The sequence below is a fragment of the Chenopodium album genome, chromosome 4, assembly GCF_948465745.1.
Source record: "Chenopodium album chromosome 4, dcCheAlbu1.1, whole genome shotgun sequence".
In the NCBI taxonomy this organism is placed as follows: Eukaryota; Viridiplantae; Streptophyta; class Magnoliopsida; order Caryophyllales; family Amaranthaceae; genus Chenopodium; species Chenopodium album.
The window spans coordinates 78,597,203-78,658,150 of record NC_137837.1 but is presented as its reverse complement, the minus strand read 5'-3'; the positions used below and the strand labels follow the sequence as shown (position 1 = coordinate 78,658,150).

At 33.7% G+C, this 60,948-nt stretch overlaps 5 protein-coding genes and 1 pseudogene across 6 annotated transcripts; 2 read left to right on the top strand and 4 right to left on the bottom strand.

Moving 5' to 3' along the window:
• The first annotated feature begins 388 nt into the window (after window positions 1-388).
• On the top strand, window positions 389-11,084 carry LOC145627436 (dol-P-Glc:Glc(2)Man(9)GlcNAc(2)-PP-Dol alpha-1,2-glucosyltransferase-like; annotated as a pseudogene). Its single transcript, XR_014111390.1, has 8 exons — window positions 389-618; window positions 714-802; window positions 8,164-8,497; window positions 8,591-8,855; window positions 9,823-9,960; window positions 10,088-10,292; window positions 10,411-10,564; window positions 10,720-11,084. The product of XR_014111390.1 is annotated as a dol-P-Glc:Glc(2)Man(9)GlcNAc(2)-PP-Dol alpha-1,2-glucosyltransferase-like (transcript).
• A 152-nt stretch (window positions 11,085-11,236) lies between these two features.
• LOC145628294 (exopolygalacturonase-like) lies at window positions 11,237-13,669 on the bottom strand. Its single transcript, XM_081680586.1, has 4 exons — window positions 13,529-13,669; window positions 12,506-12,805; window positions 11,887-12,399; window positions 11,237-11,464 (listed from the first exon to the last, which is right to left on the bottom strand). The coding sequence occupies exons 1-4, from the start codon at window positions 13,667-13,669 to the stop codon at window positions 11,237-11,239; spliced, it is 1,182 nt and encodes a 393-aa protein (XP_081536712.1).
• Window positions 13,670-15,461: 1,792 nt separating this feature from the next.
• LOC145628293 (exopolygalacturonase-like) lies at window positions 15,462-17,593 on the bottom strand. The gene is made up of 4 exons (XM_081680585.1): window positions 17,393-17,593; window positions 16,660-16,932; window positions 15,958-16,467; window positions 15,462-15,695 (listed from the first exon to the last, which is right to left on the bottom strand). Exons 1-4 carry the CDS (start codon window positions 17,591-17,593, stop codon window positions 15,462-15,464), a joined length of 1,218 nt encoding a protein of 405 aa, XP_081536711.1.
• Window positions 17,594-19,299: 1,706 nt separating this feature from the next.
• On the bottom strand, window positions 19,300-24,827 carry LOC145629434 (glycerophosphodiester phosphodiesterase GDPDL3-like). Its single transcript, XM_081682034.1, has 9 exons — window positions 24,330-24,827; window positions 22,370-22,666; window positions 21,861-21,973; window positions 21,231-21,741; window positions 21,083-21,121; window positions 20,701-20,979; window positions 20,439-20,581; window positions 19,840-20,323; window positions 19,300-19,752 (listed from the first exon to the last, which is right to left on the bottom strand). Exons 1-9 carry the CDS (start codon window positions 24,436-24,438, stop codon window positions 19,472-19,474), a joined length of 2,256 nt encoding a protein of 751 aa, XP_081538160.1. The 5' UTR covers window positions 24,439-24,827; the 3' UTR covers window positions 19,300-19,471.
• A 536-nt stretch (window positions 24,828-25,363) lies between these two features.
• On the bottom strand, window positions 25,364-34,686 carry LOC145629433 (glycerophosphodiester phosphodiesterase GDPDL3-like). The gene is made up of 9 exons (XM_081682033.1): window positions 34,309-34,686; window positions 31,628-31,921; window positions 30,708-30,823; window positions 30,062-30,563; window positions 29,243-29,281; window positions 28,844-29,128; window positions 27,497-27,639; window positions 26,279-26,759; window positions 25,364-26,019 (listed from the first exon to the last, which is right to left on the bottom strand). The coding sequence occupies exons 1-9, from the start codon at window positions 34,418-34,420 to the stop codon at window positions 25,727-25,729; spliced, it is 2,265 nt and encodes a 754-aa protein (XP_081538159.1). The 5' UTR covers window positions 34,421-34,686; the 3' UTR covers window positions 25,364-25,726.
• Window positions 34,687-52,681: 17,995 nt separating this feature from the next.
• LOC145628292 (uncharacterized) lies at window positions 52,682-55,692 on the top strand. The gene is made up of 9 exons (XM_081680584.1): window positions 52,682-52,945; window positions 53,113-53,310; window positions 53,394-53,477; window positions 54,473-54,711; window positions 54,812-54,964; window positions 55,054-55,136; window positions 55,226-55,275; window positions 55,423-55,567; window positions 55,683-55,692. The coding sequence occupies exons 1-9, from the start codon at window positions 52,774-52,776 to the stop codon at window positions 55,690-55,692; spliced, it is 1,134 nt and encodes a 377-aa protein (XP_081536710.1). The 5' UTR covers window positions 52,682-52,773.
• Window positions 55,693-60,948: the final 5,256 nt, after the last annotated feature.

Below are 60,948 nucleotides of genomic sequence, written 5' to 3'. Positions count from 1 at the left end.
GACCCATTGGGTACATAAATTAAGGACCTGTTCTCTTCAGCTTAATTTCAGTTCAATTCAGGGGTTCAACTCCAATCATTTCAGTTCAGTTCCTATTTTTCTTCTCTCATAAACAATTCATTTTAGCTCTATTCAACTTAGGGGTTGTTCACATTTACTGAACTGAACTGATTGAAGCTGAACTGAACTGAACTAAACTGAGCTGAAATGAATATTTTATGAGAGAGGGAAATTAGGAGCTGAATTGAACTGAACTGATTGGAGTTGAACTGAACTGAAATTAAGTAAATGTGAACATACCCTTAGTTTAGTTTAGTTCAGTTAAGCTCCAATCAGTTAGGTTGAGCTTCAATTCAGAAATCAGAACGTGCCCTAAGTACTCGCTGCAAAAGCTTACCAATTTTTTGCAATCCGTCTTTTTCGTTGCAAAATACCATGTCATAGCTCAAGTTAAGGTTGTTAAGCCCACCCAACTCGTTCTTCTTCGAGAGTTCGAGAGTTGCATAGGAAAAATTGCTGGCAAAAAAAATGGGAAGAACAGTAGTGGCTTTGATCGTGAGTTTATGGGTGATCCCAATTTCAATTCTTGTTAATACAATTGTTCCTGATGCTTACATGGTAATTCAATCTTTCCCATTATTCTCATTTTATATTTTTGCACGAAAATAATATTTTTTTTCCTGCTGAAAATGATTTGGTATTGAATTTGACCAGACGAAATATTTCACATTCCACAAGCTCAACAATATTGTAAAGGCAATTTTAAGAGTTGGGATCCCATGATTACTACTCCTCCTGGCTTGTATGTGAGCAATTTCCCTTAAAGTTTGTATTTTGTTTCTAAATATATGTATTTTATTTTGCAGATGTCAACTAGCTTATTTGGTTAAAGTCGTGGGGGTATTATAATTGATATCCGGGACTTGGGATCGAATCCCACCATACCTCATTGCACTACCCAAATTGTAGCTATTTGATAGATGAGTTTTTGAATTTTTCATCTTTATTTTTCCTCTAATTTAAAAAGGCTTGATTAACCCCTTTGAAATTATGATCTTGATGATGGTTATCTGGTTGAATTTTTAGAGGCTTGAAAAAGAGTAAACTAGGTTAGCTGTTGAAGGTGTATAGTGATTTACCAAGCTATTGCTGTACTTTTGAAATGGTACAAAATGAAGGCATTATTGTGTGTGAAAATTTAAATGGTGAATTAAGGAAGAAGGGTAGATATCATCTATTGTTTTTTTTTTTTTTTTTTTTTTTGGTGCTCACGAGGGGCAAAGCCCCAGAAAGGAAAAACAAACTACTAACTAGGAATTAAACGTGGCAAGGCCACACCAACAATATCATCATGAAGAATACGTCCTAATTCTATAGGAGGGAATTGAATCAACTCGATACTGTTGTTCTGGATGACGCCTTGGTTTGCTAGCCAGTCCGCGGCACGGTTTGCTTCTCGGTATATGTGGATTATTTGGACTTGCCAATTTGCATTGTCAATAAGCTGCTTGCAGTGGCGTATGATATGGTATCCTTGGCCTCTGTGAGTTTATTCAGTAGTTAGAGTTGCCACCACTAGCTGGCTATCTGCTTGAACCTGGAGTTTTGCAGCATTCATTCTTTTTGCTAGTTCCAACCTATATTCAATGGCTTTCAATTCAGCCATATAAGCATCACATACACCAATCTTAAGTGAGAAAGCATGGAGCATTTTACCAGTGTAGTCACGAATTAGCCCCCCACTCCCTGCTGGTCCAGGGGCTCCTTTAGCTGCACCATCCGTGTTGAGCGCCAGCCACCCTATAGGGGGTGCTAACCAACGAACAAAAGCTTCGTTCCTTGATCTTGCTTGCTGAGAGTTAACTTGAGCATCGTCTCCCAAAACACGCCATACCTCTTCGAACCTTGCAAGAAGAAATTGATTTATATCGAAGGGTATATCTTGAGTTCTATCAAAGACTACATTGTTCCTCCACCTCCAAATCCACCATAAGGTTATGGTAAAATAGGTTGGCCAAACCTCAGGGGAAAGGTTGCCACGCACTTGATGTTTAATGTTAAATCCAATCCATTGCTTTAATGAACCTTTGTAGAAGCTGGCATTAGCAGCTGGGCCTCCAACTTGCCTCCAAACCTCCTTTGCCGCTTTACAATCTCTTAAGACATGAATTGTAGTTTCCTCAAAGTCCTTGCAAGTTTTACACCAAGGAGAGTTAGTGAGATTGCGCTTCAAACGATTTGCTTTAGTCATGAGCCGATCGTGCATTGCTAGCCAAAGGAAAACTTTAGCTCATTGTTGAACCTTTAGCTTCCAGATTAGACTCCAAGTGCCATCATTCCCAGGATCATCATCTCGACGAATGATTGTCATTGCGGATTTTATAGAAAATTTTCCTTTTGAGCCCCTATTCCAATATAACAAATCACTCATGTCGTTATCTTTTCTCAAGGCATGAGCCTCAATTAATCTCAGCACATCGGGGGGAGGATCTCAGCGAAGGAGTCCCACTTCCAACCACTTTCCTCATCCCATAGTTCTTCGACTATTGCCCCATCTATCTGCTCCGGAATAGTGCCAATTGCAGCTGCTCTAAGAGGGCTAGACATCGCCCAATTATGGTCCCAAAAGAGAGTGGACGATCCATTTCCCAGAGCAACTCTTGAACCTACCGAGATATATTTTGCATTCTCAGAGATTCCTTTCCATACATTCGACATAATAGCTTTGGTTTCAAACATATCCACATCGCACCTTCCTTTACAGTACTTTGCTCGTAGCACTCTTGCCCATAAGGCATTAGGCTCAGCTAGGATGCGCCAACCGAGTTTGGTCAAGAAAGCCGCGTTAGTATTGCGAGCTAAACGAATTCCTAAGCCTCCTTGTTCCTTCGACTTTTGTAAAACCTCCCATGAAATTAAGTGAATTTTCCTGTGCTCCTCATCTCCTCCCCACACAAAGCACCTAATTCTTTTATCAATATCGTCACAAACTGAAATAGGAATTCTGGTTGTTTGCATTGCATACGAGCTCATTGTTGTCAAGGTTGTCTTCGCTAGGGTGATTCTTCCAGCCATCGAAATGTATTTCGACTTCCACCCTGCGAGACTGCGATCTATTTTCTCACATAAATATGCAAAGGTGTTCCGGGTGACTCTACTTGTGAGGGTAGGCATGCCAAGGTACATACCTAAGTCATCCGTTTCATCGATTCCCAAAGCATGGCAAATTTCTTGAATTTTTCCAATAGCCATATTTTGAGAGAAATAAACTTTTGATTTTGGATAGCTAATTTTCTGACCCGAGGCGCTACAAAATCTAGCAAGGCACTCTTGTATTACTACCGCTTGATCAATATTAGCTTCAGCAAATAAAATTATGTCATCGGCAAAGCAGAGATTTGATAATTTTGGGCCGTTCCTACTTGCATAAATCGGCTTCCAACGATCCTCTATAATTGATTCCTCAATCAATTGGTTGAGGCGTTCCACACATAGGATAAAGATGTATGGAGATAACGGATCACCTTGTCTAATTCCTCTCCCCGGTTTGAAAGCTTGTGTGGGCTCGTCATTCCATAAAACCTTCATCGAAGAGGTTGTAATACATTCCATTATGAGCTCAATCATTAATGGAGGAAAGTGGATCTCATATAAGGTATCTCCGATGAAATCCCATCTAAGGCGATCATAAGCCTTCTCAAAATCAATCTTGATTGCCATAAGTCATTTCCCTCCTTTCTTTTGTTTCATAGTATGAATCACCTCTTGTACAATTACAATATTATCTGTAATTTGCCTTCCGGGAACAAAACTAGTTTGAGTGCATGAGGTTAGGTGAGGCATCATTGGCTTGATCCTATTAACAATTGCCTTTGTGATAATTTTATATGCAACGTTGCAAAGACTGATAGGTCTGAATTGAGTGGCAAGTTCCGGGGAATCAACTTTCGGAATAAGAACAATAAAGGTATCATTCAAATTCTTCGGTAATCCCTTTCCATTCAAAGCATCCAAAGCAACTTTATATATATTTTCCGCAACCAAATCCCAGTGTTTTTGAAAGAATAATGCTTGAAAACCATCCGGGTCTCGGAGCCTTCATTGCACCCATCTCGAAGACCACTTTTTCGATCTCACACCTAGAAAACTGTCTCGATAGAGTATCCCAGTCCCTCGAAGTGAAAGCTGGAAAAATGCCAGTCGGCATAGGCCCTAATAATTGTTGTTCATCCGCTGCAAATAAATTTTGAAAATATGAGACTATATTCTGTTGAATCAACTCCTTTTCGTACAACCATTCACCGCTTTCAATATCTTTGATCGCTGTTATGTTATTACGCCAACGCCTTGTGATGGTGCTAAGGTGAAAAAACGATGTGTTTCTATCACCATCTCGTATCCATTCCACCCTTGACTTTTGATACCATAAGAGCTCTTCTTGTTCAAGAACTTCATCAAGTTCCTTGCGAAGTTTAGCCTCTAACTTAATTAAATCCCTCGAACGTTGAGAAGCTAAACATTTTTGAACTCCCCCAATTCGAGCTAGAAGATTTCTCTTTTTTTTGAAAATATTATGAAACACATTTCTATTCCAATCTTGAAGTTCATCGCCAACTTTCTTTAACAAAGGAACTAAGGGCCTCGATTTATCCCATTTAGTCTCGATGAACTCACGGAAGTTATCATGAGTTAGCCAAGCGGCTTGGAATTTAAAGGGTTTGTTTATTGAGGCTATAGGTGCAAACCCATCCGGGGAGATTAAAATCGGGCAATGGTCCGATTGGACCGCAGGAAGGTTTTTAGCAGCGGCGTTAGCAAAGCGGAGGCTCCAATAAGCATTACATAAAGCTCTATCGAGGCGAGCACTGGTACGTGTCTCCAAGGAAGTCCCTCTTGCCCATGTGTGGTTTGGGCCACCAAATTCAATTTCCAGAAAATCCATATCTTCAACCCATTCGTTGAATTTAGCAGTTCGCCTTGTTGTTTCAGGACAACTAAAACTTCTTTCATGAGCAAATCTAGTGTTGTTAAAGTCCCCTGCAAGCATCCATGGCTTGTTATGTGTAGCCGCAAAATCTTTTAATTCACGCCATAAATCACTCCTTTTTAGCGGGTCTGGACTTGCATAAATAGCAGTGAAGTACCACGGTTCTTCGCCCACTCTACGGATATTCATTGTTATATATTGATTGTGTTGATGTATTGGTTCTACTGTAACAAGATCAGGCTTCCAAAAGACCCATATGCCACCACTAAAACCTTAAGCATCCACCCTTGTGTGACCCATGTACCCAATGATTTTTTAGATACGTTCAGCTTGCTGTCCCCCCATGTGAGTTTCCACCGGGGTTAACACAGAAGGTTTGTGATTACGGACCACTTCTCTAAGAGCACTAATAAATGCTCGACTGCCTGCCCCTTGTACATTCCATACCATACAAGATATAGATTGGGAATTTGGAACTAAATTTGGGATAGTATCTTCCATTAATTGAGGAATAGAAGGTAAGGTACTTACATATGAATTCGATATGAGTCTCATCAGTCGAGTAATCTCATTGGGAATTGTCAAGGTTACTACTAATTCCATTGGCTCCGGAATTGGTTCCATCCAAGACTCCATTCTTACCTCCAACACATTTGTCAGGGGGTCGGCTATGCCCAAGTATGGAATCTCCATCGGTTGACCCACGCAAAGAATTTTGTCTGTTGGTATCTGTAGCAGTACTACATCCGATGGGGGGGGGGGGGGGAACATGGGTGAGCTCCTTTGGGGTTGCATTTTGTGAAGCGTTATTTGGTTCTTCTGGAATAACTTCTTTGTTATTCTGTGTCTCTTCCCCTACAAGAGTTTCCTTCGTGTTTTCTTTTCCTAGTTTATTTTTTGTCACAAAAAATTGTGTAGCTTCTTTTAGATTCTCTAAATTCGTTATTGGAGTAAGAGGCCTAGTATTCTGTGATGCTGTTTTATTAGCTTTAGGAGTATCTTTTTTCCTGTAAATCTTTTTGTTCTCTACGCGCTTCTCATGGGAATTATTTCCATAATTCAAGGGAAAAGAATTTGGATAAATTTCATAATTTTTTTGAGAATTATCTCCTAAGTTAATAGTAGGCATATTTACCTCACTATTAATATGGGAAGATATATCAGAATCTTTGGAAGACTCCCTTGATTCCAAATTTGTAGCTCCTTGAAGAATATCTTTAGAAACATAATCCCCTGAGTCACCTTTTCCTCCTTCACCTTGACCCATAAGAATTTCAAAACTTGATTTTGTTACTGCAATACCCTCCGTAATATTAGCTTGATGTTTAGGTAAATTTTGACTTTGGTCTCTATTTTGGATTGGACCCTCTTTTGCATGATTCGGGTTGGATTTATCCATTTTTGGTTGTCGTTTTCGACCCGGTTCTTTGACCAGCATCCAATCACCATAGCTGTCCACTTCTTCAGGTTTTGCAGGGGTTGCTTCTTTTTGGATATCCAAATCATTAATTTGATTATTAACTTGGTCAATAATCATACCATCAGAAGGACCTTTAAGGGCACATTGATCTTCAACATGTCCTAGCCTTCCACATTTGTAACATAGCATTTTGATGCCTTCATATTGTATCCTCCATATCCTCCCCTTAAGCCAAAATTTGGCTAACAAAGGTTTCGAGAGATCAATTTCAACACTAAGTCGGGTAAATTGCCCTCTTTCCGCGTAAGCTGTGGATTTATCAACTCGAATGACTCTTCCTATTTTAGCTCCAACTTTTTTCAAGAACTCCTTATCAAAGTATTCAACTGATAAGTTTGGAATTCTTACCCACGCAGTAAGCACATTTATGGATGCTTCCTCCGGTATGAAGTTTGGAGTCCATTTACGGATAGTAAGGTACTTATCCTCGATTAACCAAGGCCCCTGAGTTAAGACGTAATTATAATCATCCACATTATTGAACTTAGCAATGAAGTACTTGCACCCTATATCTGTTAGCATTAATTCGCCTTTCAATTGCCATTTCCTTTTAAGCCGCTTCATAAGCCCCATATAACCAAGGCTGCCATCGAACATTCGAATGATTAGAGTATGTTTCCAAGGTTTCCTCATAGCACGTTTTTCCTCTTTTGTGAGGAGGATTACAGGGCATCTCTCGGTATCTTCGATACCCTCCGGGATTTCATCATCATCAGAAACATCTTCCTCATCCTCAATCTCAATGGGAGTTTCCCTATGAGCAGCCTCATCTAACCGGGTGTCTCTGATTAAATCTCTGAAGGATTTGGCCGTGGTTCCCAGATTTGGAGGAGGTAGAGGAAATTGCTGGGGTTCAGCAGTTGGCTTAGGTAATTGATAGATATTACCATCATTCTCCAGTTCCATAGGCACTCCTTCTTGGGATGCTCCAGAATCTCCTTCCTTGTTAAAAAATAGTTGAGTAACCTTTCGTTTCGGTTTTTTATTCGAACGATGTAGTTGATCTACCATGTCAGTAGGGTTTGGAAGGAAATGGTTATGGCTCATTGGAAAGAGAGTTTTTTTATTAAGTTTCAGAAAAATTTTCAAATATTAGTTAGGTGATTAATGATTGAATTATATTTTGTATTGCCTTGATGGTGGCAGCACTTTTGTCAGATATCATCTATTGTGATAACTGATAAATAGACATGAATTTGAATTTATAGGGGGAGTGATTGTCACAGTGAAGGGGATTTGATGGGATTGCTCCATTTCATGTCTAGCAGTCTAGGTGTTAATTCAAACAATTCAAATTTGGCCAAAAACTGTTGAAGGGTTTTGCTAATTCCTTAATTCTACTGATGTAGGAGAAGACTTGCACAATAGTGGATTTCCCCTAGTATTCTAGTAGACGTATCGGTTTGTGCAATTAGCATTATTTGGTGCCCTTTTTTAGTGCTCCTGTAAATAAGTTAGGATGGTTGGGGTGAGCGCTTCTTAGTGTTAGCCAGATTGAGATCTGGGCAAGCTTCTTTCGGAATGATTTTACTCAATCTACCCTTGAATGTTATGTCAATGATGTCATTTCCACCATGTTTGTAACTAATTCTAACTATGCTCTAGATTGTGCAACTTTTTCTTCAGTTGGATTAGTTATCTATAGTTCAAGTGTTAGTTAGAATGGAGTTGATTTGGTAATTCAAGACCTTTGCAGGTACTATCTTTCACTCGCCCATATTGCTTCTTTGTTTCCAGGAATGGTTTTGCTGCAACAAATCTCATCCTTTAAAGATCTATGTTCTGCTGCAATCCTTCGCTCCATCAATGGTGCATTAGCTGTTATATGCAGCATTCTATTATATGAGATCTTCACACAGTTAAGACCAGCACTTGACAGAAGAAAAGCAACAATTTACACTGTTGTTCTTTCATTATACCCTCTTCATTGGTTCTTCACTTATCTTTATTACACTAATGTGGCATCACTGATCTTTTTCCTTGCTATGTACCTGGCATCCCTGAAAAAGAATTATGCTTTGAGTGACTTGGTAAGAACTAAGTCCAAATGTATATCATGATACTACTTTGTCTACTTCATCTGCATGAAAGCATACTAAGATATATTTAACTCTTTCATGAAGATGGGGGCATTGTCTGTATGCATTCGACAAACCAATATCATATGGATGCTTTTTGTCGCATGTGGTGGTATAATTGATATGCTGCTGGTCAACAGGCAAAATGTAGGTATTAAAAAATCTAATGTGTCTATTGGTGAAAAGGACCACATAAATCCTAAAGATGATTTTGCAGCAAAATCAGGATTAAGAAGGCGAAAGATGAAGGATTTTGCACTTGATGTTCCCTGCTCTACTGTTATTGATGCCGATAAGACTGCTCTTTCAGGTGACCTCCTTACCTTTATCAATCTTCAACTAATTGTCCATAATCTCTAGAGTCTAAGTGTAACTAGTTAAGGTCTGCAATTGGAACTGCAATTGCCACTGATCAGCCACTATTATATATGTTGTATTATAGATGAGGTTGAGATTGTTTTATCTTTAAAGACATAGATACTCGGTACAAAATGAAGGTTGGATGAGTTGCCAAATTGTTATGCATTGTGCTATTAATTGTTTCTTTCTTCTATCTTTTATTGCTATGTAATTATATTCCTTTTGTTTTCATTGCTTCATATTTATAATAAGGTCATGTAGCAGCTAACTTTTATTTATGCTATTCATTCAAGTCCCTCTAGATGTCAGAATGGCTTTTCATATCTTTCAAAAGTAGCTACCCAGTAGTTTTTAATTTTTATGTCAATTTCCATCTCAATCTTACTTCCTCTTTATGGGTCTTGTCAAAAGATTGCTCAGTGATAGTTAAAATTTCACTTTTCAATGATATAACTAAATTGGATTGTGCTTCTAATCTGTGCCTACTGTACTTATGTTTGAGCAATTAGAATGTTTCCTGCCATAGCCAAGCCTTTCCCTTCTGTCGCTGTTGGTTTGAACGTAATTTAACCTTTTGATAGCTATCAGCTTGGCATAACCAATACTTATTTTCAAATAAATCCATGATCTATTAGGCAATATGGTGGAATGTTATGGTTTATTAAGTAAAAATTAGAAAAGATCCCACATGCATTTGCGTACTTGAGTTCAGTAGGCCTTTTCTCGTGTTTGCAAAGTGTTTGTATTGGTTTGTGTCATTGTGTGCTTTCCTTTTCTTACATTTTTTGGATTTTTTTTGGGGGCTAAAAGAATGCATTGTTCTTGTTCTGATTGGTATTTTAAGACAAGATATGCTTTATTTATAAGATTTAAGTGCTTCGTAATTGCTAACTTCTCTTGTGCTATTTTATTTGTAGGATTGTTTGATGAGATCCAGTACATTATTGTACAAGCATGGCATTCAAAATGGGAGCTTGTGGTTTCTTTTAGCCCCTTTATTTTGGTGCTAGGATCCTTTGTTGCTTTTGTTTATTGGAATGGAAGTGTTGTTCTCGGTACTATCATCTTGCCCTGCTGTGTCTTTGCCTTAACTTCTGTTTTCCTGTGGTGTTTGTGTGCTACCTCCGTCTTTCTATTTTTCTGTTGTGTAAGAATTTTATTCTCCATCTTTATATGTTGCAGGTGCTAAAGAAGCTCATGTTGTGTCCCCACATTTTGCTCAAATTATGTATTTTGCGATGGTTTCTGCATTGTTTAGTGCTCCATTCCACTTCACTTTGGGTCAGGCTACTGTTCTGCTGCAATTCATTTGGAAGACTAAGCCACTTAGTTTTGTCCTGGGATTTGTGATCTTTGCTGCTGGTCTGTTTTCTGTGCATTATTTCAGGTAAGCAGAGAAGCCTATCTGTATATGCTAATGAAATGCTAGGGATACAAGCTATTATGTACTCTTGTATATTAAGCTATGTTTTTGGAAACTGATATATTTTGGTTGAATGCTGCAGTATAGCTCACCCCTATCTTCTAGCAGACAATCGACACTATCCATTTTATATCCATTTTATATCTGGCGAAGGGTCATCAATGCTCATAAGTTGATGAAATACTTTCTAGTCCCATTTTATGTTTACTCATGGCTATCAATCTTGCACATATTAGGTCAGTGTTTCATCAACCTTTTACGGCTTGTATTTAGTACTTTGTATTTTTCACAGTTTCGCCTGTCTAAACATGTTGTATATCAGTAAAGTCGTAATATATGGGCTTGACTTCCAAACAATCTGCTGAACCCCTCTTTACTTTTCTGTCAACAGGAAAGGCTAGGAGCAAAATCTGGTTGTTGGCTTATTTCTTGGCTTGTGCTGCAGTTCTTGTGCCTACTCCACTGGTTGAGTTTAGGTATTACACAATACCAGTCTTTATTTTTATGCTTAATTGTAGGATTGATGAGATTAGTAAGTGGCTTATCATCGCGATTCTTCATGTAGTTGTTAACAGCTTCACCATGTACATGTTTTTGTTTCGTCCATTTGAGTGGAGCCATGAATCTGGTGTTCAGAGATTTATATGGTAGATTAGCAACATAGCTTAACACTTCTTTTCAGCAGATTTTAGAAGTAGTCTTGTATACCATGTTAATGAAAAGAGTGCATTTTTTGTTAAGCTGTAAAAATTTGTTGCCCAATTTGAGTCTCAAAAGTTACTTCCGAAACTAAGTTAATTATCATACCTTATTGTATTATGATGTAGCACCTAGATCACATCGATACATATAGTTCGTATAGTTTCATCACATAAAAAATTACGGAGTACATAAGATTACGAAAGATGCTAAGAAATGCAAGATGGTGGCTTTTGGAATCCAGAAGCGACGCCCTTGACATTGTAACATGATGAAATAGTTGGTCCTTTGTTACTTCCATACCTCAAATTTATATTCTTTGTCTCAACTTCACATGGTCTATATTTACTGCATTGTAAATTTACTGCAACATAAGTTTGTGAAACTCCCATAATATTCACAAACTTCACATCGCTTATTTGAACATGAGAATCTCCCTTCAATAAAGAAAACACAAGTGAATTAGAATACATTCTTTTTTTTTTTTTTAAATTTTTTTTTTTGAGGAATTAGAATACATTCTACTAAATATTCCCATATCTAAATGAAATAGGCCTCTTATATAAGCATGTAACATATGAAAGTACATTTACTTAAAAAGATAAACTAAAATTATACTTCGCAATAACATTGTCTAACAAGGTTCGAAGGGATGTAAATGTCCTAGAGGTATTCGTTTGATTTATATATTCATATTATGTGGAAGTCAATCAGCTTAGTTGGTTAAAGTTTTGAAAGTAGACATATAATAATCTCATTAGACATTACCTATTCTTTTGCCTGAAGAAATAAAGTAAGAACCCGTCTCAAATAATAGAGTCAGAACAATCCGATTAAAAATAAAGAGATGTGGAATTACCTTAGGACACTTATGTGATGGACAATAATTTTGATCAATAATGATGGGATTACTAGCATTGTTAACAAAAATGCTCTCAAATGAAACTTGAGCAACTTTCCCAGCATTCTTAGTAGCCCATGTCTTAATCCTAACACCATTCATGGTATCAGTGAAGTTGCAATTTTTCACATTTATTCCCTTCACTGCAAGCTCATTGGGCCCGAAACCCATGCTCCCGATACTAATCCCGTGGCCCGGCCCGCATCGAGTACCTGTGATGTTAACATCTTCAGCTCCAGGAAGGAGTGAAATGCAATCATCTCCAGTAGAAATCTTTGAATCTGATACTTGGATTTGTCTTGAGAAGGCAATGTTGATTCCATCAGTGTTAGGGCTATTAGGTGGGGCTGAGACATGAATTTGGGTTATCGTAACATTTTTGCACCCGAATAGTTTGATGTGGCTACCTTTGCTATCGACGAAGTTCATATTGTTGATCCTTGAATTGTTGACGAAAGTTAACATCAATGACTGTAACACAACAATGAGACAGTCGATAATATGTTAGGTATAATATAAATTCTGTTGTTTTAATAAGTGTTACAGTTTAACTTCCGCGAATTCCTAAGTAATTTACCGTTGGAAGGTTGTTGATCGATGGGTTATCTTCATTTATCTTGAACCATGAATCTGAGCCTTGCCCATCAAAATGCCCACTACCAGTTATACCCAATTTATCTACATATCTAAATTCAACCCAATAGGTCAGCCCAATATTAACTTTATGGGCCTTCAAAAAGCCTGCATTGTGGAAATCTATTGGGCCCATGCATGGGCCTTGAAACAATAGATTTCTCAACAAGTATTTCCCACGTGGGATTTTAATTACCGCTTTGCCCTTCCATTTGCATGCTTCATTCCATGATCTCTCAAAGGCCTACAAGGTAAAATCAATTTCACTTTTAAGACATTTTCATCATCACTCAAATTATTGTGTAAAAAAAAAAAACTAAAAAAAAAATAAAAAAAAAAATTTGTTTTAACATCAAAAATACTAAATATTGATTCAAAATATATACAGTACTACATAAATTTTTGCGATTATAAACCCATTTCTCATAAGATGTATGTTTGCAATTATGAGTATATATTTTGTGCATAGCAAATACGTGCATATATATAGTCATGTGCGTGCAAAAAGGGGAGGTTAAAGAAATCTTAAAACATGAATTACGTACAAACATATTTAAAATTGTGAAAAATTATTTTTAAATCTCAATTTAAAGTAAAGACAGTATTTATTTTATATTATTTTAGTTTTTTTTCTTTGAGATAAGAGAATAACTACAAACCAAATTAAACTAAACGCGCACATGCAAGAGACTAGAGTACCAAAAAAAAAAAAAATGTTTCCCTTAATCGTTTCTCAAAGCGTGCCTACATTAAGCATGGGTGAATATGCTTGACACTCATAGTCATAGGAAGTGCGAGTTGACACATACAATTTCGATAAATTTTTTTTTTTCGTGTAACAGTCACAAATTAAGCCAGTTATGTTTATGAAATTCAATCCTCACCTTGTATACTCTCTTAATTGCTTGAGAAAAACTAATTAACGAGGATTAATATGATATAAAAACGGTAAGGTGATCGTGATTACCTGTGAATTATCATAATGGTCATCACCAAGAGCACCATAATCTTTAACGTTGAAGAATTTCACCCCCTTAATTGCTTGAGAAAAACTCAGTATTAGCAAAATCAGTAGCAAACTCAAATCATCTCTCTTTCTTATTGTCATTTTTTGTATTTTTTTCTTACACTGATATTTTCTTTCTAGGGCTTAAGTTTGTATGTATTGATCTGTTTCATCAACGATTAACAGCTTCTTCAAATTATATATACATAATTTTTTTTTATTTAATTAATTATTATTTTTATTTTTTTTATTATTATTATTATTTTTTATTATGTGACAAGTGGTACACACAACATTAGGGTAAAAAAATGTGCTCGTATTTTGTACCTATTCTTTTATTATTACTCCCTCCGTCCCAAAAAGAACGACCCATTTGGCCAAAACTTTGTCCCAAAAAGAATGACCCATTTGCATTAAAACACCACCAATTTGCAACAATATTTGTGCAAAATTAGCTTCCCCATATAAAAATTTCATTTTCCATGTTATTTTATTACTTTCTCTCTCTATTTTTTTACAAACCCCATGTAAATTTATCTTTCCAATATACTTTTACTTCTTTTTACTTAACTTTCTTAATACCCGCGTAATCAACCCAAATGGGTCGTTCTTTTTGGGACGGAGGGAGTAATATATTATTGTTAGCAAATTCGGTTTCTATTTGAACTAACGTTTGACCTTTTTGCATGCGGGCGTGTAACCATACATGCATAAGAACAAACTGAAATAAATGGGAAATGAGCCTATCATAAAGAATTGGTTGCTCACTTTCAAAATAACAAAATATAAAAAACTTATTTTCCCAAAGCTAAAAAAAATAAAATCTCCTCATATTCAATAAGAAATATGAGTCAAAATTCTATAAATTAATATTTTAAAATTGTACTTAATATTTTTAAAACCGAATCTAACAAGTTCCACATAGTTATAGTATAGAAAGTATTCTCAGGACATTGAATGTCGTACAACTAAGCAAGAAAGTATGTAGTCGTACAACTAAGCAAGAAAGTATGTACGTACATACGAGTACTCCGTACAACATAAATATCAAACCTAAGATTATGTCTCAATAAAACATTACAAATCATGTCGCATACATGCAAATTAATTGCCCATAGGTTCAAAGTATGGTTTATCTCATTAATTAATTTGAAATTAATCTAATTACTTTTCATTTTATTGAAGATGAATACGAATTACTTTTATTTATTCATTTTATTTTTTAGTAGCATCTAAAACAAAACAAAAGTAAATAGATTACGCATTCAAACGTAAGGGCGTGGTCATACAATTTAGGGGTGTCAAACCTCGACTTAACCTGATTCGAAACCGACCCAAAAAATATCCAATTTAGATTTAGACTCGTGTGGACATAATAATTTAGTATAACTTAACTTTTAAAATTTACTCGATCCAACCCGATCATATCAGACCCGATCCGATTATCCAAACTGACACCCCTACATACAACTTCTTTTTAATATTTACCACCGGTTTTTTAGTTGACACGTATTTTTTTTTCAGAAGTTATTTTTTTAGTTGACACGTTTTCTTTAGGGGCAAGTTTTTTACCTTACATTTACTAGATACCCCTCTTGATTTATCTTTCTCTTTCATTCTGTCTCTTCTACTTAATATATGTGTCTAATAAATTAAACGTGTCAAATAAATATAAACGGAGAAAGTATGAAGTAGAATATCAATTGTACCTTATGGAACCATATATATACGACCTTCATTCAATGAATTAAAACTTCATTTCATTGAGACCTACCTCATCCTACAATTACGGAAATTAAATAATATTGAATATCCGTACATTACTAGGACTAGTGGACTACTACCTCCAATACTATTTTTCTTTCTAATTAAATCTTCTCACTTAATTATCATTCTATGATGACAAGCAAGATTTAGGAAATTGTACACCATAAGCCTTCCCAATAGCATTAGAACAATTAGAAATGGTATTCTCTAAATTGCTCTCAAACTTGATTTTAATGTCCCTTAACTCGATTTTATCGCATGGATTACTCCCACTGCATTGTAAATTCACTGCAACATTTGTTCTTGATGTTCCTTGAATGTTCTTGAACTTCACATCTCTTATTTGTACTCTTGAATCACCCTTTAAATCAAGCTCGAAAACGTTAGGCCGTTAGCAAATTAAAGGAAAGAAAAGATTTATATGCATCGAAAAAGTTACTGGTGCGTGCATCTTATGCATTAGCCAGAGTTACAATAGTTACATGCATGTTTACAAGTAACACTTAAGGCTTGTTCTTTTCAGCTTAATTTCAGTTTAGCTCATTGAATCAGAACAAGCCCTTATAGTTGTGAATTGAATTTTTAAAATATGATAATGTTACCTTAAAAATCTTGATACATACCTTTTCACAGTTTTTTGATGGACAATAATTCTGATCAAAGATGATAGGGTTATAAACATTCGTCATAAAAACATTCTCATATCGAACTTTCGTAACAAGGCCAGGATTATTAGTAGCCTTAGTCTTGATTCTTAAACCATTAGTAGTACCCAAAAGATGACAATTTTTCACGAATATTCGCTCAACACGTTCATCAGACGACCCTCCCATACTTCCGATACTTATTCCATGACCAGGACCACATTTAACCCCAGTAACAATTATGTTTTTCGAACCCCTAAGGATTGCAACACAATCATCCCCGGAAGCAATTGTGGAATCGGAAATTTTAATACCATTTGATTCACCAATCTTGATGCCATCAGTGTTAGGGCTATCTTCTGGTGATGATACGGTTATTTGGTTTAGTTTAGTGTTGTTACATGCAAATAAGTTGAAATGGGTGCTTTGGCTGTTGATTAGCTTTATATTTTGCGCCTTTGAGTTTGTCACAAAGCTAAATCTCAGCAGCTGAAAACAACAATAAGATAAAAGTAATCAGAGGTAGTACTACACTACTACGTACTCCCTCCGTCCCTAAATTACATTCCTTTTTCTCTCTATTATGTGAGGAATAAATGCTTGAAAGAGGAATATAATTCTAGGGACGGAGGGAGTATAAAATTTCAAACGTTGTGATTAAGTTTTTGTACTATAACTTACAGTTGGAAGGTACGGAGAGCCATGTTTTGGTGGGCCTGCACCAATAAATGATCCTCCTCCACTTACTGCCAGCCCATTAACATATCGAAACTCGATCCAATAATCCCCACTAAGGCCCAATGGAGCCTTTAAAGTGCCTTTGTTTTGAAATTCTATTGGGCCATTACATGGGCCAGTCAATAATACTGAACCCACTAAGTATGTACCCGAAGGTACAACCAATTTGGATCCATCCTTCCATTTACATGCATCTTTCCATGCTTTCAAAAGTGCCTACAAAATTTTAAATTTATTAAAAGAGTTTATGAAATTGGACCTTACAAAATTCAACATTTTACCAACCCAAAGAAAAATAACATGATTTTTGGACATAGTGAAAACATAATTTTACATCTTACATTTATTTTTCACAATGTCCAACAACATAATCCTTTGTAAATCACAAGTTGAAATCTTGTAATTTTCACAATTATATTTTGTTTATATATGTACATCCTCCATCCCAGTAGAATCGTCTCATTTGATCCAAAAAAGAGACATTCTAGTGAAATGTCAGGCCTCAACTAAAGCAATTTCAATAGGATAGAGCGTAAATTTATAAAGACTCATTCAAAAGCCTAGAACATACTAAAAAAAAAGCTCCTAAAAACATGCTTTAATTTTTCTTTTTCCTCATTTAGTAAATTAATGGTAAGTGGTGGCAAATTATGAATTAGATCATCAAATGAATTACCTTCCTGTTGTCTACTTCTCCACCTTTAACAGCGCCATAATTATCCAAATTGAAGACCTTTGATTCACAATGCCCTTTGGTAATAAGACAAAAGATTAACAACACTAATAGAGTACATTTTGACATTCTCGATTTGATTTGCATCTCTATCAACCCGAGTGTATGTAAGAATTTGTAAAATTTGTAAGATGGACTTCGCATGTTATAACTGATTGATTTATATAAGAGGTGGTCACTTGAGATTACAAAAACGAAAAAGGTCAAGAAATCTTTACGATGGTAGATAAATGGTTTACTATATTAAGGTCAAAATCTTTTGAGTTTTTGGCTTAGTAAATTAAATTTCTTTTCCAAGAATATTTTTACCTTATAAAAATGATTGAGTGATAACCTAATGGCCTTATCCCTTTTTATAAAAATTTCTTCACATATATGTATAATTACCATGTTTCTAACTAAAGTTTGAAGATATTGCTAAAATATTTACCCTTTTTATTTGTCATTTATCCTAGCATATATTCTTTGTGATTTGCTAAGAATTACTTCCTCCATTGCTTAACAACTATTACGGCTGAGAGTGAGGGATATCTCAAGTGGTTAGAGCTCCCCCTCCGACATCAGGTTATCCCAGAATCTTCTTATGATCTTATCATTTGTCCTTGTGGCTCTCTAAACACCAAAAAAACAACTAGTATGACTAAATTTGACACATTAGTCAATGCATTATTTTGATTAATTAATATATACAAGTATATGAAAATTCGATATTTAGATACTAAATAGTGAAATGATTCTAACAAGATATCACGTGATAATTCTTGTTTTGTATTTAATTAAGAAACAATCATCTCCCTTTCAAAAAAAAAAAAAAAAAAAAAAACAATCATCTTATGAATAAATAAGTAAAAAAAAGAGTTTCAAATAAATTATTCTATATAAAGGGATATAGGAGTATTAATTTTATTGGATTTTTTTAGGGTTAATAGTAAATAGCTTACTATGGAGTAAATAAGTAGAAGAACAAGTACGAGTAGTAAATACAAGCATCATATACTTCCTTTCTCGATCTAAAGTACAACTCCGTACGTTATTGTTTGACTTTACCCTAAAAAAACATAGCTTATCATATTTTTAATGTGACCTCAAAAGTCAAATCTTCCAAATAAGGAGTATATATAATTATATCCTATATATGTGATATATATAATAAAATATAACATACTTAAAATAAATCTTCACTTTCTATGAGAACAAACATGGTGATTGATGGAGTAATAAAAATTAAATCTTATAATTCCTTTTGTAACAATTTAATTTATTTCAAAACTATGTATGGACTATTGGTATGTGTTTAATTTTATGATATTGAAATTATGTTCATGAATAGGATCATTGTAAAAAATCAATTATGATTTATGATTTTGTATTTTTGTCCATTATAAGATTTTTTTTTTTCATTGTGTCAACTCTATAAAATTTGGATAATTTTGACCAACAAGTCGAATTATTTGATTAGGTCAAAAACCGTCATTGTTATTGATTGGATTATTAATAGTATTTTGCAGTCGATTTTCAAAATTAACTTGGTAGCTAAGGGCAACTCCAATAGTAAGATACAAGACGTTTTAAAATGGTTTGCCACATTATATTTTCAAGCTACAATAATGTCAACTCCTCAACACATTGTAGTTTTCATTTCCTTTTTTTTTTTTCCTTCCTAAGCTTGTAGATTTGTTGAGCTACATCTTGTTGCAACAAATTACATATATTTTTTTTTCTCTCTAATGGTGATTATGTAACCACAAATTTCGCAGAAATGGCAAACAAGTGCTTTAAATCCTATAATTAAAATTTTAAAACAGTCTTTCTTATGTAACTTGAAAGGAGACATGATTATATTTGTAAACTAAAACAAAATTACTCTGAGAAATTGTATATTGAGGAATTTACTCACAATTTCAATAAAAAAATGGGCTCGTAAATCATGATACAAATGGTGTAGAATGCACAAAAAGTATATGTATGGGAGACTCCAAAACAATCAAGTATGTACGAAGAACTTCCTTCTAACAAAATCTATCAGAACAGAACAGCAGCTGCCGCGGTCAATGACAGCAGGGATAATAATGCAGAAACAGCAACTTTATGTTGGCTATTTTTTGTTGTTCCTGGTGCTGTTGTTGGTGCAGATGCGTCGCTTACTGGCACAACTGCAGGAAGAGGCGGCTGCTCCACATCTTCCTCGGTGAGGAGGGGTGTAGGAGGTGCTGCAGGACCCGGGCCAACTACTGCCAACAGACCACCAGGCTGAACTGGTGTCATATAAGTCGGTAATTCTTTCATCTTCAGACACAGATTTCCTGCAGGAAACAGAGAAAACTGCATCAGTCCACTGTTACAACTTACTATAGCTAATCATGTATTTGTGTTTAGGATTGAGTACTTACTCTTGTATGAAGCAGCAGTTTTCGGGAAGTCTGTGATGACACCATCAACATTAGCTGCAGCGGCGAATGTATTTATCTGGACTATTGGATCAGAGAAGGCGTCGAAAGGTATGCTTGTAAATTCATTCATGAGAACCTGAACATAAACAGGAAGCTTAAGTGCCTGAAACCGTGGCACAACATCAGTCATATTTTCAAGGAACCCGTCTGCATTGAATGGAAGGATAGACTTCCTGTCAAGAACCACAGAATCAGCAAAGGTCTTGATCTCTGAAATAGTATCGTTGTCAGTCCCACTAATTATCTCGTCGACTTCATAGACAAGTTCATAATTACTCCCCTTTATTGCCTTAAGGACTGAACTGCTGGTGGACTGAATCATAACCTTTTTTGCTGTTGTACTGTTGTAACCAGCTTCGTCTAAGGCATCCAAAACTGTATCAATTATACTCATTCCCTGCTTCAATGCCAAGTATTGCGCATTCTGAACATTTACATCAGAGAAACAGAAAATCAGGATCCATTGAGGCTTTAGAAAAAAGTGAAAAGAAAGGTTCATCTGGACTAACAAGTAACAACAGCTATCGGCCTTTACTTACCTCTATCTTGATCAACACGCGAGAAAGTGATGAAGAATTTCTTGCTAGGTCCAAGAAGTCAGCCAAGGACATGATTTTTCCTGCATTCCTGTTTTTTGGGTTTCTGAGCAGAAGCGAGCCTGAGTATGGGCTTGTAATTGCCGCTGCAAGCAAGGATATGTAAACGTATATGATGTCAATGAATACTACCATTACATAATTTTAGAAAGCATGCATTAAGCTGTTGACTTAAATGAAACAAATGTTAGACAATTTCACTTACGAGTTAAGCCTTGAATATCAGCCCAGTCCAGACTGAATGTAAATAATCCAGCAGCAGGCTGAATTTCCTTAACAGTTGACATAAGGTTCCTGAATTGTGTCGCGTCTGTGTTATTCATGAGATTGGCAGAGCTCAAACAGAAAGGTACACCGTCCTTTGACATTTGAACTTGGCAATCAATCACTTCAGCGCCATCAGTAATAGCCTGTTTATACGCTAAGTCAGTACAACCAGGGAAGTCTCCACTTGCTCCATTGTGAGATATAACCAAGGGCGCAGCTGAAATCCAACAGATACAAATAGGAACAATATGTTAGATTGGTCACTAGTTCATAAGACGCGATAATAAGAACTGATATCTAAAAAAAGAAAAGCAACAAACCTTGTGCTGATGCATTCTTGCCAAGGTGAGCAAAGCAATCTGCAAAAGTTTAACACAAAATTAGCATACAAATAAAATTACAGCAAAAGTAGCAGGATTTTAACATTGCTATTTATATCAGGAAAGAAACAAAGAGTATAGCTCTCACCTATCGCTTCTGATGGAGTTATCGGGAAGTCAGACAGCACACCATCCACAGAGAAGTCCCCGTTGTCAATGAAATTAAGATACTCATTTACTGGATTGTAGCTGTAGTTATAGGCAATAGGTACATCATTTGCAAAATCGGCTGCAAAAACTTCAAGTCCAATTTTATGAGCATCATCCACCAGAGAAGTATGAGGCAGCAGATACGAGGAAGCATCAAGAGGCCATATATAACTCTTCGGGACAAGGATTCCAGCAGCAAACGACTTAATCATAGTAAGATTTTTCAAGAGAGAATCATAAGTCTGGTTGGTTGAAGGTTCTGTTTCATCCTTATCAAGAAAGCGGAATATCAGTTTTGTTCTGGACTGTCTACTTCCTGCAAATGGCCTTACAAGTCCTTGCAAAAAACCGGCATCAGGTGATGAGACGTGGGTGATGGTTATGTTCTGTGAAGCATTGATAATAAAGGTCCTCATGCTCAAGTTGTGCTGGCTGTAGAACTCATTGTTCTGCATACAATCAAATTTACAATAGTTAATCACCATTTAAAGATTTCGATACTAAATTTACATTAATTAAACGATTACTGCCAAAATATAAGTTATACATTGCAATAAACAAGTCCTACCTGAACATTTAACCAGAAACCTGCAGGTTCATTCTGCATAAACACGTCCTCAACACTTTGAATTGTGGACATGCCATTAAAAGCAGGACTTCGACTATAAATCCCCTGAACCACTGCAGGACAACAGAATAGCATTCAGTACCAAACATTAAGATAAAGGAATACAAACACATAAACGAGTTCATGAAATGCTTCGCGTACATATATAATCAGCATCATGTCTCAGTCTCACACAACAATGAAAAACTTCTAGGAAAAATATGGTATATTCACACATTTTTCATACATGTTCATAAGCTATGTTAGTCAGACTCGGCTACTTAGTGTCAGATAAAACTACAATGCTCTACACACCTAAAGAAAATCATGCAAATATTATTAACTCAAAGTAAAGTGTCAAGTCTCAATAGTCCATCCTTGTGTCAAAATGAAAGTGTCGAGTATCCAACACAGGTACTTTCACGTAAAATCAAGAATGTCAATAAATATATAGTTCAATCCAAACTTACAAGGGATTGTTGAGAGTGTCTCAAAAGTAAAGTCGAGTGCAAAATATCCCTCAGTTTGTACACCATTAACATCATAAGTATTGCTCCCATTATTTGGAAAAATGTCTGGAATGGCAGAGGAATTATCGAGTTTGATATCAGGGAAACAAATTCCAACTCCATCTTTTGATAATTGAACATCACACCATAACACCAAATCTGGCACACTAGTACCAATTGCAATTTGGTAGGCCATTGCACTAGAATCTGGAAACAACCCAGAAAATCCACCTCTTGCAACTACTAAAGGAGAAAATCCTGCAACAACAAAAAAAAAAAAAAAAAAAATGGTTAACTTTGCTTTTTTGTTTTAATTTGTTTAGTTCAAATAATTAAAATTATGGGTGAATTAGATATTACTTCAAAATTATACAAGAAACACGGGATTTACCAACTTTGGTATAATTAGTCGCAATCTTTATGTTTAATCATGTAAGACATGTAATATAAAAAAATCAATTAGAGTTTTCAGAAGAACAAGTTAGCAAATAAATTCATTGACTTGCTAGCATTTGTTAAGTTATTTTCTTGGTTGATGGTGTACAATGTAATTATGAATCTAACACATGTACGATAAATAGTAAAGATAAAGAGTCCGACTAACATAGTCACGTATTATAAAACATAGGTATTGTATTGTTGTGTGGCATGAATGCATGATCATATAGTATGACATGTTAGGTGCACATGGTATGTATCATGTATGATTGTAAAATTGTAGTCCGTATTAGAGATTGAGAGTGGTTGGAGGTTTGACTTTTGGTCTTATTTGGAAGTTAATCTTAATTTTCTTGGACACTTTGCCTATTAATTTAATTAAGGCTCGTATAAAATGAAATTATTGACTTGGTAAATCTACCTTAATGTTGAAATTGACACATTTGAAATCTGCAAATACAGCTTGGAATTGATCCAGCTAACAGCTACTAATGACATGATTAATAGGACAAAAAAATGATTATAAAATCAGCTAGAAAATTTATGATAGTTACATTTAATCCCTCCATCATTTAAAGAGTGTCACCCACCATTTGATCAAGTTCTTTCTACCGTATCTAAACAATGAAATTGATACGACGATACAAAAGTAAGAAGCAGAGGTCGTACAGACTACGGAATATAAGGAATTCAAGATTTTTTTTATACGGTAAGATACAAGGTGGGCCCCCTGCCACCCTATCACGAACCCCATCACTCGAAGAAACCATCCCTCCATCTCCTCATTCCTCATTAGGAATTCATGATGTTAATGAAAAATTAGGTAATAATTATTCATAATTCAACTGCCAAAGAATATAACATACTTTCAAACCCAATTTTCTATCTCAATTAACCAAAAAAACACCTCATAAAGTATAACAAAGAAAAGCTCCTATCTTTTTTATTTACTTTGACAACGAAACTCCATGAATGAACATGATCAAACATTTAAAGTGAAAGAATTCCACCATTAAAGTTTCCTTTTTCATACATTCACAACTCTTTTTAATTTTAAAAAAAGGTCAACTTTAACCATTCTTCCCAACTTTTTACATGAAAAGCACACTTTTTTTTTTTTTGGGTGATCAAAATAATGTAGCTCCATTCCTTTATTTGGTGGCTTCCAGAAGCTCCTACACCTTGACCAAACTATTTTTTTTTTTTTTTTTTTTTTTATTTAACCAAAATATTTACATAATTTATTTTTCCTGAATTTTTTTTTCGCCGGGTTTAATGTTTAAGGGTGGCAATGCCATAACTCACTTAGTGACAACACTATCCGTGGTGGAACAAGTTTTTGTACACGAACATTTTAACCTTTGTGGAACAAGTTTATGTACACGAACATTTTAACTTTGGTGGAACTTGATCGACCTCCAAACTATAACATATTAAATCAAGATAGATAAAATGTAAGAAAAATCAAAGAAAGAGTACATACCATCAAGTGTCAACCATTTCGAGGTAGTTCCTTGTGCAGAAGCAAATGTAAATAACTGAATTAACAAAATTAAACCTCCTAAAACCCGAAAATTATTCCTACAAAACATCTCTTTATTCTCTTTTTTTTTTTTTTTTTTTTTTGATGAATTTTTTTCAGAGCTTAGAAGAGAGAACAAAGATTTTAAGAGAGAGAATAATGGTGTTAGAAGACTTATATATGTTAATGAATGTTTATTAAAATACTATTACAACAAAAAAAAACAACGTATTAAAGTATAAATTACGTGTATATAGGTAGAAAACAAAAGGAATATATAATTAATTAAATGATGATGATGAAGTTGATGATGATATAATTGTGGGATAATATACTAGTACTAGTACATGTTTTTGAGCATAACGCGGAAGCACGTATATTAGTATGTTTGATTTATATTTATATTTTATAATATAACAAGTCAAAGACAATAAGCTTCATTATTTACGGCCGGCATTGACGGCTGCCAACTTGTATTAAGCCAACTGTTGAGCATTTTAGAGTATCTACATCACTCCATTTCTTTTGCCAATATCTAAACGAGTCGTTTGAATCGAGTTTGGTTTGGGTGAAATCTTATATGAGGCGGTTTTTAGATGGTTCAGGTCATATTCTTGCCTACATGACAAGTTTACTATACATGAATAGAGGTGTCAATTTGGGTATTTGAATCAGTAAGGTCGGATCAAGTCAGATCAATTTTTATTTTGCGTTGGGGGTGAGGGGCGATATATGAGTATGGCTAGTATTTTGGGAGATGGGAGGTTCTTTGGACCGGCGTGTTGATTAATATTTTCTAATTTACATAACGACGAAGAGATTAGTAGGATAGAGCATGCCTTTCACTGGCTGATATGAAGTGTGATTAGTTTAATCAGGAATCAATTGCCTGATACTCTGTTAATTGTTTTAGTAATGATTGATTGATATGATAATGTTACATATAATATGCTTTCAAGTCAGTGTTTAAACATAAAAACCAAAGAGCTATGATGTTTATTAATAAAGAGAATCATACTCAAAGAATAACTATGACTTAATTATCTTACAACATTACAAATAGGAAGATACAGGGAGTGAACAATCTGAGTATCTGAGACGATATGTACTTCATTTTGCAACTCCGCGATCAGGATAGAAATGATTAAGAATGGACATAAACCTATGACATAACCTAAACGCTTCCGGATTTGGGGGAAGGGGAGAAAAGGGATAGAAAAAATACAAGCAAAATCACATAATTTAGCTAGAGGAAAAACTTGGATTATGATGATGAACAGAAGAGAGTATCTGCAGCACCAAACTCCATATTCAATCAAGTCAGTAGGAAGATGAAGAATTGCCTTTACGTAATCCTATCAAAACAGCAGAGCAGCAGCTACAATCATGGACAAGAAAGATAACAATGCTGAAGCTGAAATTTGATTCTGGCTGTTTCGCGATGTTTTGGGGGTTTCTGCTGTTGTTGGGGCCGAGGCATTTTTCTCCACAGGATCAGGGAGAGGCGACTCTGATACATCAGCAACACTGAGGAAAGGATTAGGAGCCTCAGCTGGGGGCATGAAAGACGGGGTAATGAGCTGCAGGAGTTGACCAGGCTGAACGGGGCTCATGTATGCTGGTGTGTTTTTCAACTTCAGACACGGATTTTCTGCAAAGGGGGATAATTAGACATATATCATAAGTTCATAACCTTACAGAGTAAAGAAGTTGCTGAACTAAGCATGAAAATTGAAAAGTTGATATTGTGAGTTGTGACAGAAGACCCAAAATATGGATCCTGCTGTTCTCAACGGTACTGTATAGAGGAAACTACTTTCTTATGACCCATGGAGAAAAGCACTGCTGGAAGTTAGTAGGAAAGCAAAGGCAGAAATAACAAGAAAGTGAAGCCAAAAGTTAAGTCTTACTCTTATAATCAGCCGCAGTTTTTGGAAAGTCTGTAATGATGCCGTCAACTCCACCTTCCACGACAAAAGAATTTATCTCGACAATTGGGTCGGAAAAGAAGTCATATGCTTGGCTGACAAATTCATTTCTGAGAACTTTAACATACACGGGAAGCTTAACTGACTTCAACTGTTGCACAACATTGGTGCCAGCTGTGAGAAATCCCCCACTTGTTGGAAAGATGGACTGCTTATTGACGACTACAGAATCGGCAAATGTCTTGATAGAGGCTATGGTAGCATTCCGAGCTCCACTAATAGACTCATCAACTTCGTAGACAAGTTCATATTTCTTTCCCTTCATTGCCTTGAGGACAGAGCTGTTGGTGGACTGAATCATAACTTTTTTGGCAGTTGGGCCATTGTACCCACCTTTCTCTAAGGCATCTGATACTGCATCGGTTATACTGTAGCCCTCATTCAGTGCAAGGTAATTTGCATTCTATATTAGCATCAAGAAAAGGCAGGATCAGACCTAAAAATAAAAAAAATAAAAAATAAAATAAAATAAAAAAAACTGCGCATGTGCTATGCCCAAACTTAGTCCTAAAGCCACTGCCACTGTTCGTTTTAAGTTGGCCAAAAGGAATAACAATTCCAAACACAGTAATGAAATGTTTAAACTACCATACTAACCTGCAATATTCTCCAATTTGCCTAAACCTATGCTTCCACCTAGTAAACTACAAAGCCAAAGATTACTTTGGAAACTCATGTGCATCTTATCTTATAAACCAAATGCTAAACTTTATTTCTTTCTGTGACAGACAAAGTAATATATAAGGCTTTTTACAGATGCAGAGATGCTCTAACACATTAAGTGGATCCCTATGCTCAGATCTGTACTCAAGCAACATCCATTTGGCCTCTAAATATCAGTCACACCACTGACACTCCGCAGCCTGCACTTTCCCTTAAAATATATTGCTAATTTGCTAGTGCTTCATCTACATTTGCTATTATTGCATGCATCAGTGGTTTACTTCGCTAATTTTATTATTAGTTGGATCGCCCAAAGGAAGCCTTGCAGCATGCTATGCATGCCATACTGCTAGATATCATACTCAGAAAGACATCAAATTGAAAAATCAGGAACTTTGCAGGAGGTAAATTAGAGGTAAAAAGATAGCCACATATGCATTATGAATAAATACAATGCAGTCCTTATAATACACTCACCTCTATTCTGATCAACACACCATGAAGTGATGTTGCGTTTTTGGCAATATTCAAGAAGTCAGCCAAGGATATAATTTTCCCAACACTTTTGCTTTTAGGATTTCTGTACAGGAAATATTCGGTGTACGGGTTTGATATCACAGCTGCAAGCAAGAAAAAGAAATGAGCAAAATGTCAATGCTCTCCAATAATGGAAAAAAGTTACAAGCAGATAAAGAGTGAGGGGAAACAAAGGGCATCTGGCAAGCATTCAGATCATAGGAAAGACTTAAAAGTCAAGGCTCACCGAAGAAGCATCTAGCAGAACAAATTTTGAGGTTAAGGTGTGATAATCAAATTGAAAATGTTTCATTTTATTCAATTCTTTGCATTTAGCATATAATAAAAGGTACTAAACATCTATAACCTATCTTATAGAAGTATGAATCTAATTGTATCAATGTTCCTAATAGTATTATTAAAAGGTTATAATGGGTGATTGGAAAATCAACCATAAGTCGCAGAATGAATAAAAAACACAATCCAAAACAGCAAGTTCAAAGTCAGTACAGATTATTTTCATGTCATGATCCAGATTCTTAATCAAATCATTGCATAACCACAACCATTTCAAAAGAACCTACGCAACTAGGAAAAATCAGTCAAAATAGTAAAATTGTAGAAACACTGATCAAGAGAGGAAGGGGGGGGGGGGGGGGGGGGCTTTGAACAGTGTAGGAAATTTTTATTTTAGAATATAGATAAATACAATAAGTCATCGTTATAATGCCAACTCAAAAAGGTTTTATGTATGTACAACTTTGTCACAGGAAAGTACCATACTCCCAAATATCTTAAAAAAACATCCCATTCCAACACCAGAACTATGTAGGTGCTACCTCCAGTAAACAAAATTTATAAATTTGAATTCTCATAAATTGAGCCATTAGAGTAAGGCAAAAAAACCTGAGATAGTAATATAAGGTTGAAAGAACAAGTTTGAAAAAAGAAACCCTAACTTCCAAACTACCCTTTGAGCTAAGCCTCTAACATCAGCCAGGGCAAAGTAAATTGTATATAATATAAGGTCACTATTGAAAGTCGCATATTCGAATCCCAGTGAAATTTAGACACTTGTTTTCAACAGATACGTATCTGAGAAGGATAAACAACCAAATGGTTGAAAATCAAGGGTGAAGTCCTAAGTTATAAATCCCATAATTCCCATTTAGAGAGCTACAAGTTTATATATTAAAATTCTCATGAACTTTAGACCCCAGTTTTAAGGATCAGGAACGATATCAGAGGTAGATAAATCAAACAATTGGTAAAAAAATAAGACAAAATCACAATTCCAATACCACTTACGAGTCAAGCCTTGAATATCAGCCCACTTTAGACTGAATGAATATATTCCAGGAGCTGACCCAAAATCTTTAATTGTAGCTATTTCACTTCTGAATTGTGTTTGATCGACCAATGTGCTATTCATAAGATTGATAGTACTCGAACAAAACGGTATCCCATCATTTGACATTTGTACATTGCAATCAATTACATCTGCGCCATCTTTAATAGCTTGTTCATATGCTACATCAGTACAAGCAGGGAAGTCTCCACTTGCCCCATGGTGTGATATAACCAAGGGCTTGGCTGAAAGAAAACAAGACAAGAATAGGAATATGTTAGCAATGTCAATGTTTCGATAATTAATGTTAGCTTAGAACACTAAAAAAAGGTAGAGGCCCAAAAAAAGGAACTACAAACCTTGAGCTGGTGCATTTTTGCCTAGATGAGCAAAACAATCTGCAAGAAGTTGACACAAGGTTAGTATTTAAGAGAATACATAATTATCAGGCCCAAATACGGAAATACCCACATATGAGCCCTAGTTGTTTGGCATACAAGCACAAAGAATTACACCTACTATGCCCATTTAACGGACAGCTGGAGTGAAGAAGTGTTCCAAATTCACAATAACATTCAAAATAATTAGAATTTTCTCAGGTAATGTAAAAAACAAACCATCACACATCTGTCTGCAAAGAAGCACAAAGTCGGCTGCTAGAGAAACATAATAACTAAATAGGCTACTGGACAAGTAAAAACTTGGTATATGACATAAGGATCCTTTATTCCAAGGGAAATAAAGGTGAAAGACACAACAAGGCCTTAAGCAATTATACTACAGGAGAATTAAGGTGGATTGCATACAGCAGCACAAGATGTGAAGCTTCATCAATCTTTTATGTGAAAAAACCCTTGTCATGTAAGGAAATAAAGGGAATGCAGTGGACGCCACATCAATTATCCATTATCAACAAAAAATGAATATATAAATAGTAAAACAGACAGGCTATAACATGTTCACAAAAGCCAGCTTAATTAAGAGAAAAAAATGTATAGCAAGCCCTCATCACAACCTAACATCATCATATTACACAATTTTCCTCAATTTTCTTAAATATGTTTATGATTTATTCAGGGAAATATTACTATGATATTTTTTTAAATTGTAAAACATTTTTAGACAATTATAGTATAATTAGGTTAGTTATTACACACGGGAGAGAAAATATAGCTAACCTCTAGCTTCTGATGGCGTTATTGGAAAGTCGGACAGCAGACCATCCACAGAGAAGTCCCCATTATCGATGTAAGAGAGATACTCATTAACTGGGTTGTAACTGTAGTTGTAGGCAAAAGTGGCATCATTAGCAAAATCTGATGCAAAAACTTCAAGCCCAATTTTATGAGCATCTGCCACCAGAGAAGTATGAGGTAGTAAATATGAAGTTGGGTCAACAGGCCATATGTAAGACTTTGGGACAAGGATTCCAGCAGCAAATTTCTTAATCATGGAGAGATTTTTCAAGAGGGAACCATAAGTCTGATTGGTTGAAGGTTCTGTTGCACCCTTGTCAAGAAATTGAAAAATCAATTTTGTTTTGGTTGCTGCAAATGGCCTTGCAAGTCCTTGCAAAAATTTAACCTCAGAAGATGAGATATGACTCATTATCACTCTCTTGGAAGCGCTAATGACAAAGCTCCTCATGCTCAGTTTGTGCTGGCTATAGAAAGCGTCATTCTGCAGAAAGATATTGACATAGTAATTTACATTTCAAAGGTGATGCACGTCAAACGACAAATACATGGGAACATTAATGCCAACATCTAAAATGCAATAAGTAATGAACAGTCAAACAGTATCTACATGGAAAAAGCACTATACCTGAACATTTAACCAGAAGCCTGCAGGTTTGTTTTGCATAAACACATCCTCTACAGTCTGAATTTCGAACGCACTCCCATCAAAATCAGGGCTTCGACTATAAATTCCTTGAGTCACTGCATCATAAGAGAAATCAGTACCAAACATCTAGTGTAAAGAAATGGAATAAAATATGCCAGAAAGGGTCCACAGAGATATTTTAAGTTTCCCATATATCATGCATGAATGGAGGTGGAGGATCCACTTCTGCACAGTTTCCCCATCCTTTAAGCAAAGAAAAATAGCATTTCACGCATCAGGAATAAAATGGAACATAAAAGATAAGAAAAAAGTACTAAAAAGCTTTATGGCCTAGGCTCCCACATAGGAGATATCACTGCTAATCCCATCCATAAAAGCTCAGTCCCTTCACCCTAGGGGGAATCACACATACATGCTGAAAACTCAAACAACATCTGCCTGAAAACAATAGACCACATTTGTCTTTCTTGACCAAAACTCACTAACTTTGACTGTAAATTTTAGTAAAGTATGCATTAAGCTATCACATGAAAAATTAAATAAAATAAAAGTAAAAAATTAGTTCATCTTTGCCATTTAAGAGTCAATTTGTATTGCACTATTAGCATATTCTAGGCAGTAATTTGTAGGTATAGGTACTTGTAAAAGAATATAATCATATAGTTTTGCATAGGCATACATATAGAAAATGATGATTAAAATGGTAAGGTTTGACAACATTAAATGCGGCTTTTTTAGATAGTAATATCTCCCTGCTCCATAGGAAAGCAAGCACTAGGCACTGCAACTTACAGCAATGGTGTCTCACAAAAAATGGGCATGATAAAAAAATTTCAGACAACATGAACACTAGAAGAGTAGAGTAAGGAGCTCATAACAAGCTGATTTTGAGAGCTTACAAGTGACTGGTGATAGTTCCTTGAGAGTAAAATCAACGGGGAAATACCCTTTTTTACGATCACCATTAAGATTATATGTACTCTCTCTCTCTGGATACACGAAATTAACAGAAGAGGAATTATCCAGCATGATATCTCGGAAGCATATCCCAGCACCATCCTTTGTTAACTGGACATCACACCATAAGACCAAATCGGGCACACTAGTCATCATTGCCAAATTGTAGGCATAAGAACTAGCTGGAGGGAACAACCCTGAGAATCCATTACGTGCTATGACCAGCGGTGGCGACCCTGAAAAATATTTTCTTCCCCATTAGATAAGAATGTATCATAAGTGAATTAAAATCGAATAAATGGCACATAAGCCGAGAAAAAAAAAGTACAAAAATATAATAGCAAAACCTCGATGTATATTTGTGTAAACTTAAAATTATGATTTATGAGTGAATAAATTTTACTTCTCAAACAAAAAGCTAATATACTTATGCTAGCTTCAGATTAAGAATGACCGTAAATCAACAAATAAGACACTACAGTATCATAGGCTATGTTGCTCCAACTATCACTTCACCTCAAGTATTGTTAGAGATATGGGATATCGGAAAATATATGTGTCATATCTCTAACAAGTACTCATATCAGGTACTCGAAACATGGACATGCGTCAGTGTATGACACATAAAACACTTCATTTTGTACCAAATCATGCAAATATTTTATGACAAGGCCATAACACTTGGGACATGTACTCGTATCCAACTCTCCTTGCTGAGTTTGAGTATAACAATCCACAGGAAGAGTAATATGATTTTTTCTGTCAGATAATATAAACTCCTTAATCAGAGTGATTTCCATTGATCAATATTTATAGGGTTACAATGAGAAACCTAATCATATTAGGTAACTATAAGATATGTACAGATATCAAAGATAATCTTATACAAAATATATCCTAAACCTAAGATGAGAATATTCTATGGATATTCTCTATCATACCCCCGCAGTCAGAGCGGGAGAAAATCGGATGCTCAGACTGGATCTGAATCACGCATCGAGCGGTAAGGATAGTATGGTAACCCATGATCAAAAGAGAAGTAGTAGACATGTGCCGGTGATGACGATGAGAAGCAACAGCCACGACCTACATAGAGTAGAGATAAGCACTGCTAGGCCGGAGGAGAAGGAGAAGGAGAAGAGCCGCACACAGACTTGGGCTAAGTTGCAGATCCAGAGAAGAAGAAGCTAAGGGATCAAACCATCATCGGGGAGAAGACACTACACTACTACGTGAAATCACAATTGAATAAAAACAAATAAAATAGCGCAAGATAAGATTAAATTCCACCGCTTGAAAATAATCCAAAAGAGAAACCCAGGTAGCAAGAATCAATACTCCACAAAGATTCCAAGTGCTGCAACAATAAGAGGAGCCAACTTGATAGCAAAAGAGATGTGCAAAAGTAGTTGACCTTCTTTTGATATACGACCACCAAAACAAAATCTATGTGATTATGTGTAGAAAAACCAATGGAACAATGTAAGAATTATTGTTGGTCATGAGGAGGTGGAAATAGAGTGCGGCACATGGAGAAGGTTGGCAGATTTGGTTACTGCCAGTAGTGGGAGGCGGTAGTGTATGCGATTGCCACCAATGATGGAGGCGGCTTTCGCGGTTGCTACTATCGGTGGGAGGCGCAAGGTTACATAAAGATTATAAAAAAAAACTTTGAGAAAAGGAAAAAAAAAATCTATATGTGTGTGTTTGCGGAAGCATAAAAAGTTTGTGTATATCCCGCCGGTGGGTTTAATTTTCCAACCCACCGGCAGGGTGAGAATTTTTATATATGATCCCAAGATCTCACCTAAGCTGTGATACCATATCAGATAATATAAACTCCTTAATCAGAGTGATTTCCATTGATCAATATTTATAGGGTTACAATGAGAAACCTAATCATATTAGGTAACTATAAGATATGTACAGATATCAAAGATAATCTTATACAAAATATATCCTAAACCTAAGATGAGAATATTCTATGGATATTCTCTATTATTAGGTAACTATAAGATATGTACAGATATCAAAGATAATCTTATACAAAATATATCCTAAACCTAAGATGAGAATATTCTATGGATATTCTCTATCATTTTCAATGCTAATTTCATAGCAATCCTTAATAATTACATTTTGCCAATTTTAGCAGGATCTAGATTCCAACTTTCCAATACCAAGTATTATAGGCAATTCTAGCATCAATAACACCAACATTAAAATCCCAACAAGTTACACCAATCTCAAATCTAGTACTCTAACAGCATCATCTCCAAGGACTCGAACCTATTGAAACTAATTCATAAAAAAAACTCCATTAATAAATTAACCAGAAAATGAAGTAAAATTAGTTCTTACTTACTTACCCTTCAGATCTCAAACACTTCAGTAAACAAATCACAAAACAAACACAATATTAGCTCAAAAAAACTCCAAATTAACCCAGAAATTGAAACTCCATAACTCAACAATCACCAAAAATAAATGCAACCCAGTTCACAAAATCAAATTTTTAACAAAACCCACATCCCAAAATCATGCAAAAATTCCATTAAACAGTAAAAATCAACCAAAAATGCTGGAAAAAGAGAAGAGAGATTAAAAAAAAAAAAAACAGTACCATCAAGAGTAAGCCAATTGCTTTGAGATTTCTGGGCAGAAGAAAACACAGTAAGCTGAAGAAGTAGAAAAGCTACTGCAATAACAACAGTACTAAGATTGAAACCACCCATTGCCGGAAAATATTTTCCGGCGAGATATTCTAACGCCGGCGGTGGAGATTTTTGGAGTAAATTGAAGTGGGTAATAGCAGATTTTGTCGGATTTTAAGTGAGGTGACAAATTTCCAGCTCTGAAGAGGAGAGAGAAAGTTGAAAAAAAAAAAAACGGGAACTTTACAGGTTGGTGGGGTTTTTAGTGGATTTGAAGTGTATTTATTTTACGTGTTGAATCATAAATATAGAAATTACTACACTAATAAAGATGAAATTAGATTTGGGTTGATATTTAAAATAAAAATTAGAAATTTCAGAAAATGGTTGAAGTCAGGTTGTCACAGACAACCATGAAAGATGTGATAGGCGGCTTCAATTGCTGAGCCACTTGATTAGGAGCTAATATAAGGAGCTTAGGGTATGTCAAATTTAGGCAAAATTGGCCGCAACATCCTGAAGTATGACTTAGGTGCACTGAGCAACCTAAACTGTGCGTAGTAGCCAAAACACCACCAACTATAGTGTTAGGTGGGACGCGTGCCTTAAATGAAAATTTTCGACCACTTATTTCATCGGACGAGGTGAATCCATGCGTGCTAAGTGGATGGAAAACTACATCACTGTTCTAGAGAGTGAAGATTCACCTCGTCCCGGTGAAATAAGTTGCCGGAAATTTTCATTTATGACACGTGTTGCACCTAACACCATAGTTGGTGGTGTTTTGGCTACTACGCAAATTTCAGGGTGCTCAGTTCACCTAAGCCATACTTCATGATGTTGCGGCCAATTTTGCCTCAAATTTATTGAACTGAACAGATTGGATCTGAACTGAACTGAGCTGAAATGAATATTTTTTTAGAGAAGGAAATTAGAAGTTGAACTGAACTGAAATTAAGCTAAAGTGAAAAGGTCCTTAGGTATACACTCGTGAGTATTATGAGCTAATATAACGAGCTTAGATATACACATGAGTATGATGTGCATGAATATGAATTATTTGATGTTTTAGCAAACTTTACTTACTAAAGGCCTGTTCTAATAAACTGAAATCAGCTGAACTGAATATTTTATAAGAGAAGGAAATTAGGAGCTGAACTGAACTGAAAATAAACATATGAGAACAGGCCCTAACCTAAATATATATATATATATATATATATATATATATATATATATATATATATATATATATGAGTTTGCTATGACTAGTACTAAATTCTTTTGCTTCATACAAGTAGGACTATAGGAGTCTGTGATACATTAATGTTGTACTCCGTAATTGATTAAAGGGGTTGTTTGGCAATCAACAGTTAGCTGGTTTGATTGGCTTGTTTGACGGTTTCACCAACTAAAAGTATTAGTTGTATGGATTGAGTTTTTAAGTTAGTTGTTTGAATCGACCATTTACAAAATTGTTTGGCAAAATTAGTTATGGCTATTTGTTGCTTATTAGTGAAAAAGTGCGTCAACAAGCTAATTGAAAAAAAGTTAACACTGTTGACTTTTAGCTTTTGGCAGAAAAGCTAGCTTTAAAGCCAGCAAAAAAAAAAAAAAAAAAAAATCAACAACCAAACATATCTTTTGGCTATTAGACCAAACTAAAAAACTATTTGCCAAACACCCCAAAGTCTTGTATTGGTGCATGTGAGAAAGTAATTTGTTGCCTTCATTGATTAGTACGTAAGATTTATATACAAGAAATACAAATCAATTTCAAGGTTGATTGTTGCCTAGAATCATGGGTGATCTTTGACCCATCCAATTTATTATGTTACTAAGGGGTTTATATAAGGGAAAATTATGTAAATATAATGCACCGTTATATATATATTATAAATTTATAAGTATATAACTAGTTGAATAATATCTTTTTCAAGGTATACACTCATCAATTGAATTGAGTATGTACGTAGTATAATGTGTAAAAATTGAAAGGCTTGTTCCCTAAGAATCGGGTTAGATTGAATCCTATCAAATCTTATACAAAGTATAATTAAATTGAAGTAGGCTATCAATTTGTTAAAATGATTAAGAACAAACTTCATTCGACTTCAAACTATAATAAGAATAATAGCTCAATAATAGCTTCTAGCTATATATCTTGATTAGCTCACTATCACTATCAAATTACACCAAGAGACGTAGAACGGTAGAAGTACCTAGCTAAGGGACATAACACACAACAACAACGACTTAGGGCGTCAACCCATCTATTACATACAATATATATGTTGTCAATTTTCATGTTTTGAATGAATACAAAGTATAAATTATTCTTTCTACAAGTTGATTAGGATATATATGGACCATGCATAGATGCTAAATATATAATTGTGATAAGTTTTATAGAATTATTTTTTTCCCCTTATTCAAAAATAATGCTTATAAATTTAGATAATTTCATATACTAGTAAAATATTATTTATGAAACTAATAAGTTTATGTATGAATGAATAAGCTAGGGTATACGATTTCAATTAACAACGAACTAGATAAGTGAAAAAGCATATGAAATACAAAGTTAAGGTGTGTCCAACTCACACTTATTATTGTATTTACTTACTAAGCTTAATCAAAACTTATGCTGATGATGATGGTGTAAATTTATCAAACATAATCAAAACTTATGTTAATGGTTTAGACTTAGGTAACTCTTATCACTTTATCAGAACTTATTAGCTATAAAACATGTTTTCAAAACTTATCTTATCTAAATCATCGCTTTCTTCTCTCACAAATAAACTTCATTCAACTTCAAATTGTATGGAATACTAGTCATCCAAGAGACCAAGACTCCATGTTTCTAGCTATAATGTTGATTAGTTCACTATCACTATCAATATCAATATCATACCAAGAGATATAGGCCTACCAAACTAAGAAACATAACACATAAAAACAAAGAATTTAGGCATCATCTATCCTGTATAAATACTTTTCAATATAATTTTCATGTTTTGAATATAAATACTATTCTTTCTACAAGTTGTTGATTATGATATGGATCGATGTTATATAAAATCCAAGTACATGTGAGATGAGCATGCAAATACGGAGAATTACACCCAATTATGCCGCATTGGAGAGCACATGAGTAAATGACAAGCATCCATCATGACCGTTACCCGACCCATAGCCCATAGGTTAAAATTATGTGACCATTTATTTACATAATTACTTTTTTTTTTTTTTTTTTTTTTTTTGGAATATACGAAATTACTTTATTTGAAAATCACTACTCAATTTTCGATACTTTTTATATACTTTTTTATAACTGTCTATGAGTACGGTCAAGATTATTAGTAGTGTACATGTACATTACAATTTTCGATCGATTATTTACCATATTGTATCTTGTATCTTATTTCAAACCGGATTTGATCGAACAGTCTCTTTATTACTTCTACATAATCGCATTTCTCTTGCCCTTCAAATGCCCCTTTATTATTTAAGCTTTGATTTTCTTAATTTGCGAGGGTATAGGAGTAATGCATTTAATTAGTATTTAGCTAATATTAGAATGTCCCGTCAATCATGCAACCTTAAACGTAAAATAAACAATAAGAAATTGAAGAAACAAATCTTAAGATAAACAAATTAAAAAATAAACGATGAACATGATCTAGTAAATCATCATTATTAGGACCACATACGTTGTCGTATGCATAATGCATGAAGAAACAAATAGAAACAGACTTGTATATTTAAGCTCTATTTAAACAATTGGGAATTGCGTTGTTTCATTCAACCTACTTTTTATTTCCTATTAATATATATTTTTCACCGTAATTATCACGACGCTAATAGGATGCCGTGCATGCTTTCTTGCACATACATATACAGAAATTTCTTTACTTCACAATCTCCTAAATTACCACCCTTACCATTAAAAAAAAAAAAAAAAAAACAAAACAAAACAAAAAAAAACTACTCCGTACTTTGTATTTCATTCTCCATTTAATTTCTAATTAATTGATGGATCTTAAGAAAATACTACCTCCATTACAGGTTATGTACAACGATTTGACATAAAAAGAGAGGAAAAATATTTAATCGTTGCACACAACCTGTAACGGAGGTAGTAACAAAATTACACATGAGGGTAAGAAGATAAACAAAAGTTTTATAGGGTGTAATAATTCATGAACTATTCATAAATAAATAACAACAATCTCCTACTTTTTTTATAAGTTAGGATTAGGATAGGAAAATATTGCAAAACATAGAAAGTTGGCTAAGATGAAGCCATTTTTAGAGCCGGCTACTAAAGGAAGCCAACTACGAGTAGATAATATGAACTGACCAAAATAAATACTGTAATATTACCATATTTTTTAAAATTACAGCAAAATTATTCAATTATCCATTTAATTTGCCACGTGTAATATTTTCCATTAGGTTTCTCAGATAACATAAGCAAACGCGCAGAATGTGGGACCAATACCAGCTAAAAGTTCTTCAAGACAGTTGGGATTTGCGACTGTCTTTTTGTAGTGCACACCGTATATTATTAAACTGTGAAATTAAACCCCTTTTTTATTTTTATTTTTTAAATCATGACTTTTTAAAATTATGATTATAAAAAGATTGAATCATATTAGAGGTTTTAGGCAACGTAAAATAAAGCCAATACTTTTCTTTCAAAAAAAAATAAAAAATAAAATAAAGCCAATACTTGCTTTCAAAAAATAAATAAATAAAGCCAATACTTCTAGTTTAATGGGTCATGGACTCAAGGTACAATATTGGGCTTCTTCTAATTTAGGTGGATAGTACTCCTTGTGCCAAAGGGGGGTGGGGATCTGGGCCCTAGGAGATGTGTTTTGAAGTAAAATATACTAGGTTTTTTTTTTTTTTTTTTTTTTTTATTATTTTTTTTAAAATTTTTTTTAACAAGCTTGATAAAATTGATAGGGTACTCACCTTGTGTTTGGACTTGGGAGGTCATAAGTTCGATTCCCACAATCCCACCAATTATATTACTTGGTAATGGAGAAATTTCCTATATTTCCGCTGATGCTAGTTTAGTGTGATCCTTCATCTTACAAAAAAATAGGTATTCTAATATTTTAAATTATCATCATGAACAAGAGCAATGGTTGTCTAAGCTGGTCTCTACAAGAACTATCAAATTTGGGCGGTTTATTATTAAAAATCCCAACTATGCATTATCCCTTAAAAATCACAACTTTGATATCTAGGCGACCTGTTGGGATCTTTAAAAGAAAATGAGTATCAAAGTTGGGATTTTTTAGGATAACGAATAGTTGGGATTTTTCTTAGTAAACCACCCAAAGTTGGGATTTATAAACTCAATTTTTCCTTTAAAGAAAATAAAAATAATCTCTTATTTGTGTGTGTATGTGTTTTTTTTTTTTTTTTTTTTTTTTGTTTAACGAAAAATTTAATCTCTTCTTTAACTTAACATATTCATATTTAATAAAACAATCGGTTAAAGCTTTTTAAATAATCAATTAAGTTCTTCAATTTTCATTACCACTTAGTAATTTTTGTATAAAGCAAGAACACAAATTAAATCTAATGCTCATATGTTATTTGATACCTTCATTTGTGTATGTAACTTTTCAAATCACAATGAACATCTTTACCTCAATTTAGTAGCTAGGAACCCACTTATGAATCTTAAAGTGAAATGGTCTAATATAGGAATAAGATAGATATATTTGACTCATTTTGGACCGGTATGGTGTGGTTCTGTGTAATAATAATATTAAATGTTATAACTCCAAACTAATCTAGCTTTTCCGCATCAAGTTACACTCGGAAAAATATGTCAATACTAAGGATTCTAAAGATTTAACTATAATATAATAGTTTACAAATATAATTTCGTGTTCCAAGCATATTAATATTGTAATAAAAAAAATAAAAATAAAAACATTGACAATGGATATATCCTTTAACCTACCATACATTTCTCAAAGTATCCTACACAATGGAAAAGATTGCCCTAAAGAGATATTACTATTCATGGAATGATGTCCAGCCTTTAATTTTCTATTTTTATTCGGTGCATTTATATTCATATTTCATACTCCATCTATTGCCAATCCAATTTAATATGTGTTTCTCACTAATTTTAACTTTTATTTATCTACTCATCAATCAATAATTGATTTGCTTTCTTATTTTAACTTCAATTCGTATACTTATGGCCTTATGGGTCATTATGCACCTCTTTAAAATTGTGTTATTGCCTTGTTGGTCTTTCATAAGCTTATCATAAATTTATTATACAGAGTATTATCAATAGATTTTATTTATTATTATTATTATTTTCGACTAATATCATTATAAATTTATAAGTACTCCAAACAAAAATGATCAATATAATCCAGAACTATTTCTTACATTTCGTCCAAAAAAAAAAAAAAAAAAAAAAAGGGCAATGAGCATCTCCAATAATGGTTCAATTATAAGGACTTGTTTGCAATTTAAATAATGTTCCTAGCTACATGCTTACCATTGGAGAACAAAATACTACGTATTGAGCAACATGCAAGCAACTGTAGCCTAACCAAGCTACATGCTTGATTAAAAAAGAGACAAATAATCTCCACTCATATTGTAACATGTGTATAATTATCTATTTATTTATTTTTTTTTTTATTTTTTTTTTTTCAAACTACAATATGTTGTGACTTACCGTTGGAACAATTTGTTGCTTAAAAAGTGTAGTAGCTTAGAAATTGATGTGAAAAAGAAGCTTGTCATTGGAGATGCTCAGAAAACATATACTTCTCATTAGTGGCTAATAATATAAGCACATTCTTGACCAATGGAAGGTGTATTTGACTATACTATTTTCCTTTCGAAAATCAATTTGGAAAATTTTTTACTTTAAAATATCTTTATTATGAGTAGTATATACTTCCTCCGTTTCTTTTTAGTCAATACGTTTCTTAAATCACGTTTGTCAATTCACATATTCAACCGTTAATATCTTTAATTATTGAAAAACAAAATTTATAAAAAGTTGATATTTTTATAATATATATCGTGACGAATAGAACAAGACCCACATGACTATATTTTTCATCACGTATAAATCACAAAACACGGCTAAAGAAAAGTGTGTGAATAGTGTTAAAACGTGTCCAAAAAAAAAAAAAAACGGAGGTAGTAATAGGGAATCCAAGCCATATTCAAGTAATCAAATAGTGTGGGTTACTCTCACCTTAAATCAAAACTTTTGACGCAGGCAATGAAATTGGGTTTCTAAACATAGTACTCCGTAAAAGTTAATATACAAACTTTCTTAAATCACAATTAGTCAATTAGGGAAGTGAACCCAACCACACGTACATGGTTGTTGGTCATCAACATTCATGCATGATCGTTGTTTAAACTATGATGGTCTCACTTCCATTCCTAAATTATACTTCTAGTACTAGGTTCTGCCGTTTTGGAAGCTTATACCTTTATAAAGTTTTTTTCTATTTATAGTAAGTTTTCTAGTCTCTAAAAGAACAACTACACAACTAGTAGTATGTTCAATATTTATACTCCAATCCTGCGACATCTCTATATATACGTGATTAACTCACAAGAATTGGAAGGAGAAACAACACCATTATCAAATTTGTCCACTTCAAGTGCAATATGTAGAAGCCCTGCTTCCAAGGCAATAGTCAGGGCATGTCTAGCAGCCAAGGCTTCAGCCACAACAATCTCAATCTTCCACTTCATCTTACAGCAAGTTGTCACAATCACGTCCCCTGTCCAATCTCTCGTAACAGCCCCCAAGCCCATTCCACCATCACTAAAGCAAGCAGCGTCAACATTAACCTTGTACAAATTCCACCATGGAATTCGCGGTAGTGATTAGACACATTCCCTTTTTTTTTTTTTAACAAAAAAAAAAAAATGGCAGAAGTAAAATTTGTGATTTTCCTTTTTTTCATCTTAATCGGGCTTGTGGCATCTAGCCCACAACCCGACCCACTACAAGAAATCTATTTTCAACAAACATTAGACCACTTTGGTAATGGCAATTTAAGTACGGTCCGATTTAAAAAACGATATTTTTTGGACTAGATTCTTTGGGGAAGCATCATATGCTTTATTAATGACTAAGTAAACATAACAACTACTACTACTATTTTAAGTCAGTCAACTAAGAAAAACAACTAATCTGATTAGACCGAATCAAATAAGTCTAATTTAACCTTGTGTTTTTTGCATCTTTGATGAAAATTAGATTGTGCAAATCTTTTCCCAAGCCTAGGAGACTCAACACAGCTAGTTGAGTTTCAGCAGTACGTTTAATATTCATATACTCCTACGACATCTCTATATATATGTGATTAACTCACAAGAATTGGAATTGATTTTTCAGTTTGTTGGACATCAACTAAGTAAATGAATTATAAACTTAACCTAATAATTGCAATATGTAATATATACTTTCTCTGTTTTTTTTTTACTTGACCTGTTTCTTTTATCACGCTTGCCAATGCAAAACTTTTACGGTCAATAACTTTAATTCTCCATAATTAAAAGATACAAAAGTTATATATTATGATAGTACTTATTGAGACGAATTCAAAATAATCCAACATGAATATGTTTTTCCTTACATATTATTCACAAAACACGGTCAAAGGAGGGGTGGTGAATAGTGTAAAAGTCAAAGTAGGTCAAGTAAAAAAAAAAAAAAAAAGGAAGTAATATATAATACATAATATATAATATATAATATGAATTTAAACTGAAAGTTATAAGACTTTACTTAATCTAAAATAATTGTATTATTCGTTTTAAACTTTTAATAAATTTAAAACTTGACAATTTTCTATTTTCTTTTGTGCAGTCCATTATTGTCAGTTGAGGAGTTAAAATCAACCTTAGTTGATATTTTTCTCATATGTCGCACAATATAACAACCACTTTAATAGCCGAATCAATTCAATTTGCGATGAGATAATTCGAGCCGCCGGTGATGACATTTTAAGAGGGGTAGCTCGTTCCGTTACTAGGGGAACACCGTGCCAACTTTTTTTGGGATTTCAACTTGACCGGAAATCTATTCGATCGAAATACATCAAATGCATGGAACAAGCTGATAAGATAATTAACTTTAGTCAATTTTTTAGTTTCAATTTTCATACACTTATATATGAAGAGATAATTATATACGCAATGTATTTGTTTGTACTACAGATTTGTGAAGAGTTCATTTTCCGCCAAGGTTGTGGAAATAACACCATATTTTAACCAAATCCTTTCAACCTAACCAAAAAAATTAAATCGTACACGTCAAAGTATCATATTTCCCATCGCCTCAAATGGGTATCAAAGAATCAAACTAGCAACCTATTATGGCGGATACGTACGTATGTATTATTTTTATTAACTTATTTCCATTATTTATTTATAAATTATGTTTGTTTTTAGCTATCAGGAGGACTTATAATCAATACTCAAACACTTCGGAAGTAATAGCAGATTTTCAAATGAGCTTATGGACCCATGTAGTTCTTTCGGGTAATTTAAACCTCATATAACATTACTCAATTATATATAGATTTTACATGTACTTTTTGAGAGTAATAATATATATTAGTCATAGTCTCCTTGTTTAACTCATTAATTATTTTTGGTTGATCGATTAGAGTGTTAGAAGATCTCTCGAAAACTGTGGTGGCTTTGACGACAGTAAAAAGGTATTCAAGGGTCTCATTGCTTACAATTACACACCTAATTCGATGACGAGCCGAAATGGCTAAAACACCAGCGAGCAAAGGAGTTAAAGATAATGTCATGGTGGATAAAAAATAGTCGTTCTTCGTCTAACACTCCCCCAAATGTGTTGTTATGGTTTGTTTTTAATTTTTGAGTTGTCATCATGTAAATAATTTAATTTTCAACACGAATTGTACTTGAAAATGTTTAAGATATATTATTCTTTGATATATTTTAAAACGAACATTTGTGTACTTAAGTTAAAAAAAAATTAGATAAATTTTTTTCTTGTTAATTACCATTTATGCTATTTATATTACTTGTACCACGTGTATCTGGATTCATAAGTGAAATTTTAGGAAGCATATGGCAATTTGATAGAGTATAAAACATATTCCTGGGCCTCAACCATTAGCTTAAGCTTTTGGTTGAGATGGTCCTCTAACATGGTATCGGAGCCAGCGTGACACAAATTAAAGGTCACGGGTTCGAATCTCATCCGCCCCTCCTTTAAAGTGGAATTAATTCGCACCGGGTATGGGTGGGCCTGTGTTGCATCCACATTTCAAGCCTCAACCATTAGCTTAAGCTTTTGGTTGAGATGGTCCTCTAAACTCTATTTTTTTTGTATAATATATATATATATATATATATATATATATATATAGGAGGCTCTCGTGAGAATTTTTCTTATGTGAGAATTTTCCTTATGTGAGAACACTCTTTATGTTCTAAATTTTTACTCGTATGTTCTAAATTTTAAATCTAATGTTCTAAATTTTTCCTTAGGTGTTCTAAATTAAATCAAATGTTCTAATTTAGTATTCACATGTTCTAAACCATAAATTAGTTAAGTTTAATATCATAAATTTGAAATAACTTGTTCCAAAATTTTAACTTATATGTTCTAAATTTTAAAATGTGTGTTCTAAAATTTTTAATTATATGTTCCAGATTTTAAAGCGTATGTTCTATTTTTTTACTCATATGTTCTAAATTTTTTACTCACACTTTCTATATTCTATATCAGTTTGTTCTAAATTTTTATTCACATGTTCATAATCTTAAATCAGATGTTCTAAATTTTACTCATATGTTTAAAATTTCATAAAGTATATTTTATAAATTTTTAATCACTTGTTCTAATTCTTAAATCAAATGTTCTAAACATATTACTCACATAGATGTTCTAAATTATTACTTAGATGTTCTAAATTTTAATTTCAGACACATGTTCTAAATTTTTATTCGTATGTTCTAAACTTTTACTCACATGTTCTAAATTTAAAATCAATTCTCATATAAGTATGAATTCTCACATATGAACCTATTCTCACCGGATCCCTCCCCTATATATATATATATATATATATATATATATATATATATATATATATATATATATATATATATATATATATATATATAGAATACTCTTTATGCTCTAAATTTTTACTCGTATATATGTTCTAAATTTTAAATCTGATGTTCAAAACTTTTCTTTAGGTGTTCTAAATTAAATCAAATGTTCAAATTTAGTACTCACATGTTCTAAACCATAAATTAGTTAAGATTAATATCATAAATTTGAAATAACTTGTTCCAAAATTTTAACTTATATGTTCTAAATTTTAAAATGTGTGTGTGTATATATATATATATATATATATATATATATATATTACCTTATTTCTTTGCGCATGCACTTCGGTTTGCTGTACGAGAGTCCTCAAAGTTGGCAACAAGATGCTTTTTCATCTAATTCACACTTCTTTGTTTCCCTAAAAGCAATTATCAATTATCAATTACCAAACCTCATGTTATCCTTTTATTATTATTATTATTATTATTATTATTATTATTATTGGGTAACCTTGTTTCCTATCGTATCATTCGGATCAAGCATACTCGGTGACTTTTGTTCCTCAAATCTAACAATGTCTCTTGCTCGAATGTAATATTTTTGGTGTTTCGATTTGAAAGGTAATCACACTCGTCATTTTGGAGTTGCTTGCTTACTCTTATTATTATATGTAATCACACGAATCTTAATCCTTGGAGTTGTTTATTTGTTCATTGATTATTATTTGTATTGATTATATTTTGTATTATTATATGTAAATTTTATGATTTATTTGTATGATAAAGATTTATATATATGTAATTAAAGTGTTGTATTATATGATTTGATTGTCGTATTAATTGATTGTGATATTTATGCTAGGATTTTTATTGTTGTTTCTATAGGGAGTAGTATTGTTTTATTGAGGTTTTAGGGTTGTTAATGCAGAGTGTTATTTTTGGGGTGTGAGTTAATTAAATTTGGGTACTACTTTGATTGCCCTATAAGAGTGGAGATGTGCTATGATTTAATCGAGTTTGAATTGTTGTATTATTTGGGAATTTGTGCCATTATTGAGATATTATGTATTAGTTTGTGAATGATTATTTGATCGATGTATGAGATCAAAAGGTTGAGATTATTATTTTGTTCTTGGTTTGAGGCTTGGTGTTATAGACCTTAGTTCTTGGCATGTTGGTAAGGAGATGATAATCATGAGTTAAGAATGAGGTACAATCTTTATTAGAGCCTGTTGTGATTGACTGAACTGAACTGAACTTATTAGAGCCGAATTGAACTGAACTGAACTGAATTGAACTTATTAGAGTTGAACTGAACTGAACTGAATATTTTATAAGAGAAGGAAATTAGGAGCTGAATTTGACTGAACTGAACTTATTAGAGCTGAACTGAACTGAACTGATTAGAGCTGAACTGAACCGATTGAATTGAAAATAATCGTATCAGAACAGGCCCCAAGTCTCTACAAGGACGAATGTACAAGTAGTCTAGTATATAAGAGACATTAAGAATACTTTGTTTTGAAGAACATTTTTTTCAACACAGAACATAGCATGGATTACTTGGGCAAAGCCCTGATTATGTTACAACCTATTGTCCACTGGTTTGGACAACCGAAAAATACAAACCAAGGACCAAGTTCATCCAACTAAAACAACAAAAATTAAGGAAATTGTTTTTACATAACCATAGTCCATAGATGACATAAACCATAGCTAAAGCTCCAACGTGAGTGTTGAGCCCAGAAACGACCCACATGTGAGCATTCTCTTGTCCCACACTAATTCACTAAAAAGGGGGAGTGTAGTGGTAATGGAATCCCACATTGAAAGAATTCAAGAGTTACCACCACAATATAAGGCTAAGGGGCTACTCCCTCAGCTCATTGCCAATTTGCCATATGGTTTTGAGATGGAACCTCCTTGGTCTTGTAAAGTGGTGGACTTGCACTCTCCCGTAACGGGTGCGACCCATACCCGTATCTAACAGTGAGCTACATAATACATACCCTCCAAAGCACTTTATGTTTTGAAGAACATATATACTCTGATTATTAAAATTATGGGTGAGCAACACATAAATTATGCCTGAATTTGAGCTTAGATTGTTTTATGATCTAATTCTTATTGTTATTCCAAAAATTATGGGCTTGGAACAATTGTGAACCAGCCACGGGCCATTGCCACTCATTTGACTTAATGATAACTAAATTATTGATCAAGTTGGTTGAAATCTCCTAAGGTAAGACTACTAGGGAAAGTATGTAAGTTGTTGAGCATGGTACTCCAGAAAAGAGAAAACAACTCTATCTTCTAACAAAGGCGGTCCATACACAATAAAAATACATCCCATTTTATTTCATTTCGCTCCGCTATTTTACAGTGCACAAAGTTAGGAGTCCTAGCTAGTAATACATGAAATAGATAATCCCATAATAAGCTAACATAAAAACAGGCTACATAACCCCACTAGTCCACTACTAATAACGTATTCTGAATTAGTTAAGCGTCCTATGCTTTATTAATGACTAAGTAAACATAACAACTACTATTATTTTGAATCTTTAAATAAACAACTGTGTGCACTAAGGGCGTGTTCTTTTCACCTGATTTTCACTTATCTAAACTTATCTGAATGAACTTATTAGACCTTATTAAAATTTATTTTAGCTGTAATTTGTACTTGGGTAACCGTTATTAGAACTTATTATAAGGTGAACATAACATACTCTATGTAGTGAAGTTTGTTCAATATTCATTCCTGATCGATGTGTTTAGTTCTTTCATCATTGTATGCATGAGTTATGCACTCATCTTATGGACTAACCTTTTTTTTTTTTTTTTTTTTTAGAAAAAAAGCTTAATCTCATGGTTAAAATGTTAGTCCTTCAGATTAAAATGACAGCAAGTATGGGTACTACGAGTTATAATGTTGATGATATTATGCTCTCAAGTCGGAGCAAAGCAACAAATTAAGTGGTATAATTGTGTTGAATTACTGGATACTAAATGTGTAGTTAAGTAAATGTCAGTCATAAATTTGCAGGAGAATTGGGAGCGTTGTAATTTTTATGTAGGATGTACCACTTGTATTTGTTGTTGTACATTTGTACCTTAGAAAATTTGTAGTTTTCTTGCAAATAAAATAGAGAATTCACAACATACTTAACTCTTTTTTCAATTTGTGCATGCTATGTTGCCAACTTGTGTTGCAGTGATTATTGTCTAAAATATCAAAAGTTTTGGAAAAATGCACTTAAAAAGTTTTATCAATTTATAGAAAGTGGTCTAAGCTAAGCAAGTTTCCACATCCGATATTTATTTAGTAATACGAAAATTTCCATATATGCTTGATACTACTGATGTAGTCTGCATGCCTAGATAAGTACTCCGTATTTCACTATCATATACACAAAAGAATAAATCTTTTAATTTAGATATCAAAAGAGATGCAAATAATAGAATGTGAATATCTTTTATCTTGGCTTTATTGCCTTTATGACAAATAAATCATTTTCTATGTTAGGGTCTGTTCACATTTATTAAACTGAGCTGAACTGAATTGATTGGAGCTGAACTGAACTGAGCTTAAATGAATATTTTGTGAGAGAGGGAAATTAGGAGATGAACCGAATTGAGCTGAATTGAACTGAAATGAAATTAAGTAAATGTGAATAGACCCTTACTCTTTCAATTCCGGGGGGAAGTGATATGATGGTGCCCCCTTAAAAATCATTTACATACATATGTCAATCAAATACATAAAATTTAACTTAGTTTAGTAATCATTATAAAAATTTTAACTTTAATTAGTACTCCGTAGTAATCAATCAATTAAAAGTTAAATTTGACAGTTTTTTTTTTTTTTTTTTTTTTTTTTTGACAAGAATTAAAATTGACAGCTTAAAAATTTGGGAATATAGTGTCCATCAAAAAAAAAATCACAAGTACTAAATGCAGTACAAAATAACCTAAATGCAGGAATTATTTATTTATATGAAAATAATAAAAGACTAAAATACCCTTATTCAATTTTTAGAACTCAATATATCATTTTAACTTGAACGTAAAATTCAACTTAAAAAATTCTCCATTTCTACGATCTACCTCTGCTAATCCCACGACATTATGCTAATCCCGAAAATTTTTGCTAATCCCACAAATTTCACATTCATTTTTCCTCCCATCTAAGGTAATTTATATGTGTAATTTTGTTCTTATTGTATAATATTTCGTTCTTTTTTTTCGGGATTAATATTGACCCCCGGAAATCTTATCCGAGGGGTATTGTTGACCCTTGGAAATCTGATCTGGGGGGTATTGTTGACCCCCGGAATTCTGATCCGGGGGTATCGTTGATCCCCGAAAACACATCCCGACACCCTGACATGTCCTAGAATAGAATTGTATAATATGGAAATTTTATTTTGTTTGATTGTTCATCTATAAATTAGATTTTACGGGGAAAAAAAAAATAAAACACATAATTTCATACCTCAAACAAATCGTCATAGTGCACTTCATTATTGTCCATCAATTTGTATAGTATTGAATATTACATAGGATAAAAGGTTAAATAACGGTAGGGATGATTATATTGTTAAGAGTGTAAAGAATTAAATAAAAACAAGGGCAAAATTGGAATATAATCATTTTTTAAAAATTAACTTATTCTGCATTTAGGTAAAATTCTTCCTGTATTTAGTACTCCCCAAAAAAATAATAGAGAGTAATAAAAAAAATAAAAAACAATTTTTTAACCCCTTCTTTCCTAATTTTGAACAAAATGCCTACAAATATATTGAAAAAATAGAATAAAAAAGGACACAAATCAAGCAAAATTTATTAAGTAAACTAAAACTATCTCAAATTGGCTCCATATTAGAAATTACTTGTATTATAATTCTCTTATTTGTGTGTGTATGTATGGGAATTTTCATGTCCCAAGCATATTAATATTATAACAAAAAAAAATTGACAGTGGATATTATTTAAACCTACCATTTCTCAAAGTATCCTACACAATGGAAAAGATTACCCTAAAAAGATATTACTATTCATGGAATGATGTCCAGCCTTTAATTTATAATTTTCTATTTTTATTCGGTGCATTTACATTCATATTTCATACTCCATCTATTGCCAATCCAATGTAATATGTGTTTCTCACTAATTTTAACTTTATTCATTTACTCATCAATCAATAAATGATTTGCTTTCTTATTTTAACTTCAATTTGTATAACTTATTATTTTATTGTTATTATTTTAACAGAATTTTTTTTTATTATTATTATTTTCGACAAAGATCATTATAAATTTATAAGTACTCCAAATCAAAATGATCAATATAATATAATCCAGAACTATTTCTTTCATTTATATCTTACATTTTGTCAAAAAAAAAAAAAAAAAAGAAAAAAGGGCAGTACGTGAGAAAACATATACTCCTCATTAGTGGCTAATAATATAGGCACATTCTTGACCAATGGAAGGTGTATTTGACTATACTATTTTCCTTTCGAAAATCAATTTTGAAAAATTTTAACTTTAAAATATCTTTATTACGAGTAGTATATACTTCCTCCGTTTTTTTTAGTCGACACGTTTCTTAATTAAATCATGTTTGTCAATTCACATATATTCAACCATTAATATCTTTAATTATTGAAACAAAAATTATAAAAAGTTGATATTTTGATAATATATATCGTGACAAATCGAACAAGACCCCACATGACTATATTTTCATCATGTATAAATCACAAAACAGGGTCATAGAGAAGTGTTTGAATAATGCTAAAGTTAAAACTTGTCAACGAAATAAACGGAGGTAGTATTAGGAAATCCAAGCCATATAAGTAATCAAATAGCGTGGGTTAGGGCCTGTTCATATTTACTTAATTTCAGTTCAGTTTAGTTCAACTTCAATCAGTTCAGTTCAGCTCCAATTAGTTCAGTTCAGCTCCTAATTTCCTTCTCTCATAAAATATTTATTTCAGCTCAGTTCAGTTCAGTTTCAATCAGTTCAATTCAGCTCAGTTCAGTAAATGTGAACAGGCCCTTACTCGCACCTTAATTAAATCAAACTTTTGACGCGGGCAATGAAATTGGGTTTCTAAACATATTAAAAGTTGATATGCAAACTTTCCTAAATTGGGTTTCTACACGTACATGGTTGTTAGTCATCAACATTCATGCATGATCGTTGTTTAAACTATTATGGTCCCACTTCCATTCCTAAATTATACTTCTAGTACTAGGTTTTGCCATTTTGGAAGCTTATACCTTTATAAAGTTTTTTTTCTATTTATAGTAGGTTTTTTTCTATTTATATAAATAAGCAAAGAAGCTCAAGTTACATCAAAAGCCAAATCAGCAGCAACAGAAGGAGGAACCTCCTCAATCTATACCCTTTACTCATCATAATCCATTAATGCATGCATCTTCCCATATAATCAAGATTTGGTGTTCAACTATATCGTGGCACTCGCAAAGTTGTAGAGTATGTTTGTAGTGTTAATGCACTACAATATTTGCCTTTCAGAGACGCATATTATCCTTTATATTTAAATGAAGACTGGTGCCTCCCCTTTCTTGCACCCTACGAAAGCCGAAGCTTCATCCCGAATCACAGCTCCCCTCCCCTCCAACACAGTACACCCCCGTCCACATTCACCTCCCATTCTCCCGACCTTATTCCCTCTTAAAAAAATGGTGGAGGTAAAATTGGTCCTTTTTTTCATCTTAATCGGGTTTGTGGCATCTAGCCCACAACCCGATCCACTACAAGAATATTACTTTCAACAAAAATTAGACCACTTTGGTAGTGGCAATTTGAGTACGGTCCAATTTAAACAACGGTATTTTTTGGACCGTACTGATTGGGCTGGCCCAGAATCCAAAAAACCTCTCATTGTTTTAATTGGGGGTGAAAGCCGAATTGATCCAATTTTACAACAGCCGGGAATTCTTAATGAAGCAGCTTCTACTTTTGGAGCTTTAGTCCTGTATATCGAGGTAATTAAACTATTTCTTTACTTATTTACAGTTTAAGTATAATTATAAATAGGTTAATTATATTGTTTTTCCTTACCAAAAAAAAAAAAAAAGTAATTGTAACTAGCATATATTTGCCCGATACAAATAGGACGTTACAACTAATAATTTTTGCACTAGTGTCTAGTATGACAATATTAAATGAGTGTGACTAGTTTGATGTATGTTAAATAAATCTTACTAGTGTATAATTCATATCATAATTTTTTTTTTTTTATAATTATTTTGTAGCATCGTTTCTATGGCATGTCTATACCTTTCGACTCTATAGACATAGCCTTAGGAAACGCAGAAGTTCGAGGCTGTCTTACCTCCGAACAGGCATTGGCGGACTATGCCGATATAATTCTTGATGTGAAGAAGAGGCTACTACATCGACATACACCAGTCGTAGTCATCAGTTGTTCTTACGCTGGAAGTAAGTTAATTTTACATTTGATTTTTTTTTAAAAAATTTGATTTTTTTTTATTTTTATGTTTTAACCTATATATATATAGTTCGTATAATAAGTAATTAATTATATATTTACCTCAAAAAAAAAAGGTAATTGATTATATATATTGTTTTTTTTTTTTTTTCTGTAGTGTTGGCTGCCTGGTTTAGGCTCAAGTACCCCCACATTACTGTGGGGGCACTAGCCTCCTCTGCTCCCATTTTCTATTTCGACATAGAAAAGCCGTGGGAGTATGAGTATTGCTCTGTAATTAGCCGTGATTACAAGGTATGTAACACAATTTTTATTTTATTTTTTTTATTGACGATAATATGGATCACTTTAATGGGTAATACAATATAATAGAACCTTTTTTTTTTTTTTATTTTTTTATTTCCAGACTGTCAATGAAAAATGCTATGATCGGATTAGACAATCATGGGACATCATCGACAATATCGGCTCTCAAAGAGCTATCGGCCATTCTTACCTCTCTACGCTTTTCAAAACATGCAGGTTAGTTATTAACTTATTATACAACTAATTATTATGGAACATTAATTGAATACGAGTATATTTTTTTGACGCAAGGTTTAATTAATCATGGAGCATACATGATACATATATACATATACTTTTGAGTTTTGACACAATGTGATATACATATACTTTTGAAACAATGGAATATACATATACTAAGATAGTGACATACGAAATATTAATTACTCGTAATCAGTTACATCAATGTACACAAAAAATGAGATGTAAAGCAAAAACCAAAAGGTAGAATCAGGAGCACCCTGTCCCTACTAGCTGTAAAAAAAAGTAGTGATTCCAATATAACTATATAAGAACTAAAGCGGTCTTTCAAAAATAAAATTTATAAGAACTAAAGTCAGTCCAAAAATGTAAATCTAGTACTATAATACATGAATAGATAATCCAACAATGTACTCTGAATTAGTTAAGCATCTATGCTTTACTCCGTATTAATGACTAAGTAAACATAACAACTACTCGTTCATCGTTATGATAAACCACCACGTACTAACCTAGTTAATTCCACACCCATATCCTTAGCAAATATATTGTCCGTTATACATTTAACTTAACACCATCAAAAAGATTTGCAATTATCAACTTTTGCAAAAGCCAAAAGCAAAGCAAATCTTTTTTTATTTTTGTTTGATGTTTTATATATTTTGTATCACAAATTGTAGCTTATTTATTGATAAAATAAATGGAATAATATGTAACAAAAAATAGGTCTTGGTCCGTCCAAAGTTGGGTCCAGGAAGTCCAACCTAGACTGGCCTGTTTGAATCCACTTACGGTAAAATAGTCTTGGACAAAAGTCTTGCTCTTTTTTGTTCTTTGTTTTGAAGAATTCACAAGACTTTACTTAACCTTAAAGGCTAAAACTATTGTATTATTCGTTTTAAATGTTTAATAAAATTAAACCTGGACAATTTTCTTTATTTTTTTGTTCAGTCCATTATTATCGGTTGAAGAGTTAAAATCAACCTTGGTTGGTATTTTCTCATACACCGCTCAATATAATGGACGTTTTGACGGTGGAATCAACTTGATTTGCGACGAGATAGTTCGAGCCCCCGATGATGATATTTTAGGAGGGGTAGCTCGTTCCATTAATAAGATATCGACGTGCCTCAACTTAAACTATTTTATGGATTCCAACTTGACCGGAAGCCTTCTCAATTCAAATATATCAAAGGCGTGGAACTGGCAGGTTTGATCACGATTTAGTATTGTCTATTTTATACTTTAAATTTTCATATATACACTTATATATATGAAAAGAGGAGTAAATATATTTATTTAAACTGCAGCTTTGTGATGAGTTCATTTCCCGCCAAGGTTGCGGAAATGACACTATGTTTCAACCATATCCTTTCAACCTAACCAAAAAAATTGAATCGTGCACGTCAATGTATCATGTTTCACCTCGCCTCAAATGGGTATCAACCTATTATGGCGGATATGTAAGTATATATTATCTTTATTAACTTATTTCAATTATTTTTTATTTATAAATTATATTTTGAATAATCATTATTTCTTCAACTAACAGGAGGACTTGCGATCAACACTCAAGCATTTCGGAAGTAATATAATATTTTCAAATGGGCTTATGGACCCATATAGTTCTTTCGGGTAATTTAAACCTAATTTAAATTAACTCATTTTATATTTAATTTATTTTAATTTTATTAACTCATTAATAATTTTTGGTTGATTAATAGAGTGTTAGAAGATCTGTCGAAAACTGTGGTGGCTTTGACGACCAAAAAAGGTATTTTTATTGGCAATTTTTTATTTTTACAATACAAATAAAATCTAATAAGCTAATAAAAATTAATTTATTTTTGTGAAATATACTTTACATTTATCGAATTATTTCCTCTGTTTATTAATGAATATATGTTGTTTTTGATTCAAGGGTCTCATTGCTTAGATTACCACAACAAATTTGATGACGACCCGAAATGGCTAAAACACCAGCGAGCAAAGGAGTTGAAGATAATGTCATGGTGGATAAAACAAAACCGTTCTTCGTCTAACACTCCCCCAAATTTGTTTTTATGGTTTGTTTTATTATGGTTTGTTTTTAATTTTTGAGTTGTTACCGATGTAAATAAATTAATTTTCAACAAGAATCGTTTTAATGATGTTTGAGAATAATTTGTGTTATTAATTTAGCAAAAATTAGATAAATTTTTATTCTTAGTTAATCACCATTTACGCTATATATTTATATTACTTGTACCATGTGCATCTAAATTCAAACATGAAATTTCAAAAAGCATATATATTGGACAATTTTGCAATGGTTATAATAATTTTGTAGCCATTTTAAATTTATAATCTTGACCATTCATTTTTAAAACTAAATCTACACCATTCATTAAGATGACCGCAAATATTTAGATAAAATGTTTTGTACCTAAAGCAAATACTCCTTGCCTCTTCAATCCCCTCTGATTTCGTCATGAATTACTCTTAAATCGTCATGAATTATATTTGTCAAAAAAACCTATTCATATATAATACTGCATATTTCTTTATATATTACTGCATATATATAATACTTAATATTATGGAATACTACATAATCTTTTCCAAAGATAACACATGTCCCTATTTTAGATTATTACTATAATATTTATTTTTGATTAAAATTGTTAAAGTGTATTTTTTTCAAAACTTTTTCATAAATATTATTGTTGCATAGTTTTACATAAGAAAACTATGATTAAAGTATTTATTTTATGGAGTACTATATAATCTTTCTCAATTGTAAATAAACATGTATAAAATCTTTGTCAAATAAATATTATATCTTTAACAAAAAAACATTTTGATTTGTATTAGTTTAATATAATTCCTTTTTATAAAATTATATTATATGTGTAGGATATATTATACTTGAATTAACTTATATTTTTTTAAAAAAATATTTTTATACGTATTATATTAAGATTACATTAAATTTAAATTAAGAAACTATCTTAGTTCCCAATATACTAAGATTTTTTATTTAATAAATATAAATACTCGTAATATTATAATTAAATTTTAATCTCACCAAAAAAAATAATAAATTTTTTTAATAATAAATTAATTGACACAAAATTATGACTCTCATTTTTAAAGTTATGACATTGATCATAGATTTAACTAACATTACTATACCACACTAATTACATTTGTCACAAATATTGTCTCTATAAGCCTAAAAGAGTCAAAACTATTAACTGTTGAAATATTCTCGAATATAGACATTACAGTTGCTAGGTACAATTAAAATTAGTCACAGCGCCGTCGCTGGACCAGGGCGACCGTCGCCAGAGCCCCCAAACCAAAATCCCATTTTTATTAAAATGCTCTAAATTAAACCTATGTATAAAATGTTAATGTTATTACTATTTAATTGATTAAATGAAGTAGCTCAGTGGTCATTTGGGCTTTTGTTAATAGCCAAGTAGTAGGGGTTCGAAACTTGTTTCTCAGTTTTTTTTTTGGGGTGGGTGTTTCTCAGATTTTAATTTCTTCATTTTTTTTCTTTTTTAGTTCTTTCTCATTTGACCATTTTATTTTAAATTGTTGCCTCCCAAATTTTTATTTAAAAATATGAAAGGGAGTATTATTTTAAAGTATGTAAAATAATGTATATAAAATAATACTAATAAAATTAAAAAGTTTTAAAACAAACATCACATTTTATGGCATCAAAAATAAGATACATGCTAGGTATATGATACTCCGTAAGGCTTAATTTTTTTTAGTTATAATTTTTGTATGTTGATAAATTTTGTAGATTATAAGGTTTCTTTTTTTTTTTTCTCTCTATTATACTATATTCACATTAAAATTAATACATATTTTTTTTTGATGCAAAAGTGGGCAAAGCCCTACAAAACAAACAAAACTAAACAATAAAACGAGGGATAGTAACCCCTCTAACATCCTCCTCTAGCAGCTTCTTTATTTCGATCGGAGGCGCATCGAAATAAACTATCCCCTCGCTAACACCTACTCCTAGATTAGCAAGACGATCAGCTACCTTATTCCCCTCCCTATAGCAATGAACAAGACGAAAATTACAACCAAAGGAATTAATTAAACTACGACAACTACTAAGAATATGCACGAATTCACCACCATGGTGGTCTGGATTTTGAATAGCTTCAATGCAAGCCTTGTTATCCATTTGCATCTCGAGTTTCCTGATCCCATAAGCTACAACCATCTTGAGTCCTCTTTCTGCTGCCAATAGCTCTGCTCTATAAGCAATACACACCCCAAAATTGACAGCAAAGCTACGAATGTGTCTGCCATGAACATCCCTAAGAACACCTCCCCCACCTGCAATTCTAGGGCTTCCCTTTGCTGCACCATCAGAATTAAGAGCAACCCAATGCGTGGGAGGGGCTAACCAGTGAATAAGAACTTCCCTGCGAACATTAGTACTCTCAGCGCTGTGAGTGTCCTTTCCCAACATAGCATTCCAGACTTCCTCAATTCGAGCACGCAAGAAGTCTCCTGTATCCATGATAAACACTTCACTATGCCCAAAAATGTCATTATTGCGCCATTTACATATCCACCATAGAGTAGTAGCAAAAGCTGTAGGCCAATTTTCAGAAAAATGCACCTCATCAGCCCTCAAATTGCGAACCAACCAGGACTGCAAGTCACCATTCCAGAACTCCGAAAGAAGAGCAGACCCCCCTAAGCTTTTCCAGATTCTCTGAGTTTTGGGGCAGTCACGAAGAAGATGGAGCAGGCTCTCTTCAGCATTCTGATTGCATCTAGAGCATCGAGGATCATCTGTGAGATTCCTTTTCAGCCTATTCGAATTGTAGAGGACCCTGTCATGGAACACAAGCCAAAGAAAGGTCTTAACTCGTTGTTGAACCGGAGTACTCCAAGCCAATTCCCATTTAGGATCAGTAGGGATATCATCAGTGTCTTTCAAAATGTGAAGGGCATACTTAATAGAAAATCCACCCTTATTTGAACCTCTCCAATATCGCAAGTCAGGAACATCAGGGTCTTCAACCAGATTATTGGCTGCAATCAATTTCAGGCTATGATTCGGGAGAATGTGTGCAAATTCATCCCATTTCCAGCCTACTCCCACGCTCCACATCTCTTCTACAGTACAACCTTCAATGTTGCTCGGGATGGTAGTGGTGGCTGCTTCTCTAAGAGGGACATCAGTAGCCCAACAATGATCCCAGAAGAGCGTGTTCTGACCATTCCCAATAGCCACAGCAGAGCCCTTCTTGAGCCATCTTACATTATCAGTTATACCCCTCCACACATTAGACATATTAGAGGTGGGCGTAAACATGTCTATGTCACATCGGCCTTTACAATATTTGTGACGAAGAACTCGAGCCCATAGAGCATTTGGTTCACTAAGAACACGCCAACCCAACTTTGTAAGAAAGGCCGAGTTGACATTTCTAGAAGAACGGAGATTTAATCCACCTTTATTTCTTGGTAATTGCAGAGTATTCCATGAAATTAGGTGAATTTTCTTCTTGTCTTCATAACCTCCCCATACAAATATTCTTGATTTTCGATCAATTTCATCACATATAGTGCGAGGGATCTTAGCTGTTTGCATCGAGTAATTGGCCATTGAAGTGAGAGTAGTCTTGGTGAGAGTAATGCGGCCTGCAAGAGACAGGTATTTGGTTTTCCATCCGGTTAACCTTCTGTCAATCTTCTCACAAAGGTGAGCATAGGTCTCCCTAGTGACTCTGCTTGATAACGTGGGCATGCCAAGGTACATGCCCAAACCTTCCGTTGCTTCCATACCAAGAGCTGTGCAAATAGGCTGCTGTTCTTCAAGGGAAATATTGCGAGAAAAGTAAACTCTCGATTTTTGGCAGCTCACCCTCGGCCCTGAAGCCGCGCAGAACCTATCAAGACATGATTTGATAACACCAGCCTGTTCGAGAGATGCTTCCGCAAAGAGGATTAGATCATCCGCGAAGAAAAGGTTGGATAATAACGGACCACCCCTACTAGCATGTATAGGTTTCTAATCACCCGCTATAATCGCTTCTTCAATGACTTGGTTCAACCGCTCCATACACAAGACAAAAAGGTAAGGTGATAGAGGATCACCTTGCCTTATACCTCTAGTGGGGAAAAATTCATCCGTTTTCTCACCATTCCATAACACTCGCATAGAGGGGGATGTAACACATTCCATTATTACTTCAATCATGAGTATCGGGAAGTTCATTTCCACAAGAGTATCTCTAATAAAATTCCACTTAAGCCTATCGTAGGCTTTCTCGAAATCAATCTTGATGGTCATGAACCCTTTTTTTCCGCACTTGTGCTTCATTGTATGGATAACCTCCTGAACAATCACGATGTTATCCGTGATTTGTCTTCCGGGAACAAAGCTAGACTGAGCTTGGGCAATTAATTTCGGGAGCAGGGGCTTGATCCTATTAACAATTGCTTTTGTTATAATCTTGTAAGCCACATTACATAGACCGATTGGTCTAAATTGTGAGGGTAATTCTGGATTTTCTGATTTTGGAAGGAGCACCAAGAAGGTTTCATTTATGGAATCTGGAAGGCCCTTACCCTCAAGTGTCGCCAAGACCGTAGCATACACGTTTGGAGCAACCACCTGCCAGTTTTTTTGATAAAAAATTGCTTGAAATCCATCCGGGCCCGGAGCTTTAAGTGAACCCATGCTATTAATCACCAAGTCCACATCACTTTTCGTGTAAGGACGAGTTAGCTTCATCCATTCTTGATTCAAGAGAGAGGCACACACCCCTGATGGAATTCTCCTGTCACCAACAACATCTTCTTCATCAGTAAATAAGTTAGTGAAATAATCAACCACCAAATTTTTCACTTGCTCTTTGTCATTAACCCACTGCCCCTCAGAGTTTTTGATGGCGACAATTTTATTTCTCCACCTTCGTACAATCGTACTTAAGTGGAAAAAAGAGGTGTTGCGATCCCCGTGTTGTAACCAATCCACTCGAGCCTTTTGATACCAAAGGAGTTCTTCCTGATGAAGCACAAGGTCAAGCTCCTTTCTTAATTTTGCTTCCAACTTAATCAGACCAGAGTCACGACCAGCAACAAGAGAAGTTTGTACACCCTTGATTCGTGCCATTAAAGAGCGTTTTTCCCTAAATATATTATGAAAAACACTCATATTCCACTCTTGTAAATTCTCAGCAAAAGAATGTAACAGAGGAATGAGAGGGGCTGTAGGATTCCACTTTTCATCAAGTAATTCCGTGAACTTCTCGTGGGTGAGCCAAGCAGCTTGAAACCTAAAGGGACGATCCATAGCCTCGAGAGGTGCAAAACTGTTAGGAGAGATGAACAATGGACAATGGTCAGATTGAAGTGCAGGGAGGTGCTTCACCCTCGCTTGATCGAACCTCATACTCCATTCCCCTGTACATAAAGT

What these genes read in the sequence shown, in the direction of transcription:
- LOC145628294 (XM_081680586.1), bottom strand. Translation starts at nt 13,669, where the DNA reads ATGACAATAAGAAAGAGAGATGATTTGAGTTTGCTACTGATTTTGCTA. An exon ending in ACCATTATGATAATTCACAG is followed by an intron (nt 12,806 to 13,528) that starts GTAATCACGATC and finishes TTTACCTTGTAG; the next exon opens with GCCTTTGAGAGATCATGGAA. An exon ending in CATCACATAAGTGTCCTAAG is followed by an intron (nt 11,465 to 11,886) that starts GTAATTCCACAT and finishes TCTTTATTGAAG; the next exon opens with GGAGATTCTCATGTTCAAAT.
- LOC145628292 (XM_081680584.1), top strand. Translation starts at nt 52,774, where the DNA reads ATGTCTATACCTTTCGACTCTATAGACATAGCCTTAGGAAACGCAGAA. An exon ending in CAACCTATTATGGCGGATAT is followed by an intron (nt 54,965 to 55,053) that starts GTAAGTATATAT and finishes TTCAACTAACAG; the next exon opens with GAGGACTTGCGATCAACACT. An exon ending in GACCCATATAGTTCTTTCGG is followed by an intron (nt 55,137 to 55,225) that starts GTAATTTAAACC and finishes GTTGATTAATAG; the next exon opens with AGTGTTAGAAGATCTGTCGA.
- LOC145628293 (XM_081680585.1), bottom strand. Translation starts at nt 17,593, where the DNA reads ATGCGAAGTCCATCTTACAAATTTTACAAATTCTTACATACACTCGGG. An exon ending in GAGAAGTAGACAACAGGAAG is followed by an intron (nt 16,933 to 17,392) that starts GTAATTCATTTG and finishes AAAATTTTGTAG; the next exon opens with GCACTTTTGAAAGCATGGAA. An exon ending in GCTCTCCGTACCTTCCAACT is followed by an intron (nt 16,468 to 16,659) that starts GTAAGTTATAGT and finishes TGTTGTTTTCAG; the next exon opens with CTGCTGAGATTTAGCTTTGT.
- LOC145629434 (XM_081682034.1), bottom strand. Translation starts at nt 24,438, where the DNA reads ATGTTTTGTAGGAATAATTTTCGGGTTTTAGGAGGTTTAATTTTGTTA. An exon ending in GAAATGGTTGACACTTGATG is followed by an intron (nt 22,667 to 24,329) that starts GTATGTACTCTT and finishes TTGTTGTTGCAG; the next exon opens with GATTTTCTCCTTTAGTAGTT. An exon ending in CAAGAATGCATCAGCACAAG is followed by an intron (nt 20,980 to 21,082) that starts GTTTGTTGCTTT and finishes GTTGGATTTCAG; the next exon opens with CTGCGCCCTTGGTTATATCT.
- LOC145629433 (XM_081682033.1), bottom strand. Translation starts at nt 34,420, where the DNA reads ATGGGTGGTTTCAATCTTAGTACTGTTGTTATTGCAGTAGCTTTTCTA. An exon ending in CAATTGGCTTACTCTTGATG is followed by an intron (nt 31,922 to 34,308) that starts GTACTGTTTTTT and finishes AATATTTTTCAG; the next exon opens with GGTCGCCACCGCTGGTCATA. An exon ending in AACTGCGGCTGATTATAAGA is followed by an intron (nt 26,020 to 26,278) that starts GTAAGACTTAAC and finishes CCCCCTTTGCAG; the next exon opens with AAAATCCGTGTCTGAAGTTG.